General features: G+C 42.7%; 1 protein-coding gene across 2 annotated transcripts; it reads right to left on the reverse strand.

Moving 5' to 3' along the window:
* Positions 1-21083: 21083 nt before the first annotated feature.
* Washc3 (WASH complex subunit 3) lies at positions 21084-55356 on the reverse strand. Of its 2 annotated transcripts, none has more exons than XM_041671494.1 (7): positions 55219-55356; positions 54541-54639; positions 47790-47855; positions 44463-44570; positions 41377-41484; positions 27464-27528; positions 21084-21322 (listed from the first exon to the last, which is right to left on the reverse strand). In XM_041671494.1, the coding sequence occupies exons 1-7, from the start codon at positions 55267-55269 to the stop codon at positions 21238-21240; spliced, it is 582 nt and encodes a 193-aa protein (XP_041527428.1). In that variant the 5' UTR covers positions 55270-55356; the 3' UTR covers positions 21084-21237. The 2 variants fall into 2 exon arrangements, with proteins under 2 accessions (XP_041527428.1, XP_041527419.1); XM_041671485.1 differs by having other exon boundaries at positions 41377-41487.
* Positions 55357-63711: the final 8355 nt, after the last annotated feature.

Raw genomic sequence — 63711 nt, forward strand, 5'->3', positions numbered from 1 at the left:
CAGGGCAGGCATTGACTCCCACGCACGCTGGAGGGTGGACATGTGTATAAAACAGGCCAACATACATGGAGGGTAAATCCTAAAAGCTGTTAAACTCTCAGGGATGGAGACTTGCTATACTTTCCAACTGGTCAAAGATCCAGAGGGTATCGTGCAATTCAAATGATTTTTGTCACAGTGGAAGCAGCAAACCCAAAGAGGTGAAAGGACGTGTTTCGTGGTTGAGAACCAACCCTTCTAAGGGAGTGCTTGAACCAAGACTTAATCTCCATCTCCTGGGTTTCTGGCCCAGTGCTTCCCCCCCCCCCACTAACTCTTTTCTTGCCAAGGTGTTACTATTTCAGGATTGCCACTGGAAGGGGCCTCTCTGAGGTTTAGTTCCATAATGTGAAGACTTCCCAGCCACACAATGCTACGGACATGGGTCGGGTTTGAAAAATGCTCTGTTAAGAAGTTCCACACAAAAAGTTAAAAATACATTAGCCTTCATCTTTTTTTTGAACACTTACTGTGTTCCGGGCTTCAGGCTAAACTCTTCGTGGATAGAATTCATCTGATCCATCCGCTTAAATCTTATTGGTGTCTACCGTCAGGCAGGCACCTATGGACTAGCAGTCAATCAGAGAGAAGACATCCGATCCTCCACCCTGCGGAACTTACAGCCCAATTGCTCATGGCATTAATTTCACAGATGATGAAAACGACGTCCAGAGAGTGCCAGGGATGCCCGTCTGTACATGCTAACAGTGTTACAAGCGCTCACAACAGCCCTACACTACTGGAAAAGAAGGCATGGGAAACTTAAAAGTTTTTGTTTGTTTAGTTTTGTTTTGTTTGACAGCTTTATTCGTCAAAGCAACATGAACTTTTACCTAGATAAAGGCACATCAATGTTTGAGCAACTTTTTACACAAGGAAAAACCCCATTTAACAAAATAGCTGTCACGGGTTTCCAGTAACAGGAGGAAGGAGGAAAAATACCACTCAAACCAGTCTTTTTGTTTGTTTTGGTTTTTTGAGACAGGGTTTCTCTGTAGCTTTGGGGCCTGTACTGAAACCAGCTCTTGTAGATCAAGCTGGCCTTGAACTCACAGAGATCCACCTGCCTCTGCCTCCTGAGTGCTGGGATTAAAGGCGTGCGCCACCACCGCCCGCCTTAAACCAGTCTTTTAATTAATTATCTTATTTGAGTTGGCGACAATGTCTTTTAAGGCTGTTATAATCTGATACTTAGATCATTGAAATATTCCAACAGAAACTTTGGGCTTGACTGGAATGCTAGCTTGCCCATAATTTTGTATGGATGAGTTTAGGAAATTCTGAGTTTTATGTGTTTTAAGAAACCATATATGCACTCTGTTTTTAAACTTACATTGGTAACTGCTTTTGTGTTTCAGGAAGTCGCAGACTATTTCCACAGCAAATGTCTAACTGTATACACGAGAGGCAGTGGAGTGGTTGGAGCTCAAGGCTAGACTCTATCTATAGGCAAAGATCAAGAGCAAAGTGCTCCAAGCAAGGCTAGAGGAAAAAGCTGATGACCACAGAAGAGCAAGTGATCCAGGAGCAGAGAAACCAAAGAGCATTCAGGTGGAAGAGGTAGGAGTCTCACATGCATGGAAACACTCTTATTTCCATCAACTAGATTTAGCCAGTATTAACATGAATCTAAGACGTGGTTTCTCTGTGTAATAGCCCTAGCTGTCCTGGACATTGTAGAGCAGGCTGGCCTGGGACTCACAAATATCCACCTGCCTATGCTTCCTGAGTGCTGGGATTAAAGGTGTTAGCCACCACGCCTGGTCACATGTCAATCAATACTTTTCAGATCAGAGAGGTAATAAGAAGTAGAGCAGAGATGGGAACTAAGGCTCTCCGTGGTTTAAAGCATGACACGGCAGAGCAGCACAGAGTCCTATGTCATTCTTTTCACTACAAGGTGAGTACCATGTGAAGATTCGGCCAGCAGGAACTGAGGTAAAACACATAGTATAATGTTCACCCTTAGTAGATCCCTAGATAGTAGGAAAATAGTGATCAAGAGGAATAAGGAAGTATGGCTAGAGAGGACCTAGAGCATAGAGGGACAAATAAGTATGGCTAGAGAGGACTTGAGTAGAGATTGAACTTGGAATGACAGTGTTGAATTTTTGTTTAGATAAAAATGGTCGAAAGAATGGCTTTGCTTTCCTTAAATACATAAATAATAAGAATCTACAAAACTTTTACATACTTATTCAGAAGAGGACACTTTCAGTAGCTGTGAGATTGAATCTACCCATCTGTTTAAGCCAGTCTCTTGTAAAGCAGCGGCACACACGTTGAGGGCAGAAAATAGACTTAAGTGATTTATTTCCAGTTTCAAATGAGTTCTCTATTTAAAAAAAAGAACAAGACGGTAAAATTGTCAAGCGTCCCATTCTCTTCCTCCACACGAGCCTCTTTGAGGTCTAATGATAAAGAAAGCAGCTTTGAGATTGAGTGAAAAGCACCGAGCATCAATTTAGAAACATCTGGAAGAGGCAAGCACCATGCCCCAGAGTTGCCAGGCTCTCGGCATAATAAGCGGAATAAGAATTCTCTGTTCTATCAGGAAAGCAAAAATTCTGGCTTCACGTTAAGTCAACCCCTTGAACCTGTTGAGAGCACACCAGCTCTCAACTATTAAAATGACCGCTAAATTCCCAGGGAGATAAAAATCAGTTTTCATCCATGGAAGTCTGTATATAAAAGCACCGAGCTTCATTGCAAATATTTTCTCATCCAGGAGTTTGGAGTAAAAAACATCCCTAGTTGATCTGTTATAACAACAAGAATATCTTGAATGACTTCCAGTAACTTTGCTTAGAAAATGTTGATGTCTCTGTGACATTCTAATGAAAGCTCGGGATTAACGTCAATACATTTCATTATTTGGCAAAACAACCCTCGCTGGCAATGGATTCCGACTGCCAGCTTCATGGATTATATTTCCCTTTCGTCGCCGTATCCTGGGTGGTTGTCCTTGCCCTCTTGGCAGGGTGCTTGTTTCTAAGCTTATATTAAAGTTTGTCTTATCTATTAAGGTTTAGAATGAACTAAGTGATTACTGTTTTAATCCCAAATCAGTATGTGCAGTCAGGTCTTGGCAGGACTCCGATCTCTCTAGCTTTTTTTGTATATTTAATAGATAAGAATGTGCTGCCATTTTTATTGGCGCTTATTCTACATACTCTAAATGTAAAAATTGTTGCCGCTGGTATAAAGACTATTATGCTCATTGTCTGAATAAAAAATGTGTATAATGTTAATATTCTGGACTATGGAAAACCTGTAAGAAACATACATGTTTTCTATAATTAGGCAGAAACAGATGATCCTTTCCCAACCTTGGGTACATTAGGATCTACTGAAAGCTGAGATTCTTTTCAAAGGGTTATACTTTTAATTATGTGTATATGTGTGTGTGTGTGTGTTTGTTGGAGTGGGGTCTATAAACATTAGGGCGGTTGCCTACCTGGCCAGAAGTTATTAGATCTCCTGAACCCGACAGACAGTTGTGAGGTGCCCCACACTGGTGCTGAGAACTGAGCTAAGATCATCTGTAAGAACAGAATGCTTTGAATTGCTGAGCCATTTCTGCAGCCCCACAAACCAGAGACTCCTTCCTTCCTTCCTTCCTTCCTTCCTTCCTTCCTTCCCTACCTCCCTTCTTTCTTTCCTTCCTTCTTTCTTCCTTCCTTGACACAAGATCTCACCATGTAGCTCCGGCTGTTTTGGAACTCACAATGTAGACCAGGCTGTCCTTGAACTCACAGAGATACACCTGTGATTAAAACATGCACTACCACGGCTATAGCCAGATATTCTTAATCAAGCAGGTCAGGGCAGGACTTGAGAATTTTTCCAACAAGTTCCCAGACAGTGCTGATAGTGTCTGTTCAAGGGCCAATTCTGAGCACCAGAAAAGGTCTTGGGTTCAAAATCTTGCTTTGTCAGTCATAGGATTGTTGATGTGAGGTAGTTTAGTGAATGAGGAGCTGAGCAGGATTTGAATTGCTTAGGTAAACACTTGTATATTCAACAGGAATTCCAAATAAATACCACATTAAAATTTTGTTTGAGTATTGAATAATTTTCACTTAAATGGCTTTATAGTCCCCTATCTATGGCTCTTATGAATGATTTTCTTTAAAAAAAAAAAAGACCATCAGTTTATTTTCAAACTCAAGCCTTTGGAGACTAATATCTTTTCTCTCCATATTTTGCTACTAAGAGGTCTGGTGTTCTGCCAAGGCAACATATTAATAAATTTAAACTCGCAATTTTCCTTGTCATGTGAACATTCAAGTTGGCTCCCAATTACACAGGAGCAGCCAATGCAACAGGATGTGTGTATTGGATTTACAATGAACGTGTCCTTGAACTAATGACTTTAAAATCCCTGATTTTGTGATTTGCCTTTAATTTTTTCAACACGCATGACCTAACAGTTGTAAAGATCCTAGCCAACTCAGAACAGGTTGACTTACAATTGAGCAACACAAAATTTTCCTTTAGTTGAGCATTAAAATACGAATTCATCTGGGGGTCAAACATTTATTAAGCTGCTCTCTACAGTCCGTCTTGCTGGCAGGGCTAGATGCTAGGGCAACACTTGCTTTGCTCCTCTAGCCTAGTGAGGAAGGTGGACAGAACAATTATTAGAAGCTCGTTTAATTAAACAAGCCAGTCAGTCCCCAGTCCTTGCAGCTGACAGGCTTGAGGATGCATTTTCATTCAGACTCAATTACCAGGAAATTCGTCAACCACTGCCCAGAATGTATCCATGGCACTAGCCGGGCTACTCTAGAAGTAGATTCCCCAGAGCTCTTAACCAAAGGAAATATTTACATTTCTTAAGGTTTTGCCTATAAAATCAACATAGAAGAGGCCAGTCAAGTGAGCATTACAGCTTGTAACTGGCTATCATGCAAACCCTCCAGCAAAATCAGCGATTAGAGACAGAGATAATCTGTAACTTGACTTTGGGATTTTTTTCAAAAAAAAATGCATGATTTATATTTATATCATGTTATAGAGAAAAATATTGGTCTTCTCCAAATCTATAGGTTGTAGCTTTAACCGCAATCTGGTGATATTTGGAGATGGGGCTTTTGGGGAGTAGATGAGGTCGTCAGAGAGATGTCATCATGATGGGTCAGCCACCCTCAGAGCGATGCCATCATGATGGTTTAGCACCCTGATAGATAGCTTTACCATCTCCCCAGCAGTTGAGGACACAGAGAAGCTGGCAGTAGTTTCTGTCCTGTCCAGTCCCGCAGCCGTTCAGTCCCAAAGAGACACACAGAAGTCTACATTTATCATAAACTGATTGGCCTATTAGCTCAGGCTTATTTATTTATTTATTATGTATACAATATTCTGTCTGTGTGTATGCCTGCAGGCCAGAAGAGGGCACCAGACCTCATTACAGATGGTTGGGAGCCACCATGTGGTTGCTGGGAATTGAACTCAGGACCTTTGGAAGAGCAGGCACTGCTCTTAACTTCTAAGCCATTTCTCCAGCCCTAGCTCAGGCTTCTTATTAACTAATTCTGACATCTTAAAAAGGCTCGTAATTCTTATCTATGTTAGTCACGTGACGTGAAGCCTTCTCATTTTGCTTCCTCTGTGTCTGCTTCCTCTGTGTTGACTGCAGACTGACTCTTCTCAGAATTTCCCTGTTCTCATCGTCCTGCCTCTACTTCCTGCCTGGCTACTGGCCAATCTGCGTTTTATTAAAGCAGTACAATATAAGTGACAGGGTACAAGACCATTGTCCCACAGCACAGAGAGAAGTCTGTTATCTGAAAACCAGGAAGAGAGAACTTGCTAGAAGCAAGTAAGTCAGCCCTTTGACTTTGAATTTGCCAACCCCAGAACGAAGAGAAACAAATACCTCGTGTTGAAGCCACTCAATGTGTGACTTTTTTCTTTGTGACAGCCTAAGCAGCCTGAGATGTGACCTTAGACAGTTACAGAGGTCTGTACAAAAAAACTGTGAAAACGCCCAAACGTTATCTCTTGAGGTTTCCAAGCGAGGTGCGCCTCTGCCAGGCTGGCTCTCCAGCATCTCTTGAAGAATATTTGCTCTTTCACGCTTCTAGCTTCTCCTCCCCCTGTGCTGTTCTCTTTACCCCAGATGACCTCCACAAATCTCCCACTTCTGGTTGGGAGGCACAGCTCTGAGAACCCCTCTTAATTACTCATGATCCCTTTCCCACACGATGCATCACTGTCTTCCCTTCTACTCCCTTAGGATACAGCTCCTACCTGCTCTAGGGGACTTTCCTCGAGCGCCTGCAAGACAAACCTAAGACCTACATCTTCCGTGTCTTCTATTGGCCCATTGGGGGTGTTTTGCAGATCATATGGGAATAAAACTTACTGAAGAAAATTGAACGAAACGCTCGAGGCCAACACATGTTCTGGGACAAACGAGCCAGCAGTAGAAGGATGTACAATAAAATCCTGGCTTCCCAGGCTGTGGGTGGGGGCGGGGTGGGAGGAGGCATGTTCCGCATAAACGAGTTTAATAGATGGCTGAGGATTTATCCTTTTAAACACCAAAAGTTTTACTTTTAATTGTCTTGGATGGAAACATTTCCAAGATGTTCTTCTGAAATAATGCATTGTAAACACAGCCCAGTCAGAACACTTGCCGTCATTAAATGAAGTAGTGAACTCTAACCCCCAGAAGCCCCTGGGCTCTTCGGAGATATGTAATGGAACTGCTTGTCCCTGTTCTAAATGGCCCCAGGTTGCCGACTTTTCCTCGATGAGGCTGTTCGTCTTACTGATGTCTATGTAAATGACATCTATTCTGTGCTCCAAATCGGCTGTTTCTCAGCTAAAATAAGTATAGAAATCAGATTCTGGAGTCCACTGTGGTTGTTGTCATGATGACCATTGCTAGAAACATGTACAAACTGAGAGCAAAAGGCTCTGTGTGTGTGAGGGCTTGCCAAGGTCTCTGTGGCTAAGTGGGGTCAGAGTCAAGGGCCTCTATGTTTGAACTCCTACTTAAATTGCTCTCAGACTTTTCTTGCTATTCCGTTCTGAAAATAAAGACAGTTGGATGTACAGTTTTCAAACAAATGAGGAACTTAGGTATGCCACAAATATTCTCTGAGTACTTGCAGAGTAAGGCACACATGCTAGGGACAATGGAAGAGACACATAACAAATAGTCTACTGGTCTTCTTTATTACACACCATAGATACATAGTTATTGAATGAGAAACTTTATAGCCTCATCATTGAAAAGATGACACCCAAGACACACAAGTAACCTCGCCATGTAAGTAGGGTCAAAATAGACCATACAAATAAAGTAGATTTGAGGACTAAAAGATTATTTCCTGCTGGAAAAATCCAAGAAGACTCCATAAAAGAAGTTCTAGTTTTGATTGGGACCTGATGGGTGGGACTCACGTTTCAATCAGCAAGAATTCAGGGAACTAAGAAAAAATACAAATGCTACAGACGTGGGGCCCAGAAGCTGGACTGGATAGGATGCTGTTGGGAGTTGACCAGTACGCTTTGGCTGGACTTCATGTAGAGAGTAGAGGAGGACACATTATGATGCTATTAGGGTCACAGCATGGGTGGGCCTTGGACAGCAGCTAGAAGGAGTTGGGCCGTTATTAGGCAACGGGGAAAAGCGTTAGCTGGAGGTGGCAATGCCCAGAGCTCAGCGTGGGATTACCTTGGCTGGTGCTAGGCTATATAGAAGAATGTGCTATACATTGAAGTGATGTTCACTCCAGAGCTTACAGAGTTTGAAAGAGCAAGTTTTAGGGGATGAAGAGAGTTTGAGCTAGGGTGGCCTCAAGGGTGAGGATGCACTGATACGTAAACACGGTTGGGGAAGTGCGCTGAGCTACTCAGAGGGTACTGGGTCCTCACAAGATGAGTGCTCGTGTGCACTGGGCTCTCAAGAAGAGGCTCAAAGGTTCCCATCTTAGTTTTGGTTCCTTTTGGACACATCTATATTTAAAAAATAAATCTTACTTTCCAGATAGCTTTCAAGCGAACCTTTATAGGCAAGCTCATCCTAGCCTTTTCCTGTGAGTCCGCCCTCTGTGTGACTACAGGATTGCCACTGACGTAGTGGGCACTTCATGGAAGCTGTACCAGCTCCTTGATTAGAGATAAGGTTGTTTTCAGATTACCAGGAAACTCCCTGTAGAACAAGGGCTGGGGCTGGGATAGATCCCGTATTCCACAGAACGAATGAGTAGGGTTTTGACACAATCCAAGGTGAAACAAGAAGAAAGTGTGTCTTGTCTTATAAAAGGTGTGTCCAAAAGAAGCTGAATATAAATCTGGATGATAAAAAGTTATATATGTGGTCAAAAGACAGCAAGAATTAACTCCCCTGTAGCCAGAAAGCGCGGAAAAAGAGTGTGGGAACGATACCACATGCTTAGGCAACAGATGGCTAATACTGAATGTCATTGGAAGCCAGTGATGGTGGGGCAATAAACCTACCAACTAAGCCAGTGCTCCGCCTATAATGGGCACTCAGTCCTGTGTGCTTGATAAATTGTATGGGGGTATATTAGTTCTAAGCTCATCAGAACCTTAAGGGTTTCCTCTTGGGTTCAAATCAGCTTCAGTGGTTGGTAGAGCTCAGGTCTTTAACTGATAAAGATTCTAGAACATTAACATTGGAGCAAAAATAGCAGCAGGTTTTGGTGAGTCTGCTTCCTCTTCCTGGTAACTTGAAAAGTCCCTAAGGCATGATCGCTCTGGGCAGGAACATCAAGCCTCCAGGGCCAGGGCAGGGTGTGTTTGAGTGTATAACTTCTTAACTAAACCAAAGGGAAATTGCAAGGGCTCTCCGTGGAAGGGTCTCTACTACTCTTCAAAATACAATAAGTGTTTGTCAAACACAATGGCCACTAGGCTGCATGTGGTCACTGTAAATGTCAAATGTGGTGACCCAGGTGCTCCAGGGGGCTTGGTAAAATGCTTGCCTAATGAGAGTGGAGCCCTGGGTTGTAGTCTTACTACCTTATAAAGTTACAGTTAGTAGCATACACATATAATTCCAGGACAGGGGAAGCAAAGGCAGGAGAGAGTATAAAAAAATCCTCAGCCATATAGAAAGTTGCAGACCAGCCTGGGATTCAGGAGAACACAGCCAATTTCAAAGACAGTATGAGAAAAATAATGTCAGCTACCCATTAAGATTTCATTCCTGGTTGTCTGTTGAAATGCTGGTTTAGCTATGTTGAGTTAAATAAGTTGTTGAAGTAAACTGAAAATATTTCTGTTTACTTTGGTATTTGGATGCTACTTAAATTTCAAATAAAATATGTGGCTTATTTATAAAATTTCCATTTTATTGAGGAGAACTGCAGAAATGCCGTGTTATTTTTGGTTGTGATAACAAACAGCACCACCTCCCTGATTCTTCTCACTTTTTTTTCCCTTATAGGGAACTTGCTAACACGAACACTAGGAAGACATTTGAAGCCTAATAAACAGGTTCATGCATTCTTATCTATTGTCTGGGATTGTTTATCTGCATTTCAGTGTTTCCATGGAGATCCGTGTAACTGCAAGCTTGTCTTAATGGTCACGATGTTCGGTACAGTTTGCGTATTATAAAAATTAGTGAGACAAAAACTCTTAAAACGGCTCATTACTTTTGGTCATTAAAAAGCAGAAAGGCAGAGGGAGGGAGCTGACTTATTAATAACTTTCACATCAGGCAAGTTGTTGTCTGACATACTCAGATGGACGACTCACCCTTTCTGGAGAAGTTATTGCTAAACACTGCTCTCCTGCAAAGCGCCCGGAGCCTGCATCTGTTAGAACAGCAGCAACGATGGCCGTTTTCAAGAGACGGCGCTTGCAGGATCATTTTGCTCTCACACTGGTGAACAAAAGAAACTGTCTGAAAGGGATTCCTGAAATCAATCGCAGGGCTTCCAATTTTTTCGCTTATGGGCTAATGGAAATGTAAGGTTTGATCATCACATTGACTTTTAGCCTAATTTGCCCTGGTTTTATGAACTTTCTTGCTTCCCACCAGCAAACTCCCATGATCCCATGAATTTGGTGTATGCCAGCATTTAAGAGATGTGAAATTGCCTCAAAGATTTGCCACCAAATGGAACTGATTACACAATGAAAATTAGCTGACTGAGAATCCGAGATACCATGTCAAGAATTTACTATGTTCTGTGGGACTCTTTGCGTTTAGGAAGTGACTTTGTTTTTAAGTACAAATGGGATTTGTTTAAAAAGTAAAACCTTATTCAATGTCTCTGAAGTGTTAGCAAGCCAAAAAAAAAAAAAATCCAGAAGTTAAATTCTGATGATGAAATCCAAAAGGGAGAGTTACAACCTGAGGCGTGCCTGCCACACGGAGGGTCTGCTGTACTTCAAAACAGTCCGGAGCACTCTCTGTGTGGGGACTGCCTGAGAGTCCTCAGCAGACAGCGAACCTTCTGGAAGAACACACAGTTCTCAAATACCTGTCACCAGCATTATACTGCAGAGCAAGAGGAGATAGAAGGAGTCTCATGCTAAGCGTTTTCTACTGATACAGCAGCCATGACTTCATCGTGCAGTTAGCGGACAAGCTGTTCTCTCTCACGCCGTCCCTTCAGGAGGAGAAACTTATTTTGACTTTCTCTCTCTCTCTCTCTTTTTGTCTTCTATACTGAATTTTGTTACTTTGTCAACCGCAACCTCTTTGGCCTAATAATTACAGCCAACATTGCAAAGCTCTGCTCCCCAATTATAAATTATTAGTACAAATAAAAGGAGGGAAAAACAAATTGAACTATCCGCACAGAAAACCCTTCTCTGACTGAACCATCTTCCTGCCCTCACACTGAATTTCTCTTTACTAAATTAATTCTGCAGAATTTGGTGTTGCATCTGCCTGGTTGCTTTGCTGATTTGACTGAACTGTGTATTCCAACAAGTTGAAAAATAGTTATGAATGTTAATTAAGAATAATAATTCTTTTTAAAATTTTTTATTGATTTTTATTGAGCTCTACATTTTTCTCTGCTCTCCTCCCTGCCTCTCCCCTCCCCTTCAACCCTCTTCCATGGTCCCATGCTCCCAATTTACTCAGGAGATCTTGCCTTTTTCTACTTCCCATGTAGTTTATCTCCATGTATGTCTCTCTTACGGTTCTCTTTGTTCTCTTGGTTCTCTGGGATTATTAATTGTAGGCTGGTTTTTCTTTGCTTTATGTCTAAAAGCCACTTATGAGTGAGTGCATACGATATTTGTCTTTCTGGGTCTTGGTTACCTCACTCAAAATGATGTTTTCTAGATCCATCCAAGAGTAATAATTCTTTTATATAAAGAAAAGAAATCCTATGGAATCTACTTTCTTCCTATTGAGTTTCAACTATTTAAGGAAAAACTGAGAGGAGACAGCACTTAGAGAAACATATGATTCTTCTGTACAGGACTGAAAGAGCCTTCTAGAAAAATATGTTTACATAGTAACATGTCTCAGAGGAAGGAGAATACAGACCATGCGTTTTACCTTTGTCTTGATGGTAAACCAAAACTAAAAAGAAGTTCCCCCAAGCTTTCAGGATTAATTCATCTTGCTAACGATAAACTCCGGGAGTCTAGAGCTGCTCACATGGTGCCAGCAAAGATGAATCTTTAGGGATGGCCCCTGTTGCGGAAAATTCCTTCACAATGTGTGAAGATATTTCACTGTGATTGGTTTAATAAACAACTCAGTGACCCATAGCTAGGCAGGATTTGGGGGGCAGAGGAATGTTGGGAAGAAGAAGGGTGGAGTCTCAAGGAGATGCCAGCACTCAGAGGAAGCAGCCTGGGCAGTACAGTGTAAGGGTAATAAAGCCACGAGGCAGAAAGTAGATTAATAAAAATGGGTTAGTTTAAGTTATAAGAGCTAGTTAGAAACAAGCCTAAGCTATTGGCTGAGCTTTTACAATCAATAATCAGTCTCCGTGTCATTACTGGGGAGCCAGTGGTCCTGATGGAAAAAAAAATCAGCCTACATGTCCCATTTTAAACATAGCAGTAACCCCCTCCTGCTGCTATAGACCTGTCATTCCAGCATTTAGGAAGCTGAGAAAAGAGGTCTCCTATGAGTTCAAGACCAACATGAGCTATGTAGCATCAAGCCAGGCAGGATCCCAGGAGCATTCCCTGCCAGGCAACACACAGACACCACACCCTCCTACAAATCAGAGAGGGCATCTGAAACCAAGGAACAAAACAGAAGTGATGTAGAAACAGGATCTATCCTTTGCTGCATCCAGGAAGCACACCTTAACATCAAGTATGCAATATTCCAAGCAAATGGAGCTAAGAAACAAACTGGTATGGCCATTTTAATATCCAACAAAACAGACTTCAACCCCAAACCAATCAGAAGAGATAGGGAAGGACACTACATACTCATCGAAGGAAAAAAATCCATCAAGAGGGCATTGCCATTCCTAACATCTACACACCAAACACAAGGGGGGCCAAGTTTATAAAATAAACACTACTACAGCTTATCAGTGTATTGACCCTCACACAGCGATAGTGGGAGCCTTAGTGCCCGACTCTTGCCAATAAACAGGTCGTGCAGACAAAACTAAACCGAGAAATGCTGGCGCTAACTAAGGCCATAAACCAAACGGACCCGACACCTTCACAGACCATTTCGCCCAGACATAAAGACTATACCTTCTTGGCACCTTATGGAACCTTCTCCAAGACTGACCACATTCTCAGACACAAAGCCGGTCTCAATAGATACAAGAAAATTGGAATAATACTTTCTATCCTACCTGAGCCCCACGAATTAAAGCTGGATGTCAACAACAGAAACAACAGAAAGCCTACAAACTCATGGAAGCTGAGAAACTATCGACTTAATGAAAGATGAATCAAGAAAGAAATCAAAGACTTCCTAGGATTGATGAAAACGAACACACAACATACCCAAATTTATGGGACACAATGAAGGCAGTTCTAAGAGGCAAGTTCATAGTACTAAATGCCTATATAAACAAATTGGAGCGATCTCACACGAGTAATTTAACAGCACACTGGAAAGCTCTAGAACAAAAAGGATAAATTACACCTAAAAGGAGAAGACATTAAGAAATAATCAAACACAGGGAGAATTCAATAAAATGGAAACAAACAAACAGACACACAAAAATAATACAAAGAATCAATGAAACAGTTTGTTCTTTGGGAAAATCAGTAAGATTGACAAACATTTACCCAAATTAACTAAAAGGAAAAGAAAGAACATCAAAATTAACAAAATTAGAGATGAAAAAGGGGATATAACAATAGAAACCAGAAAACCCGGAGATTCATAGAAGATACTTTAAAAACTGTATTCCCCCAAATTGGAAAATCTAAAATAAAGAGGGTTTTATTGTTGTTGTTGTTTGGTGTTTTTTTTTTTTTTTTTTTTTAGAAATATCACTTACCAAGTTAAATCAAGATCAGATAAGCAATATAAACAGACCTGCAACCTCCAGTGAAATCAAGGCAGCCATTAAAAGTCTTCTAACTGAAAAAAGCCCAGGGCCAGATGATTTTAGCATAGAGTTCTACCAGACTTTCAAAGAATAGTTAATGCCAATTCTCCTCAAATTATTTCACAAAATAGAAACAAAAGAAACATTGCCCAATTTGTTTTATGAGGCCACAGTTACTCTGATACCCAAACCACATAAAGACTCAACAAAGAAAGAGAATTACAGACCAATTTCCCTAATAAACAAAAGAGCCAAAAAATCTTAATAAAATACTTGCAAAGTAATTCCAGGAACACATGAAAAAAATTATCCACATGATCAAGCAGCCTTCATCCCAAAGATTCAGGGATGGTTAAACATATGCTAATCAAAAATATAATCCACCATATAAACAGACTGAAAGACAAAAACATCATGATTATCTCATTAGATGCAGAAAAGGCCTTGAGAAAAAAAAATCCAACACCCCTTAATGATGAACATTCTGGAGAGGGGACTGGAGGGGTGGCTCAGCAGTTAAGAGCACTGGCTGACCTTCCAGAGGTCTTGAGTTGAACTCCAAGCACCCACAAGACTGTTTACAGCCGTCTGTACCTGTGGTACCACGGGACTGGAAGCCCTCTTCTTGTGTGCAGACAGACATACATGCAGACACAACATCGATATTCCTAAAATACCTAAATCACTATTTAAAAACTCCTGGAGGTACTAAGGATACAGCTGACGTGCATTAACCTAATAGATGCGGTTTACAGTAAGCTCATAGCCAACATCTACTGAAGTGAAGAGAAACTCAAGTCTGCAAAGATCAGGAACAGGACACAGTTGCCTCCTTTCTCCACACCTCTATTCAACACAGTACTGGGATTGTTAGCTATAGCACTAGCTGCTCATACAACTAAAGAAGATCAAGGGGATACACAATGGAAGGGAAGAAATCTAAGTATCTTTATTTGCAGATGATATGATAGTATGCATAAGTGGCCTAAAATTTCCACTGGGAAACTTGTACAGCTGATAAACACTTTCAGCAGAGTAGCTGAATACAAAATCAACACCCCTAAATCGGTAGCCTTTCTCTATACAAGTGGCCTGAGAAAGAAATCAGGAAAACAACACTTTTCCCACTAGCCTCAAATAATACTAAATATCCTGGAGTAACTCTAACCAAGCAAATGAAAAATTTGCATGAAAAAAACTTTAAGAGATTGAAAAAGATATGAGAAGATGGAAAGATCTCTCATGCTCATGGACTGATAGAATGGGTATAGTAAAAATGATCCTCCTGCCAGGAGGTGGTGACACACCCCTTTAATCCCAGCACTCGGGAGGCAGAGGCAGGCGGATCTCTGTGAGTTCCAGATCAGCCTGGTCTACAAGAACTAGTTCCAGGACCAGTTCCAAAGTTACACAGAGAAACCATGTCTCAAAAACTCAAAATAAATAAATAAAAAATTAAAAAATAAAGAAAAAGATGACCTTTCTATCAAAACAATATACAGATTCAATTCAATCCCCATGAAAATTCCAATACAATTCTTCATATATCTTGCAAGGATAGTTTTCAGCTTCATATGGAAACACAAAAACCAGGATATCTAAAATAACCCTAAACAACAAAAGAACTCTGGAGGTGTTGCCATCCCTTACCTCAAATTGTACTATACAGTTATAGTAATAACTAGTGTGGTTATGGCATAAAAAAAGACATGTTGGCCTATGGAATCTAACTGAAGACCCAGATGTAAATCCACACACTTATGAACACATGATTTTTGAGGGGGAAAAAAGGCCAGACGTATACCCTGGAAAAAAGACAGCATCTTCAACAAATGGTACTGATCAAACTGGATGTCTGCATGTAGAAGAAAGTAAATAGATTCACATAGCATGAATAATAAAAACCCAGAGACAGATATAGGGGTTAAAGATCAGAGAAGCAGTGCAGTAAGCCACTCGAGAGACCTTTTACCTCTACCAATGCTCAGACTGCCCAGACTGCACTGTGTGTCTCCACCAAACCTCAGACTCCACGCTCTAGGGGATTTCAGTTGTATTTTAATAAATAAAACTTGCCTGAGGATCAGAAAAGTAAAACAGTCACACTGGTTAGCCTTACAGACCAGGAAGCAATGACACACATCTTTAATCCCAGTAGCCACACTAGCTTGCCATAGAAACCAGGCGGTAGTGGTGCACACCCTTAATCCCAGCACTAGAGAGGAATATAAGACGGGAGGAGACGGCTCTTAGTCTCATTTTTAGATTCCTGGAGGCAGAATCACCATTTCTGAACTGAGGTAGAGGTAAGAGCCAGTGGCTGGCTGTTTTGCTTTTCTGACCTTCAGGTTGACCCCAATTTCTCTCTCTGAGTTTTTATTAATTGAGCTTTACCACATTCCTGTCTCTCCTTTATATTCATCCCTCTGCCCTGCCTTATCGCTCCTGTCTCCACTTCCCTAGAGCTAGGATGAAAGGTGTGTGACTCCCAAACACTGGGAATAAAGGTGTGAGCCACCACCACCTGGATCTGTTTCTGGATCGATTTCGTGTAGATCAGGGTGACCTTGAACCCACAGAGATCCATCTGCCTCTGCCTGGAATTAAAGATGTGTGCCACCATTTCCTGGCCTGTAGTGGCTGAGCTCTTCACTCTGCTGCTCAGGCAAGCTTTATTTATGAACATACAAATAGACTGTCACTACAGATTCCTATCTGTCTCCCTGCACAAAACTCAAGTGCAAGCAGAACAAAGACCTAAAACCAGATACGCTGAAGCTGAGAGAAGAGAAAGTGCGAGAGAGCTTTGGGCGCCCTGGCCCAGGAGACGACCTCCTGAGGACACTGTTAACACAGGCACTAAGATCAACAATTAATAAATGGAGCCACATGCAAGTGAGAAACTGTAAGGCAATTGGCAACATTATTTGGACAGAGTGGCGGTCGACAGAATGGGGAAATATTTTACAAGCTACACATCTGATAGAAGGTTAATATCTATGTAAAGAACTCAAAAAAAAAAACCCTACATATCAAGAGAATAAATAACCCAGTTTAAAAATGGAGTACAGATCTAAACAGAGAATTTTCAAAAGAGGACTCTCAAAATTCTTAGTCATCAAGGAAATGCCAGTCAAACTTTGAGCTTCCATCTTACACCTGTCAGAATGGCTAAATCGACAAAACAAATGACCGCTCATGCTAGCGAGGGTGTGGAAGAGCGGAACACTCCTCCATTGCTGGGAGTGCAAACTTGAAAATGATATGGCGGTTCCTCAGGAAACTGGGAACTGATCCACACCGAGATTAAGCTACAGGATATATGGGAATATATTAACCATGGCGTGATGAATACTAAAGAAGAGTTTGTATTTCGGAAGAGAGAACGAGGATACTGTTCTTGGTGTATGGAATGCTCATTGACAAAAGGGAAGAAATGGAGCCTCATTAGTTCAGTAACTGTTGAACACCTACCACGTACAAAGCTCTAGTCTAAGTGCCAGCTTAACTGACAAGGCCAAGGTTGCAATTACACTAAAAGTCTAATTAAAGCCGCGGCATCGCGAGCTGGAGGGATGGCTCAGTGGTAAAGTGTGCATGCTGCTCTTCCAGAGGATGGGGTTTCCATCCCCAGCAACAATGTGGCAGCTCCTGTCTGTAACTCCAGTTCCATCCTGTCCAGTGCTTGCTGCCATGACCGAGCAACAGGAACAAAACTCATCTCTTCTTTAAAAGGTGAACTCTCTCTCAGGAGGTGCGCTTTGGACATTGCAAAGTAGGTGGCCCAGGACAGTGATTCCCCCCCACACTCTGAGGTGATGGTGACTCTTCCAGGACACTGCCCACACAGGGAAGAGGAAGTCAGGACCCTTGGCAATGTCCCTGAGTTGAGCAGAGTTCAGAGTATAAAGATACCAAAGTGGTGGAAGTCAGGGACCAGAGTACCTGGAACTAGAGACCAACAGAGACTGTCCTTGGGTCTTTAGCTAAATTGTAGTTAGCACGTGGGTGTGAGCAAACTATCAAAGCTAGAAAAGAAATCATGAAAGGAGCCATTGGGGCATCCCCAGAGCACGTAGGGCAGTATCCTGCATGTTCCCATGGGCTAGAGAAAGCCTTCCTCACACAGGAGCAGCACCCTCAAGAGAAGGAACTAGTCACGCCAAATAATCCCTAAGACGGTTTCAACCACAAAACTTGGAAGTTTCAAAACCAGGCAATTAGGCCCAAGTAACTCAACAGTCATTCCAGTAAAAGACCAAACCAATTAAAATCATATGACCATATAGAACATCCCCAAAACTGCTGGCGTGTCTGTGGGGAAATGTCTTAATTGCTAATTGACATGAGAGGTCCCAGCCTTCTGTGAGGAGATGCCAGCCCTGGGTGGGCGGGCCTGGGCTGTGTGAGAAAGGCGGTTGAGGGATGAAGGGGAAGGAAGCCAGAAGAAGCTGTGTTCTGTGGTTTGGTTTCAGTTCAGTTCATATCTTAGGGTTCCTGCTTGAGGTCCTGTCCTGACTTCCCTCATTGCTGTCCTGTTACTTCAAAGAGTGAGCTACATTAAACCTGAAAATGAATGGAATGTACGCAATGTAGCAATGCTGAAGCAAGTGTGGGCAGCCTGGGTGTGGAGGTTCTGTTGAACTTGTCTGTATTGGGCTTCATGGTCTAAGTTGACAAGGATGATTGACAGGTCTCTTCCTCTAGAGGGAGCCAGATCTCATTACAGCTGGTTGTGAGCCACCATGTGGGTGCTGGGAACTGAACTCAGGACTTTTGGAAGAGCAGGCAGTGCTCTTAAGGGCTGAGCCATCTCTTCAGCTTCATTTCATTCAGATTAAACCTGTTCCTCCGCAAATGGGTTTGGTCAGTGTTTTAGCGTAGCGTCAGAGGGTGCAAACTAGGAAAGTCAGGCATGCACTCGGTACAGCCGGTTCCAATCACTCTTGTTTTTAACTTTTTTGAGGAGCCCCCAGAATGATTTCCATGGTGGCTGCACCAGGTTTACTCCCGCCAGCAAGAGCTGGATTCAGCTTTTGCCACATCTTTGCTGTAGTAGTAGTGGGCCCAGAGGCTCGTGCATTTGAACACTTGATCCCTGGTTGGTAGCACTGTTTGGGGAGGTTCTGCTGGAGGAAGTACATCACCGTGAGGTGGCTTTGAGTGTTTCTAGTCTCCTCCCAACTCTACCCACCTCCAGTTCTTACTCTGCCTGCCACTTGTTCACAGTTGAGATCCCTTTCCTGCTCCTGCTTCTGGGCCTGCCTGTCACAAGGAACTGTAGACTGAAATAGATCATTTATAAGTTAGGTTTTGTCAGAGTATTTTATCAAAACAGCAGAAAAAATTGACTATTTATAATTAATATTTATAATTAAAATTATTGCTTAAAGGATTTCTCGTGTATGTGTAGGGGGGCTATGGTATGAAAGAAAAAAGAATTTAAGGCTCTGCTGATTAGACATAAATTACTGAATTCAACAGAGTAAACAATAGGTTTAGGAGAAATAATAATTGCAGCTGGGAACTTTACTTGGGAGTACTTTGGACGTCCAGGTGAATCTGTTCAGGATCAAAAGAGATCAGCACAGCTGGAGCTTGGGGGAGGGGCCTGTACCTGAGATGGAGCTTGGGGGAGGGGCCTATATGTGAGATGGAGCTTGGGGGAGGGAGTGTAGACTTGAGTCAGAGATTTGGAAGAATCAGCTCATAGCAGGTTAAACTATGGACCTGGAGGAGATAATCAAGGACATGCATTCATAGCGTTTCAACTTACAGTAGTTACTTTTCATGATCTTCCAATTTTCCTTGGAAATCTATTCACGTTGTTTATTTTGTCCTTTTGACCCCTGCCTGGCTGGTGTCTAATATTAATAGCTCCCTTGCCTTCTCAAATATTATGCTCTCTCTCTCTCTCTCTCTCCCTCTCGCTCTCTCTCCCTCCCTCTCTCCCCCCTCTCGATCTCTCTCTCTCTCTCTCTCTCTCTCTCCCTCTCTCTCTCTCTCCACACACACACACACCCCTTAGGCTTAAAGCTATCCATACTTTCCCAAGGCTCAAGACAGGTGCTGGGATGGATGGTCCTGGTTGAGTTTATGCTATTGATCATTGTGTTCTACAATCCTGCTAAACTTGTCTGGGCTTCAGTAGAGTTGTTTGTTTTGTTTTTATTACAATGGACATCCTAAAGGATTGATAACGTCATCTTTCTTCTTCGCAGTCTCTACATCTCTTTCTTCTCCTGCCTTACTGTGGCAGCCAGAATCTTCAATACATATGAAGCTGAATACCAATATTTCTGGGCCTACTGAGCCTTGCATTTCATTGTTTGGCTTATTTGTGCTGGGTACCAGGATGCTAGGCAAGCCCTCTGTCACAGAGTGAAGCTCCCAGGGAGGCTGGAGAGATGGATCAGAGGCTAAGAACACTGACTGCTCTTCCAGAGGTTCCTAGTTCAATTCTCAGCAACCACATGGTGGCTTACAACCATCTGTAATGAGATCTGGTGCCCTCTTCTGGCCTGGAGTCATACATGCAGACAGAACACTGTATACATAATAAATAAATCTTTAAAAAAAAAAAAAAGAATGAAGCTCCCAGCCTGGTTTGTTAAAATGATAAAGTAAGTATTGGCTGATTTTCAAGCGGAATCTGTTCTTGTATTTGTGGGATAAATGCTACTTGAATGAATTATTAACCAATAGATTTTATTTTAGCACGATCTAAAATGTATAGAGTTAGTATACACAGACCTATAAATTCACCTCACGCCTCATCACAGCTTCCCATATTTTTAAGATCTTGCTTTAGTGATACATTTGTTAAATTAATAAACCAATATTAATGTATTATTTTTAACTAATCTACAGATTATATTGAGATCCACTATGCTGGGCAGTTCTATGGATTTTGGCAAATATACACTAGTTCTGCACACAATAGCTTCAGTTTCTTCAGGATCCCCGTGGTTGGGAGTCGTTCTTCTACAACGGCTGGTAGAGAAAAGAGCCAACGCCTGTCAGCTTGGGTTCAGCTGTGATGACAGAAACTAAGGCTTGTCTCACTCATCTTCTCGGGTGGTCTTTCACGGCTCGAAATCCTCTTTGAAGTCTTGGAGATGAGAGAAGACAACACGGAATTCGGGCAGATCTGGGCAGTCCAGGGCACCCCGAGTCAAACGTCTTTATCTGCCCCGTGTATTGCATCCCTCATTTCTACTTCTGGCTCCACTAACACCTGTAGTAAATAGTTCCGAGCTCTTATTTACTCACAGCAACACTTATCCAGGTATTTCATTCTGGCTACAGTTTCACGATCATCTTCACGGCTTGGGAAGCTCCTTTTTCCCATAGAAAAGCGCATCCCAGAAGCGCAGGGGCAGCTACTGTCCTTGCAAGCCACTCTTTCCCCAGTGGGCTCTAGAAATTGCCTCGGGACCTCAGTTCTAACCAACTCCCTCTTAGAATGTTTATTAAATCACCTTAGTGTTTGTAGCACTCGTAACAATTTAGGTCGTTCTGGTTTTAATTAGAGCATTTTATTTGGTTAACAAAAAATACTGGAAGCTTATAAATGCTTTATTTTTTTAACAGAAGAAGGCTGGGGTAGGTGCGTGGCCACTGGATGACACAGTCACTAAGCGCAACGTTCAGACTCTTCCACAGACTATAAACATTCACACATTTTTGTGATCCTCATCCACAGTTCAACTCAGTCGCTGAAAGAAGAGTCACTGTCTGAACTTTCTTCTATGGCTTTTTCAGTTGCACCATTGGGCACCGGAGCATCTGGCTTCCTGGAAAAAAAAGGGGGGGGGGGATTTAAAGATTTTCCCAACAGAAGACAAGCTTACAAACTGTGAATTAGGTTCATCGTGCAGTACTGTTTGTTGCTAATAAACCTGCCGGGTCTGCGTGTTTACAGGAGCCTCCGGTACTGCGCCCCAGCGCTGCCTCTGACTTCGGCATGCCAGGCGGGGATGATCTGCTCTAGCGCCGCTGGGGCCACAGCTATCCCGCCAGCCCTTCTGCTGCTTCTCCTTCAGCACTCTGCGTTGCAGTGCCATGGAGACAGAGATGCGACGTGGACAGGCTGGCATGCCTGGCGTTGAGTCCCTGCAGCCTCAAGTGCACACTGAGGCACAGATGGGAAAGTGAGGAATGGAAAGACAAACGGAAGCTCTGGAAATTCAGAAGCAGAAAGGAGCTCGAGAACGGCTAAGAAGCAGAGGCCAAGTGGGAGCGCTATGGGAAGGGGTGCAGAGTTGTGGGGAGGGGGGCAGCATGGTCAGAGCAGGCTCTTAATGTCCATCGGGTGTTTTCACTTAGTTTTTGTTCTTGGGCTTTTCTCTAGAGAACAAGTATAAAAAGTCTGAGTTGGAAAAAAAAAAAAACCTCAAGAAAAAAATCTCAAAGAGAGCGCATCAGGGAACACCAACTGCTTAAGCCCAAGTTCGTGTGCTATAATAAACAAAAATGAAAAATTATACTACTACTAAAAGTCATGGTGAGGGCTGGACAGATGGCTCAGGTGATAAAGCGTTTGCCTTGCAAATGAGAGGACCTGAGTTTGGATCCCACACCATGCAGAATATTTATGCAAATTTCCATATGATTCATACATGTCAATTACCACTTTTGAGCATATTACCAGAATAGCAAAATTTAGCTATCTGCAGCACTGTCTGCACACCCGTGTTTATCACTACCCTACTGACAAGTCGTGGAGCCGGTCTCGCTGGTCATCAGTGGACTGATGAATAAAATGTACAAGGAACTGGAGGCTACCGTGTTAAATGAAATAAGCAGGCCCCTCAAAGACAGTATCATGCTTTCTCATGTGGAATCTGGGAAGATATGATAATAAACCAGAACTCTTAGCAAGGAGAGGAAAGAGGAAAGCAGAATAAGAGAGAGCAACAGGGGGTGCGTGTGTGATCAAAATGCATTATTTTTTGAAATTGACATGTTAATAAAAGAGAAAAATGCTGTATGTGCGGTCATTCACGGATCCACAAGATGCTACACTGTACAGAAGAAGGGAGGAGATGTACTTTCTTCTTCCACATGTGGATGCCCACTTCCCCCATTTATTAAGGAGGATGTTTATTCTCTAATGTATATTTTTGTCATCTTTGTCACACACCAGGTGGCTGCTGCTACGTGGGTTTACACCCGCGAGTCCTCTGCTCTGTTCCTCTGATCTATGCGTCACTACTAAGGCTCTCAGTATAAACTGGAGTCAGGAATGGCGATGCCTCCAGCGTCACTCCCTTCGCTGCTGATTGTTTTCATACCCAGAATCTTTGGTATGAATCTTAAGATGGTTTTCTCCTTCTCTGAAGAACGCTATTGGAACTCTGACTGAGGGAATCACAAATCACATCGAATCTATAGACTGCGGTGGGAGGTCGACCATTTTCCTGTCATTTCCCCAATCCCATCCACTTTGTATTTCAGTCACATGATGCAGGCCTGGTCCATGACAGCAAGACATTTCTTTTCCTGGGGACTCGAGACGTGTATGTTTTTTTTTAGAAGCCAGCTTTGAGTTATGGAGTAGAAGCAGCTTGATTTTATTCAGTGGCAAAAACTAAAATCTTCCTGATGGCTCCCTTAGTTGGATTCAGAGGAGAGAGCTCAGCAGTAGGAGGCAGACGGGTGGTGGGGAGGAGAGGAGGACGTCCACAATCATCAGCCCTGAGACTCCGAGTCTCTAGTTCCTGTCCACTGTCTGCACCTCTCAGCTATAGGCCACTAACTTCCTTTTTTTTTTTTTTTTTTTTTTTGATTTTTCGAGACAGGGTTTCTCCGTAGCTTTTGGTTCCTGTCCTGGAACTAGCTCTTGTAGACCAGGCTGGCCTCGAACTCACAGAGATCCGCCTGCCTCTGCCTCCCGAGTGCTGGGATTAAAGGCGTGCGCCACCACCACCCGGCCTAACTTCCCTTTTTGCTCAAGCTAGCTTAAATGGGTTTCATAATTTTGGAGATGAAGACAGTTTAGAACACACATATATTGTTGATTTAATATTTCTTTGTTAAAAGAAGATTTAACTTTGTGTTTAAAACCTTAAGCACTTAAAGGATATAAAAATCAAGTAAACATTCTTTGGGGAAATATGCAGACAGTTTGAAATCACTTTTTTATTTTCTTTACAAAGCAGTTCAATTTAATTTAAACTGTATTCCAAAACAGTGTTAGAAAAACTATGGCTGAGCAGGAGGTGATGGAGAGGCTGGACTATTTACCCAAGTGTATATAGACATATTAAAATTATAAAAGAAGTTATAAACTTGAGAGAAAGTTGGTATACATACATATAAAAAATTATAGAAGATTTCATAAATTTGAGAGGGAGTTTGTGGGTACATAAGTAGAAATGATTAAAAAAAGACACCACTGATCACTAATTAAGAAAATGCCCTATAGCCAGATCTTACGGAGGCATTTTCTCAGTTGAAGCTCCCTCCTCTCTGAGGACTCTAGCTTTGTCAAGTTGACTTAAAACCAGCCAGGACAGGTGGGATGGAGCCCAGGTGACAGACCTGACTAGCTTGCTCAGCTTCAGATCTGATCCCCAACACAGAGTAAATAAACAGTCTGCTTTCTGCTACATAACTGGAAATAGAGATTTTCAGTCTGAAAAAGCAGAGTATACTTCTGAAAGGTCATATTCTGCATATGAAATATGTCCGTTGAAAACATGATGGTATACATAGGCAACTCAGGAGTACAAACAAGTTGTGGCCCCAAAGCTTGGTAGAGCCATGGTTTGGAATATTCACAAACCAGAGCAGCATTCATTAAACGCTCACTGCTTTTCCAGAGCTCTACCGAGCATGTGCATCACTGCTGAGGGGCCGGGCCATTCTAGTTTCCATTTCACAGATCAATCCGTGGTTCAGAGCTAGAAAGTGGCAGGGCGGACTGTCACCCTGGCTGCCTCCGGCTGGCTGTCTCTAGTCTAATGTAGCCCGAGTCTCCCTCACCATGAACTTGCTCCTGAGACACATGGGACCAAAGGCCAATCTGTCTGTCATCCTAGATGAACAGATGTAGTCATTACTGGGTAATTCTGACATTAGTTCTGAGATACGAGGGGTGAAACTTCGGTTTCCTGGTACGGAAATCTAGGCACTGATTCAAAGTTTTAAAAGTATGATTTACTCATTCTGTATTTCTGGGACAACATTAAAGCAGATGAATCTCTGAATAGAGGTTAATTAAGTTTCAATTTCACCTTAAACTAGGGAAGACAGTGACATCCCCACATCTTTTTTATGTCAGTAGCACCAAAACTAATCTTGAGAAGCCGGGGATTTAAAAAAAAGTAATTAAAACAATCAGAAGCATCAAACAAATACTTGTTTGGTAATTATCAAACATTTTCATCAGTTTTGTAGACATCTCAAATTCAAGGATAGGCATAATTTTGCAGTAAATTGCCAGGCTTCCTCATGCAAACTTTCCTTTGAGACAGTGTGTGTTCTGTCCCCAGCTCTGGACGTATAGCAGCCAGTCTGACATGCTTAGAGACCGGGTTGTTTCTCCCTCAACTCCAGTTCTGCTCTCTGTCCAGATCAGACAGATCTAGACCAGCTTTTCTAACAGTTATACGAGTTTGCCTTACTACCTGGAGCTAATAAAACAGAAAGTGTGTGTTTATACTCTTAAAGAAAAGACAATCAGGATGCTCTTTACTCAAAGTTCTTGGAAGAGGCTTATTTTGTACCTAAGATTCTAAATAAAACTACGTTCCCCTTGGATGGTACATTTCCTTCTTGAACACCACGTCAAACTTCTCTCCTTGAGTGAAGGTCCCTACCTTGTGTAACTCGGATTCCACAGCCCCAGACTTCCTCTGTGAACAAGGTTGCTGCTACATCACAATAAGCTAATGGAGACGTTGTAGCGGTGACTGCATAAGTGAGTCAGTCCACTCCAACCAGTGCCCCTGGTGGCCAGTGGCCTGTACCTATGAGGTAATGGGTCAGAAGGCAGCCTCTCGGCTGTGGTTGAGAAGCAGCCTTTCGGTAAGGCCATGCTGTTACTGGAATCCTACCCTACAACTTGGCATCCACCTCACATCTGAATGTTTTTCAGCATTTACAGACAATGACATACACCGTGCCATTGCTAAGGGGGCTATAAGAGCACACTGGGTGTGTGTGGGCTTCTCCGCTGGATAACCGCTTACAGATCCCTTAGGGTGACAATATCCAACACTCTTGAAGAATAAGGAGTTACCTAGGCCAATAAGACAGGGGAAAGGGGTTCCAAGGAGAGTTAAAAATGTCAAAAGGGAGTAGAAAGATGATATATTCAGAAAAACACAAGTCATTTGCAACGGCTGCACAAAATGAACATGGACAGAATCAGCAAGTACTTGAGAAGCAACCCAGGACGCGACGGGAAAAGCATCTGCACGCAGCAGTTAGACACTATACGTCGAAGGCAAGAATGAAGTGATGAACAAATACACGCAGCTTTATTGGGAGTGCTTGAAGGCGAACACAGAAGCCAATCAGGTGCTACTGCGATAACCAGGTGAGAAATGAAGGGTCACGGGAACAGCAAGAGGTACGCAGGCATGTGGAAGGAGGGAGGCGACACCAAAACCGAGAAAAACCATAGCAACTGACATCACGGGACAGGGGAGAGGGAGGGAGCAAAGGTGAATGAAAGGACCTTGTACGAGGCTTCATGTGGGAAGGAGATGAATGAAGCCGTCAGTGGCCGAGGACTGGAGACGCAGCCGGTGGAGATACTTATAGGACACGGGCTTTCCTGTCTTTCCAGAGTGAAACATCACCATTTTAAAGGTCATTTGTTACTATTTATGACCCATTGTGTATTTCCAGAAGCCAAAAACATCCCAATTGATGGTAAATGTGCTTATACAATCAAGTACCCAAAGGGATTAAATCCAAATGTTCCATTCTTATTAAAATACATGCCACAATTCATCTACTTTTCAAACGTCAGAAACAATTTCCAGAACACATAGTAAACATGCCCAGATACGCTGTGCTCAATTCACCAAGCCATGCTATTGGAGTCGATCCTTCGGCCCCTTGGAAACACACCAAATGAACATACATGTTGGAAAATCCATTGTTGGCAGCTTTACAGGCATTCTTGAACTTCACATTTTTGAAGATAAAATATGAGAAGATGACTTTTATGATATTTCATTTCCAAAATGCACACCTTTTCCTGAAATGCTGGAGCCAAGAAAAATTCCAGAGCATAGTACTAGCACAGCCTGAATGCCCGGGGAACACGGGGTGAAGGAGTGCTCCAGCTAGACAGACTGTTACAAGTATCTGGAGACGTATAAAGCAGACTTGTGAGGAACCCATTAAGATATATAACTTATTGAGATGAACCACATGGCCAGCCTGGCTTGGATAAAATGAATTATTATCAAAGTTCTGAGCCGTGATTTCTTAGCATATCTAAAAAGTATTTTATAATACACATTCGACTGGCACCTATTTCATAATAACCGTTAGTGTGCACTGCCTATGTGAGTCGCTTCTCAGCCCCGTGTCACCTAGGCTGCCACAGAATTCTCTGCTTATGTATCATGACCTTAAGTGAAAAGAGGTGGACAATACCTTGTCACACCAACCCCCAAAGGAAATGTCAACATGGAAAAAAACAACGAAAACCCAAATGCCCATCTACCAAATTCTGACCAGTTTCACTAGTGAATCTCCTCTCCTGAGGTGTGCAAGGGCTGATTTAGCAGCCTAGGGTATTTCCTTTTCTTTTCCTTCCTTTCTTTCTAACATAGCAGGGGCATCATGTGGAGGATGGTATTCTCAACTATAAACACTGTATAGGAAACAGTAGGGAAAGCTCAAAACATTGTTTGTTGCACTTGACAGATCTGGTACCTTGTCAATAGGATTTTATTAGAAATACTACTTACTCCAGCAGGTCTGGATCCAGCCCTTCGGATATCATTTTGTTTCTGATTGCCATCACTGGAACCCCCTACACAAAAGTCAAAAGATAAATTCAGTTATAAGAAAGCCTTCTTCGTCATTCCCATGAACGACTTGAAAGAATACACCGAGGTTCCTCGTTATTTAAAGCACGCCCCCCGTTTGCTTTTACTGTTGCGTGTGCGAAGCATCTCAAAGACCTCCGGGCACATTCACAGCGACCTGTGGAACCAGCACTGTCTAATCCATGCACACCCAAGTCAAGTCACGTGAACCATCTTATTGCCACTTCTGCCCTGCAGGATGAGGAGGTTACTTTCTCATCCAAAGAAAGGAAGCAACGACGGCTAGGATGACGAGACATCTGGCTAACCTGATAGGATTTTCAAACAAAAACAAAGGTCTCAGAGCTTTTCAAAACATAGCGCACACCAATGTAAATGCTTGTGTAATAAGCAAACATCCATATTTCATTTTGACACTTTTGGAATGCAGAATCCAAGTAATATATTATACATTTTCTCAGACCACTACACACATGAAGCAGGGACAATACAGGTGGTAAACTGAAGAACACTGAGAATGCAGGAATATCTGCACTCAGGTTAAGAATATCAAAACAGCAAGGGAAGGATACATCAGAAATGAATACAAATGCAGTTGAAAAAAGAACTCATTTGATGTGAACACACTCCATAACTCCACATCACTGAGTGTGGATGTGTCAAGACCTTTGGCGGCAATAAATGTCCTCTGAAAGCAGCACACTCCAAGATTAATTCAAGCTAAAATGCACGAGGAATCTGAGGTCTCTGTCAGCACTCGCCTGTGCTGTAGCAGGTGGTTCTCCTGAAGCCTAGGTTCTCCACACAGCATGAGGACTGGGTCCCGTGCACACTGCCAAGCCGCACAGCACGCTACCAGAAACACCTCCGCTGTGTTCAACACTAGTGCATGCTAGGAGCTGCAGAGCCTTTGGATGCTCTTGCAGAAACAATGGTCTGATTATGGGAAACAAACGTTAGTCATGGTTTCTCGCTGTTGTTCCTCGGGATATAAATGTCAAAACAGCATAATTTGGGTGGCAGTATGTTAAAATGCTTGAATTTAAAAATTGTTGAGTTTCATTAAAGAATAGTTTGGGTTGGATATGGTTCCATGGTTAAGGGTGCTTGCAGCTCTTCCGGAGGCACCTGGAGTGGGTAACCAAGATGTTAAGACAAGCCCTACTTTTGAGGTATGTTTTCTAAAACTAAGACTTGAATAAAATAGAGTTCAAACCCAAATCTACTATTTAATTTTACACAAGGGATCAGTCTAAGTGATCCCTTAGATCCTTAAGAAGGGATCACCCTTCTCAGAGAAACTTCTTTTTGCAGTGAATGCTGGTTAATAGAACCGCAACAGGCCTAAGCGCCCTGGAGTGCTAGGCTCCAAACGGGATCGCTACATCACACCCGCTGTCACAACGGCCAGGGACCGCCATGGAAGACAGGGCAGAGAGAGACCGCAAGAGGCTGGGGGTGCTGCTTCAGAACAGAGTTTCCTAGACGAGACAAACACCACACAGATGAGCTCTCAGTTCCCTTGGCTGCCTGCACAAGACCCATACAAGATCAAACCAGTCCAAAGGACAGCATGGACGGGGAGGGCCGGAGGAGCTAAGCAAGCACCACTGGCTCTGGCAGTCATTGGTGGCCATGGGAGGGAGACTCAGTTTTCTTCAGGGATGTAGCCCCTGATAGGCTGCCATGCTCCAGTGGCTGCCCCTACGGCATGCACACACTGGCAACGCTAACTGGTCTCAGTGTACTAAAAACACTGCGGAGGACATGAGCAGGAGCTTGGAGATGTGGGGTGATGATTCAACTATTCAGGATAACAGAATGAAAAAGTTTAGAGCATTTCATTTTCCAAAAGTACTGACGTTCTAAGGATAAGAGGGAAAAGAACAGAGTTCATGCCATATTTCCTAAAAGCAGCAACAAAAAGAACCAAACAAGCTCTCAGCTTCCATTAAGCATGATCTGATGTCAGAAGGTCTTTCTATGAGCACAGCTATGTGATTTATTTATCATATGTTAGTGTAAGCCACAGGACATCACTGGAAAGGTCACAAAAATAAATTACAAAACCCAGGAAACAGAAGGGAAGAAAAATGAGGTTAAAAAAAACTGAAACAAAACAAAAAGCAAAAACCTGCAGCATCAGCATCTCCTAAAATATAGCACAAAACTGTCCCTGGGGACCAAGGGAGGGAGGCGCCTGGAAGCGCACAGGCAAGAAGCAGAGATGTTGGTAGAATAGATAAACTCCCCATTTTAACAGATCTATGGAACTGATTATGGAGAAAGAGTAACAGACATCTGAGCCTGGAGCTCCGTATTTTAACCTGACGTTTCTGGAACCAGCCACAGGAGGAGAAAACAGAAATACTCCAAGTTCAGTGCGCCTCTTGTCACTTTTGTATATTGGTATAACATAGAAAATACACCCATTTTCCCACCGTCCGCCCCTGCAGAGGCTTCTGATCACACCATGATGTAAATCTCATAAAGCCTGATAAACAAATGAAACCAGTGATTGGGCCTGGGTTCCGAGCACGCATCCCCACCGGACCTGCTGCTGTGTGTGTGGCTCAGACATCTCGTTTGCTACATTCCTGGGAGGACGTCACTTGTCAGCCGTCAGAAAGAAGCGTCCAATGTCTGATCGCAGAGAGACAAAGCTACTGGTGGTCTAAGGAGGACACAGGAGACCTCGACATGAAGTCTACGGAGCTGTGGGGTTTTCTTTGGCAAGTCATGAGGGCAGCCCGTCCAACAGAAGCAGCGAAGGGGAGCGGAGGCAGCCATGGGTCTGCATTTGCGTCACTGGAGAAAGTGTGTAAAGAAGCCACGCTAATGAAATTAGGACGGCAGCACCAATGGTTAAAGGCTTGTTTCTTCTATCACAAAACTGTTTGGAGGTCTCCAGGCCTGCCAAGATTTACACAATAATCTGTTACTGTGTTAATGAGAACCAAGCTACTAAATCTCTCTATCAGCCATGTTTTAGATTTGAAGGGGGAAAAAAAAGGGACTTTGCTTCTTGAAAAAAAATAACAAAATCAAATCCTTATATCTTAGGCTTTTTTTCCTATCATTTTATGAACTTGAATCCAAAAATTTAGTTGTAAGAAGTGGAAAATAGGAAGTTCTTTCCTTACACAGAGCAGGCATAACACAAGTCTACCGAGCTGCTGATCGGAAGGAGAACTTGTTCTTCGTAGGAGTGGTGGTGACACCTCAACCCGAGCATCCAGGCTCAGGCAGAGGTCCAAGTCTGGGACAGTCTGGGCTACACAGCAGGACTCTGTCTCAAAACCACTTTTCCTTTGCAAAGAAAGAGTCATGCAGAAACTGTGGGATGCTATGGGCTAAAAAGGGAGCCACTACATGCTAACAAGCTTCTTAATGTGGTAAAATCGACTCAACCGTATCTTCACCTTTTGATGTTTCAAAAGTCCTGTTTTTATTCATTTATTTGTTTGTTCGGTTGTTTCTTTTGAGACAAGATTTCATGTAGCCAAGGCTTACCTTCAAATAAATTTATACAGCTTGGAGCTAGCCATGAATTTCTAACCCTTCTGCCTTCACCTCCCACATTGTACCTCCACGATTAAGAATGCCAGTTTAAAATTTTACTTATTTTTATTTTATGCGCAATGGTACTTTGCCATGGCTGTCAGGTCCCCTGGAATTGGAGTTACAGAGAGTTGTGAACTGCCATGTGAGTGCTGGGAATTGAACCCAGGTCCTTTGGAAGAGCACTAAGTGCTCTTAACTGTTGAGCCATCTCCCCAACCCAAGAATGCCATGTATAGTTTTATATAAAGTGGTATGATCTTATGTTAAGGATAATATTTTCAGATAAATATTACATATACACTCAGATAAAAATATATGCAATGTTTGCTGACCAAATCATAAAACAAAACACATGCTCAATGATTTTCTTCTTCCCCTGGAAGCTTCCAGTAAAGGAATATGAAATTAATTTAAATAAACATCTTCAAGACTTTAACATGAATATGGCTATCTTAAGAAGGAAGCTTTACAAGACTTTACAAGACAAGTTACAAAGACTTGTCCAGATCTAGAAAATGCTGTGGTCTCGTATTAAGGCGGAGACTGTTCCTGCTAAGTGTTTCTGTCTTGAACCTGCGCGTGTATGTGGGTCACAAGTCTTCAGTATCAAACAGTTACTTCTGTGAAAAGGAGCATGACTGAGTTTTTACAAGGGTTATTTCACGAGATGGGTGTGTGGTCAGAAGCGCCTTTCCATTGGCTGCTCATTAGCCATCTTTACAGACACAGGCACAGCTCATGGGAGAAAACGGGTGAGGCCACACCAGACCGCTGGTAAGGAAATCGCGGTGGCTTTATTCTTAAAGTACACATATCGTTAGCAGTTCTGTCTCTATGTTTTAGGGATAAGAAAGAAATTAAAGTTCACCTGGAGGCATATGAGTTTAAAAATCTTTTAGAAAATCATTTCCAAAAGTTATGAATTTATTGTCGTGAGAACATTGAAAACACAGCTACACCAAATTCCCATATTAACACCATCCCACGCCCCATAAAATACACTTGTAACATAATAAACTTTATGTGTTAATGACCAGAAGATGGCATAAAATGTTTTCTTTGTATTTGTAACTCCTCAAGCATTTGCTGATTTAAGAGTAACTTGGTGCCTAGGAAGACCCAGTTTCTTCCCTTTACTATCATGTGTAAGGGGTATGCAGAATTTGTTGTTTGTTGAGACACACAGCCTTGGTTGGCCTGGAGTTCACTGTGTAGACCAAGCTGGTCTTGAACTCACGGAGATCCACCTGCCTCTGCCTCCTGAGTACTGGGATTAAAGGCGTGCGGCACTGTGCCTGGCTTGGTATGGAGAATTTTAGTGCTTGCTTTGACAGGTTCCTCCATGGTGGAACCATCACCTCATTCAAATCAGATAACTTCTTTCTATAAATGTATTCACTTTCATTTTAAATATTATTATACTTTAACTTTCTAATTTGCAAACAATTTAAAATGTTTAAATTATGCATGTGTGTGTGTGTGTGTGTGTGTCTATATGAGGGTTGTGCATGTGCAGACACATACCCTCAGAATCCAGAAGTGGGAACCAGATCCTGGAGTTAAGAGTTATAGACGGTTGTGAGTGGTGTTGAATGGTGGTGAAACAGAACCCAGGTCCTCTGCAAGGGTAGAATGTTCTTTATACCACTGAGCCTTCTCTCCAGCCCCCAAAATTTATTATAAAATCATACTAGAATTTGCTAACCAAATTACAAGTCTATGAATTTATACGTTAAAAACGTGCACATATTATTCATGTAAATTTAAAGTTATTTCTCCAAGTATAGCAATAAAAGAGTAGAGAAGATTCTAGTGACTTAATATACAGAAAGTGTACTTCTGAGTTACTCTTCCAGGTAGGGTACAGTGCTTAGGGAGCCAACTATGACTCCCTCCTTCTTTGACCTTAACAATCTACACACACACACAAAGAAAAATGGTTGGGGTTAGGCACCCATGGAGGCTATAGAACCACAGTAAAGGGCCTTGAGTCTGGTAATGACATGTCATCAATCTTGATCTAAGCAATTAATCTAAGGTCCTTTGTGAACCCAGGCCAGGGAATGGAAGGTGTTGCTGTGTGCTGGAGACTTCAGGATGGTGCTTAGGTCTGGACCTGCTGATAGGCATTCTCTCGCTCCCAAGGGAGCCTGCTTCCTCTGAGAGCTCATGTGTCTTCTGGTCTTTATTGTTTCTCTCATAAATTAGCCAAAACGCTAGATAAAGAAATTAACAGGAAAGGCAGGAACTATGTATTTCCAAAAAGGAAAAACTAAAAGCAGCTGCTTAAATCCCAATGGCTATTTTTCCTCTTGACCCATGTGGAAAATTTTCAGGTGAGATCCCTTATTTCCGGCAGAGGTGGAAGGAATGTAAGGAAGAGGGAACGGCGCAGATGAAGGGTAGCTGGGAACTAAAGGTACAGGCAGGTCGGAGTGAAGGGAGGGCTTGATTTCAGCAGGCACCACCGCCTTTCCGGTCAGTGCCCACGCCCGAGAGCGTCCACAGAAGCCCTGGAGATGCTGTGCTTTCCCTTTAGTCTCTGGGGAGCTAGAGCGGTTGTGTGAACGGAGACAAGAAGTCAACAGTGCCTGCCTACTGGTGCCCTCTCTGACTTTCCACGATGGGGGGGTGGGGGGTAGGTGCTGTGCTACAGAGGTTTAATACACCGAAACCAATTCCATTGGCACTTAAAAAGCTGGGTGAAATGGATATTTAACTTTAAGAAGTTATTTCAGATAATAAATCTTATATATTATTTAAATTGTTTTATTTATAATGCCATTAATACAAATATCTGATGACTTAATGAATAAATACATTCTTATCACTTTTTAAAAAGATTTATTCATTATGTATACAGTGCTTTGCCTGCATGTCTGTTTGCAGGCCAGAAGAGGGCACCAGATCTCATTACAGATGGTTGTGAGCCACCATGTGGTTGTTGAGAATTGAACTCAGGACCTCTGAAAGATCAGGCAATGCTATTAACTTCTAATCCATCTCTCCAAGCCTCAAGCTTACTTTTGTGCAGGTCCCAGGTCAAGTTGCTAGGCTTGGTGGCAAGTGTCTTCACGTGCAGAGCTGTCCTGCTGGCTCTTAATTACATTTGGAATATTTGCATTCTCTATTTTCTTTTTGCTACTTACCCCTTTAAATTACTTAAAACTTTTCTGCTGAGCCATCCCCCTACCTCTAAAACTTGTTTTTAAATAAAATCCGGTTTTAAAGTATCCAAAACTGCATTAAAACAAAGAGCCAAGGGCCTATCAGCAACTCTAGGAAACTGGCCTCCATGCAAGTACATCAGCTTGTTGATATGTGGCCGTTCTTCATATGTGACTGAGAATTTTTGACCTTCCTAAGCTTCACAACTCAAAATATATTTTTCAAGTACATTAAACACCACACATAGATGCAGTATGGCAAACAACTAGTTCCTGGAAACAAATGAAAACTCTGAGAAAAGTGCTACAATGAAAAATTTATAACGCGAGCATGAGAATTCACTGAGTAGGAGTAAGCCAACCGTGGACTAGCAAAGGGGAGCAGTTGAGGAACCAGGGAGGCATAAATAACAGAGCCAAGTAGACACTGACAACCATTGGATACAGCAGCAACCTGCTATCCACCACACCTCAAGGGAAACATGAATGGGAAAATCCGAATTAGATATACTCTTTGTTGTTAACACCTATATTTATAAAGAAAGAATAAATGAAGCTGGGCCAGGTATCATAGGCCTGTAATTCTAGCTCCCTGGAGGCTGAGGCAGGAAGATAACACATTCAAGAACTGTCTAGACTACAGAGTGAATTCAAGGCCAGCTGGAAACTTAGTGAGACCTTGTCAAAAACAAACAGACAAAAAAAACCAAATCCAAAAACAAGAGCCAGGTGGTGGTAGCACACACCATTAATCCCAGCACTAGGGAGGCTGAGGAAGGTGGATCTCTGAGTCTGAGGACAGTCTGTTCTACAGAGTGAGTTCCAGGCCAGCCAGGGCTACACAGAGAAACCCTGTCTTTAAAAACCAAACCAAATTCAAAGTTAAAAAGAAGCTCATAGATATAGCTTAGTGGTAGAACTTTATATAGTGTTTGGGAGGTCCTGCGCACAATCCCCTGCACTGAAATAAAAAAAACACCCAATACGAAACCCAACACACACAAAGGCAAATACATAATTCATAAGCACAGTTCTTTCTGTTTTGGAGACAGGGCCTCACTATATAACCCAGGCAGAATTGTATCTCATGGGTAGCCCAGTTGTCCTTAAGTCTGTGACCTTCCTGCCCCCGCCTCTCAAGTCTGGAAGTACGGACTGTCAGGCAGGGAAACGTCTTAACTTTCTGTGTACCATGACTTGCTCTGAGGTCCCCAACTCAAGGCAATGTGCAGAGGCTTAGGAGAAAAGCAAAATGATTGAAAACTCAGTCTTTATAGATTTTATAATTGGCATGAAAATATTTCCCAAATAGTATTCTTAGAGTTCAGTTCACTGACATTAGGAAAAAATAGTAATGTTTATATTTCTCAAAAATATGACAGAAAGTTGTCTTTCTGGGTTCTCTGATATCAAGTCATAGGCAACATTTTGACCACTAAGTTTTCTGTTTCAGGGAGAGCTCTTGTACTTCTATAAGATAGGAGAGAAGAGAGGGGCTATCACAGGTCACCCCAGGCCCATTTATTCCAGCTCATACTTCCTCCTCATGGATCTACTGCTCCTCAGAGGCTGGTGGCTTGCTTGTCATCAAACTGACATAGTAATCACTTAGTGAGCAGAAAATAGGAAGCTTATCAAATCACTGGATGTGTGGTTTCCTTTCTATAAGCAGCAGGAGATTGCCCTTTATTCTGCGAATCTTCCTATGTTAGAATAAACTGTCTGACATTTACTATTATACATATACATAGATATATTTACACACACACACACACACACACATATACTAAAACCTCAGGTATTACAAAAAGAAACACATATTCACACTTAGAAGTAACACACACTTGGGACCAGCGTGTGACAGCTGGCATTACCTCGAGCCACAACTCTGTCTTCTGGTCACACTGTTGAGTAATGAAAAGCAACCTATTCTGTAGCTTTCTATACCACTGGAAGTCACACTGTGCTCATATACTAAGGGTCTGGGTGTCAACCAGTCTTGACAATAACTCCACCTTGTTGCTATCTAAAGGGAACACTACATCAGGCTCGCCTGCTTTCCCCGGTCCACGGGGCAGCACCTCTTTATGAACATCTTTAATCCACACTTGGAGATGTTCTGCCCTTAGGTAATGGAAGGTCCGCTTCCCTAGGCCAACGTTCACTGCTGGCAACGGCTACATCAGAACCACCAGAACCAGAGATTATTCAATTCACATTTTCAGCAAGCCAAAGAAAACAGAGCTTTGTACAGCCTAAGTGTCTGAAGAGGCTGTTTTGGCAAATACGGTTTCAAAAAGTACAAGTCATTAGCTTCCTTCATGTGGAAGTAGGACTTTCCCAATGCACAATTTATGACTGGCACAGGATTTACCAAGCTCTGCCAGTAAAAGGGGGGAGAATTGTTGGAAAAGTGATCTATGGCCACGATTCCAGTTAAGTTATAAAAGCAATATGTAACGGAGCACAGCCCGGTGCCACACGGTTATGGTAACAAGCACTAAGTCACAATCAATTATCTGCCACATTTGGAACAAACCAGGATTACTCACTGAAAAATCTTGTATAAAACTTACTTTAAAAGGAAAAGAAAAAAATCAGAAAGTGCCTGCAGGTGTTCCAGGGACCTTTATTAATGCAAGGACCAAATCTGAGGATTAATGAATGAATCATAAATCATATATCTAGAAGGGAGCTCAGGTCTCAGTTTATATGAGGAAAAGGGCCTTGAGGTGACAGGACTTGAACGTGTCCCACACAACTGAGACACAGCCAAGGAGCTTCGTATTTCAGGGGTTCCCAGGCTTTGAGGCACTCACCCTGTCTCTCAGAACAATCGCTTTCTGCAGTGGAAAGCACCCTATGTCTCCCAGATGAGCAACCAAAAAAGACATGGAGGCCAAAATGCAAGTTACGGCTTCCTGGTCTGCAGTGTTCGTATGAAAGAAACAGAGACCACATTAGCTTCTGTTCAAAGACATTTATATTAATTAATGTAAACTATTAGGTTTAAAGTGGGTTTGCGAAATGTGACAGGTGAGACAGGGCATCTCAAAGCAAGACATCCCTGAGGACAACTGGGACTTAGGAACTGAGACAGCTTTCTTGGTACCTTAAGGAGGAAGCCCCAAAAGGTTATAGTGCATCTCAGAGGGAGTCTGAAAACAAGATGATATTTTTGTAATCTATAGGACTTTCCCAGAGTGAAGTGAACGATCACCATATGGGTAGCCTACAAATTCCAGCCTTTTATACTAGAAAAAGACATTAAGGAGGCTTGAAAAGGACTCTGTCTAATCGAGAGGATGAGATGACTCTAAACAATTCGGGAAGGAAGCAGAAGCGATAACACAGCCACCGCAAGTATCAAGATGCTGCTGAGTGTGACTGTCCACTGTGGCTAAAGAGAGTTCAGCACAGGAGGAACTGACTTCTGAGTCAACACGACGGCACTTAAGAAGGAAGGAATGTCAGTACTGGGCAGAGGAGGGGAGGCTTGGTGAATCCACCGACTCCCTTTTGAGAGTATAATTTATACTGCTGATGTAAACATACAGCTTCACGGCTTCACACTACTGCATACAGCGGATGGCACACTACTCAAGACCGTGTCTACATACACTTTCATGCCTTATAGTACTGCACAGCAGATGGAACATTATTCAAAACTGTGTCTATATACAAGTAAAATCCTCTGGATAAGTTTCTCTGCCATTAACAGTCCTAGGAAATCAAAGGAAGCATTAGTGACCCTCTGAAATTGAAAAAAAATCGGGCATTTAATAAAACTGCTGCATTTTTGGGCAAGGTAAAGTACTTTTCACAATGAAGGAACGTGCTAGAATTAGCTAGATTAGGCTGCTTTTGGGGATGGCAGTGAAGTATGTTTATCATCTTAGCTGTAGCCCACTGAACCCTGCTTATTTTCACACCCAAGGAACTGAACCAACTGAAGAGAGTATCCGACTGACCGGAAGGCTAAGACAGAACAGGAAGGCATCTTATCACCCTGGGTGACTAATCTAATCATCTAAACAATTCCTCTCCTGTCAATGAAAGGCTGAATGAGCAGATGATACGGGTCTCTAACGAATCTACTGCCAGGCATGTTCTAAAGCAGATGGTAATGTCACCATGTTCCCCCAGTTCTCACAACAGATTTGAGGAACCCCACAAAGTGTTTACATATAGATTAATAACTGGATTCCCAAGATTGGTGCTAACCTTGAGAGACAGCTTCCCTTGTCCTATGAAGCATTTAAAACCAACAACTTGGAGAAATAGGAGCTAACTCTGCACTTGCCCATGACTTGAAGCTGGCTCAGAGAACAGACAGGAGGCCTCACAGTGTCACTATGATGAAGACCATGGCACAGAGCACCTTGGGGAGGAAAGGGTTTATTTTAGCTGACAACTCTCAGGTCCCACCCCATCACTTAGGAAGCTGGGTAGGAACTGGAGGAAGGAACCTGAAGGCAAGAACTTCTCAGCCTGCTCCCCATGGCTGGCGCGGCCTGCTTTCTTACACCACCTAGGCCCACTTGCCCAGGGGATGGTACCACCCTCAGAGGGCTGGTATCAAGAAAATGCCTACCAGACTTGCTTATAGGACACGTTAATGGATGCTTTTTCTCAATTGAGAGTTCCTTCCCCAAATGACCCTAGCTTGTATCAAGTTGACAAAAAATTTAGCAAGTACCAGGGATGAAGTGAACACAAAGATTACTCAAGGCTGCTTTTCCTCATACAGTTCCCCCTTTGACTGGTAATATATATATTGTCTGGTGATAATATATTTATTGGTGATGATATATATGTGTATATATATTATATATTCTATGAATATATATATATTTTTCTATGACTATATATATTCATATATATGTATATATATTCATAGAAAAAGCCATGAAATAACAAACTCCATAATGAATATAGAAAAAATGGCTGGATAGGTTAAGGAAGATAATGTTTTAGCTTTATGAGCTGGGACATTCAGAATCTGGGATTCGAGACAAGTAGAATTTGAAAGCAGTAATTAAGACAAGCAGACTCTAGGCTCAGCCTGGAAAAGCACTGCGCTTGTGTGAGGAAGGATTGTGGTTTGGTTTGAATGGAGAATGGAATTCAGGACAGGGAGCACTAGGAAATAAAAGTTGGGTAATAAGAGTCTGGGATACAGGTTGGCACAATGAACTAAAAACAATAAAATTAAATTTAACTTGGATGAACTTCTAGTTTGGGATGGCAGGGTAGAGATATTGTTTCTCCCCTTCTTCTTGAAAACCACCCCCAAACAATCAGAAAACCACCTCTAACTTCAGTGACTAAGAGGCATGTAAGAACCACAGTGCCTGAAAATTAAAAGCAGGGACAAGAATGGCTGATGAGTTAGTACGACAGATGAAGGCCAAGCCCACGCGTCCCAAGAGGGAGATACCAGAAGGGAACAGTGCTTCCGGAGCCTATCCAGAATACCTGTACCAGAGGCTCGGGGAAGGCAGGAGCTCAATACTGGGACAGATCAGACTGGTCCCCTGCTACGTTCAGGCACAGAAGCAAAAGAGATGGTACAGAGTTAAGTCAAACACTTCTAGAGAGTTATGTTTGTTTCTTTCTTCCTTAAAAAAATATTTTTTTAAAAATATTTTAACTAAAAATTTATAATGTCATTAACAAAAAGATTTTAAAATACTTTAGAGACCATTTAAAAACCACATATGGTCTGGCTATAACTCCCACCCAGAGATTCCAATTCTGTGGGTGGAGCCAAGGACACCAGATGCTATCTAGTACTAAATGAAAGGTTTCAGGAAACCCAAGTCCGTGGTCTCATTTCTTGTTCTTTTTGCTTTTTCAAGACAGGGTTTCTCTTTTCTCTACATAACCGACCTAGATAGCCTGGTACTCAGAGATCCTCCTGCTTCTGCCTCCTGAGTGCTAGGATTAAAGGCGTGCACCACCACCACCTAACCATTTTCTCATTTTTATGTTGGTTAGGTGAGAAGACACTGACATAAAGAGCTTTTACATGTCATTCTGAAGGCTTTTCCTTCTTGTTCTGAGAGGCATACAGTTTTTAAGAATTTATCTCAAATGTCGTCTTTCCTGTTCATTATTCATGTTTAAGCTCAACTCTTATTAAAAATTTATAATTCTTTTTTAATCCAGAAAAGTGTCTTACTACAAAGTGTTCTCATACTTATCATTTGCCATTATTGCTATGGTGTTTTTCTAAATTTATTTTACATCTCTATCGCGGCTTCCCCTCCCCACCACGGCCTCCCCTCTGCCTCCCGCCCAATCCACTCCCCCTCTGTGTCTGTTCACAAAGGGCCGGCCTCCCGTGGGTGTCAACAAGGGCATAACAAGTTGCGTGTATTAAGGCGGGGCAAGGCGACCCAGTGTGAGGAGTAGACTCCCCAAAGCCAGCAAGAGTCAGAGCCGGCCCCTGCTCCCACTGTTCGGAGGCTCACAAGAAGAGGAAGTTACACAACTGTCACTATTATTTTACGGAGCCAAGAGAGCTGTGCTCTTTTTTTATCACTGATAAATGAACATCAAAGTGGAATATATTTTGAAAGCATATTTACACTAGCATAAGAGAATCAAACTCAAAGGAACAGCCCTCTTTCATATTTCTGATACAGCCAAGATTTCAAATAAGATAATAACAATAGTGGCACAAATCTACACTGAACTCTTAACCTATGTCAACCTCAAGTGTAATGAATTTTAAACTTTAGACGTATTTCCTTTTACTTTATAAGCATTAGCATGCACATCTGTATGAGAGTGTCGGGTCTGTCTGCTACAACTGGAGTCAGACAGGTGTGAGCTGTCATGTGGGTGCTGGGAATTGAACCGGCGTCCTCTGGAAGAGCAGTCAGTGCTCGTACCCACTGAGCCATCTGTCTGGCCCTGTGTAATCGATTTTAATGAGAAAGACTGGACCTCTGGTTTCTTTCTTATGAGTGCATCATTAAATAGGAAAGAAGCAAGAGACTAGAAAATTTGGTCATTCAGGTTAGCAGTTTTCTCAGAATGAAAAAAATAACGGCAAAATCTCCAGGGTTAGACAGAGGACAGAGCAAAGCTTACCACTTGAACCATCTTGAGGTATCTGGCATATCGTGGATCCCTGGCTACAGTTACGACACTTTCTGATGGAACTTCACTTTCCTGTGGTCTGGAGTCTTGTGTGCTGTCCTGCTGAAGAGAGTTTATGTAAATCTTTAAACAGTTCACAGAAAGCATCTACCACGTTTCTTAAAAGGGATGTTTATTTTTATAATTATAAGGCAATAAATATTTAAAAATTGTATTCTTATATTTAAATACCAATAATTTAATTATTGATATGTTTCTAAATACCTATACATGCTTATAAGCTAAGCTTAATATCAATAATACATTGTTCCTTAAAATGCAGATGTATTCTTGGCATCAGAATTTTAGTTTTCCTTTGTTTACCCTATGAAACAGGATGGGCGGGCATATCAGCAAGCCAGTGAAGCAGGTTGTCACCTGCTCAACCAATGGACAGTGAACTACTGTTCTGGGTGTCTGCCAGCTGTCCTATCGCCCCTCACTTGTTAAATCACCACATCCTAAATGGACACAGTGATGCTCGGAGGTTTCTCGGAGAAAACGAGACTCTCGGGTTTTGTACGTTTCATATGTTAGTGAGCTGTTATTAATGGTGACAAAGTCAACAGCATGGCTAAATACTAAATACGAGTCCCAGTGACAAAGACTGAGGACGGTGTTTTTGAACAATGGCAGTCGTGCCGTGGCACAACTGTGTCACCAGAAGTTCCCGCGCAGTTAAGACTCGCTGCACGCGGCAGCTGGCTTCCCTACCAATCTGAGCACTCAGAGTAAACGTATTTTGTGACGCCCAGCCAGCACCAGCATAGCTGCTACGAGGAACTTCTGCCGCAGGCGTCATTAGCTTTACGTCAATGTATCTGCGCTAAAAGGTGAACAAATCACTATTTATATATCGTTAGTCTTAGTCGCATAGAGGTGGCGCATGCCTTTAAAACCAGCACTCAGAAGGCAGAGGCAGGAGGATCACTGTGAGTTTGAGGCCAGCCTGGTCTGTAGAGTGAGTTCCAGGTCAACCAAGACTACATAAGGAAGCCTCGTCTGGAAAAAATAACAAACAAAACAAAACAAAAATCTTCAGTCTTTAGAAAACTAGCCATAAATTATGTTTACAACTGATGTTTATTAATATAATTTATTTGTAAGCCAAATCTTTAAAAAGAAAAAAAAAGGAACTCTGAAGTAATAAAATAAATATAAATTCTTTTGGTTTCTTCCACTATGTGATATTGTTAAATGTTACAAAAACAATTGACAATATGTATGAATATATACATTCCTCTGCAAAACAAACACATAAGTCCAAACAAAAAGACTCCAGCATGTTTTTAAGACTTTAATGCACAGCCCATCGGAAGCCCGCAGGAGCAACGGAGAAGAGCTGCACACTCTAACAGCTTCGACTTCAGCTGCCCCCTTGTCCCCAACCAGGGCCTCCTGCTTTAATTAGCACTGTTGTGCCCTTACTATATGAATGGCCTATTAAGCCTCATGATCCTTTCTCTCAACTGTCCTTCATTTCATTCTCAAATTGACCTTAATCTGAATAACTGATACCCTGCTGTGACCAGTGATAGGATCTGAGCCTGAAATCAAAGCTGCACAGAAATCGGTATAGAAACCACAGGGTTTTGACTCAGTTTAGAAACAGTAATAAAGGGATGTTTTCGATTCTGTTACTGTTTTGTGCTGAGGCAGGGTCTCAGGTAGCCTAGATTGGCTTTCAATTCACTACAGAGCCAAGAATGACCTTGAACTCCTGATATTCCCCAGCCTCCACCTCTCAGGTACCGGGATAGCCGAGTTGACTACAAAATCCATGGAAATCTGCATAAAGCAATATTTAAAACCCTTTCAAGGCATTTTATATAAAAATATACTAGTAAATGCTAACGAAGACAGAATGAGAAGTTGATCTGAATGCTTGCATGCTTGTGAGTCATGTTGTTAGGTTGACCAGATGTCATCACAGCTTTATAAACGCAGGAAGCCACAGAACTGCCCCGTACTCTAGAAGAATTTATTTACAGCTCAAAAACTGTCAGACACATATCAGGCAATTCTAAGTCTGCAAAGCAAACTAAGAAATTCAGGTTTGATTAACAGTAATAGGTATTTGGGGATCTGTAGGGGACTGGCTGTAGGACCCCAAGATCTTGAAATCTGTGGCTGCTAGAGCATCCTATATAAAGGTGCACTGTGTCCGAATTTAACGTATGCTATAGTGTGTTTTAGGTTATCTTAGATTACTTATAATACCACTTACAATGTAAGCAGCCTGTTGTTTAAGGAATAATGACGAGGAAAGAAGTCCATCTACATTGAGCAGAGATGCAAACATTTTTTCCTGAATATTCTTAATGTGTGTCTAGGTGAATCCTGAGATGAAGATCAGGCACAGATCAACTAACTATACTTGGGTCATAGGGCTCTTCTGGGATTAAATATATTCAGTTATTAAAAAATAGAAGTATATGTGTGCTGACACACAGCAGGTTTCTCTTGTCAGCTGCTAACCTTATTAACAACACCATTATGACCTAAAAACACTGTGAGACTATTTCTAGGTAGAGATGCAAAATTCACTTACACAGGATGCCTACTCTGTTAGTATTACTTTAGTGGGTCACCATTTTGGTGATTGTTTTATTTCTTATTTCAGTACCTCACTGAGATGTGCATATAATGGCGATTTCTAGACTGTAACAAACTTGGGAGGTAGAGAAGCATGAAGGAATGTCAGCCGGAAAGCCAATGCGCAGCGGCTCTTACTGTGGGGTGTAAGTGGCTCTCAATAGAATACCAATCAGACAAAACAATTCCAACCACACTTTCTCAGTCCATTGAGATATACAGACTGGGTCTTGTTAACTTTGGTGTGAATATTTATATACAATAAAGGTTTAATAAAATTAAAAACAGAGTATCTAGCGCCTTTTCCTCAAAAATGTGTTCTGTAGCTTCAGGTTTTGTGATCTGACTACTAAGAGTCTCACGCCCACTGACATCTGCCAAGGTCTATGCACAGGGCTTCGGCTCAACCGAGACGTCCCACGTGCCCTGCAAACCCCTCTCACCTGCGGCTGCTCTGAAGGGCTCTCAGAATGTGACCCGCTTGGGACGGCAGTGACACTTGCAGGAGACACCTCAATCGTGACGTCCTCGAGGCCTGGGATAGAAGACAGCTGAGAAACGTAAATTAGTGTTGGCATAGGAAGATCATTCCGGGGGCACAAAACATACTTTACCTGCGGGTTCTTACTTAGCTCCCTTAAATCTACAAAATTACATAGGTTCAGAATTTTCATCCTTAATCTCCATGTTATAAACTAAAAGTGAAAGCCATTCACAACACTTTTGAATATTTTTTCAAAAGTTTAGTTTAATTAATAGCCCCTTTCCCTATAAATTGTTGTTAAGACGAGAGTAGTTTAGTGCATGAGCTGGGAGTCTGACTGACCAAGTGTGCTGCACCACTAATATACTATTTGAGCCTCCGGCCCACCTTCCTTATACCCCATTTTTTACTGTCTGTTAACAAGGATGAGGAGATTTTCCTTATAAAATTATTTTTGAAGCATTTTTATTAAAAATGGCTTGCTAAAGAAAAGTACTCTGCCGTACAGTGTGTGTGCACACATGGTGTATGCACGTGTGTGTATATGTATACCTGTGTGAGTTAGCGTGTGTGTGTGCGCACGCGTGCATGTGCATGCTTGTGTGTGTGTGCACGCATGTGTGAATGCGTGTACCAGCGCATGTGCTGGAGTCTCCCTCCCTGGCCCTTCACCAACTTCTCAGAAAGGGTCTCTGGAAGATTCTGGAGCTCCTCCATGGCTGGATTGGCTGGATCCTCCTTTCTCCCATCTGAACTCGGGTCCTCAAGCTCGTGAGCAAGCCCTTCACTGAGCCTCCACCCAGTCCTCTAACACATCTGAAGACTAGTGATGTGAGATATGTCTTTACACTTTAGTATATGACACAGCTCGTCTTTTCTCTGTGAACGTTTACCGTCGAATGTTACTAAAGTATGCTTTCTAAATTTACAACAAACAGACATACTGTCAACGTTCCAGACTAGAATGCATTTTAAAATAAAAAAAAGAATTTGGGGTTAGATTTTACCCTGGTGATAATAATATGTGTCTGTCAAAGTTTGCTGGCTGTGAGGATCATACGATAGCCAGGGACATGCTAAGGTTAACTTGTCCATAAGGAAATGTAACCTGTGTGCTTGGATGGCAGCACCTGAAAATTCGCCAACCATTAAATAGGACATGGTCCTGAGACAGGGTGTAAGAATCACTGCACACAGTAGGACACAGTCCTGAGAGAGGGTGTAAGAATCACTGCACACAGTAGGACACGGTCCTGAGACAGGGTGTAACATCACTGCACACAGTAGGACACGGTCCTGAGACAGGGTGTAAGAATCACTGCACACAGTAGGACATGGTCCTGAGACAGGGTGTAAGAATCACTGCACACAGTAGGACACAGTCCTGAGAGAGGGTGTAAGAATCACTGCACACAGTAGGACACGGTCCTGAGACAGGGTGTAACATCACTGCACACAGTAGGACACGGTCCTGAGTCAGGGTGTAAGAATCACTGCACACAGTAGGACACGGTCCTGAGACAGGGTGTAAGAATCACTGCACACAGTAGGACACGGTCCTGAGACAGGGTGTAAGAATCACTGCACACAGTAGGATAGGACACGGTCCCGAGACAGGGTGTAAGAATCACTGCACACAGTAGGACACAGTCCTGAGTCAGGGTGTAAGAATCACTGCACACAGTAGGACACGGTCCTGAGTCAGGGTGTATAAATCACTACACAGAGTAGGACACGGTCCTGAGACAGGGTGTAAGAATCACTGCACACAGTAGGATAGGACACGGTCCCGAGACAGGGTGTAAGAATCACTGCACACAGTAGGACACAGTCCTGAGTCAGGGTGTAAGAATCACTGCACACAGTAGGACACGGTCCTGAGTCAGGGTGTAAAAATCACTGCACACAGTAGGACACGGTCCTGAGTCAGGGTGTAGGATCACTGCAGACAGTAGGACACAGTGCTGAGACATGGTGTAAGAATCACTGCACACAGTAGGACACAGTCCTGAGTCAGGGTGTAAGAATCACTGCACACAGTAGGACACGGCCCTGAGTCGGGGTGTATAAATCACTGCACACAGTAGGACATGGCCCTGAGTCAGGGTGTAGGATCACTGCACACAGTAGGACACAGTGCTGAGACATGGTATAAGAATCACTGCACACAGTATCTCAAGCAGCACAAGTCACTGACAGGTGTTGACAGAAGACAGTGCTTAGCAAAGAGGCAGCTGCCCCAGTCACGAGTTGGTGAGTTGGTGTCGTTGTGACTGACAGAATAGCCCCAGCATGCTCAAGGCCACATATTCTAATGTCTAAGCCAGAGATGTTCTCAGGCAGCAACACTTGTTGAAGTCCATAGAGGGCAGAGAAAGTACAACCGCACCTTTACTGCCTTATTCTAATGTGAAAGCAAAATTTCCAACTTAAATATTTAGTAAACATTTTGATCAATTAAAAAGTTAAATTCACTTTTGAATTGATCCATAAAAAGACAGACACTGAAGACTTTTATGGAGTGGAGAATAAAATCACAAAAATACAGTAGTTTCTCCTATATTTCATAAACAGGAAAAACATGGAGATCACTACAAATTAAAACAAGTTAAAGCCGAATCTATCAGTTATTTATCAAATCTGTAGGCTTCAGATAAAAATTATTTTTCGCAGATAACATGGGATCTTTTGTTTGTTGTTTTGTTTATTTCATTTTTTTTTTTAAAGAGCCTGCCTGTCTCTGTATAGATCAGGCTGGCATCAAACCCATTATCCTCCTGCATCAGCCTCCTGAGTACTGGGATTATCAACATGGACTACTGTACCCAGCTTCTTGGCAATTCATGATTTCAAATTGATATTCTTCATTAACTTTCAAGATATTTACATATGAAAATATTAGGCAATGTTTATAAATTTTGCCTGGGAGACATTTAAGTTTTATTCTATTTTATTATTGTGCTACTATTAAAATGAAAATAATTTTGAGTTTCCATTACATAATGAGAATCATATAATAGCTTAATTTGATAATATGATGCTTCTATTGTACTTTTACTTGGCATAATAAAGGAACTCTCAATCCACGAGCATTCTGACAAGACTAGGTTAATGTTTATTTAACACCATTCATTGCCTTGCAATTATAATACAGTTTTTTAATGTACTACACTATATCACTTCACAGATAGGGGTCAGGTTGACTCCACTCCCAAACACATTCTAAATATAACTAAGAAAGATGGTGTGCATGTGGAAAGTTCATCCTGTGTTTAGAAATACAAACCTTTGCATCTAAAATGTTGAGAGTTGTTTCGATTTGTTGAATTCGAAGAGAAAGGTCTGCCAGTTTCTAGAAAAAAATCAGAGACATAATAACAATATTTGATGAACATGCTGAAGAGAACAATGAAAGGCAGATCTGAAATTTATAAAACACATGATTTAACTATTTCTCACATACTACTGTTTTCACAAGGGCAGAATGAGAACACTATATTACTGGAATGTGTCACAGAGTTTCTACATAGTCACTGATAAAAATGTTCACCTTTCAGCTTTCTTAAATTCATTACCAGAGCATTAAACCAACATACAGACTCCACCCAGGCCAGTCTTCCATTCAGTGGACCCAGAACAGAGCCAGAAATGTAACAGTAGCTCAATAACTCCTTGCAAACGAATGGATTTTCCATAGAAAACAAGAGAAAGAATAAAAATGAGTCTAAAGCAGCCTCACGTAGGATCTGCCCACGAAATTACCTAGGCGAATAAGCAAATACAATTCAGTCCAAATTCAAGCCTCTCAGGTTTGAAAAGCAATAGGGGGAGGGGCTGAAAGGGAAGCTGAACGATTCATTTTAGAATGAATTAAGAGAGAAAAAGGGTTCCAAAGAAGCAAAAAGAAACTCCTACTATCAAAACCCAACATAAACCAGAACAAAGACCAACGTGTCCTAACTACTTTATAGAATTAAGTTATCCATATGGCCCTAGGGAGAAGGTTCGGGGGAGAAAGCACTTGCCACTCCAGGGTGCCAACTTCTGTCTGCATGCCAGCACCCAGCACCCACACGAAGGCCAGGCAGGCAGGGTGGCCCACCTGCAATCCCAGCACATGGGAGGCAGGAACTGGATTTCCAGAGCAAGGTGGATAGTAGGAACAACTGAACTAGTGAGCATTGGCTTCGACCAGAGACCCTGCCTCAAGAAATACAGTAGAGAGTAACCGAGGAAAAGATCTGATGTCAAACTCTGGACTCCATGTGCTTGCAAACCTGTACACACATGTACCCATACAAAGGCATGCACATACACCACACATACGATTATTCACTACACACATACACTTTCACAAATAAAAGTTAGCATAATGATGTACAACCCAGAAAAGCATTTACTGAACACCTTGGTTCTAGACATTATCATATTTTAGTTACACATCCCAAGAAGGCTAGCCAGTTCACTCCATGACAGAGAGGCACCATTTTGCTTGCTACCTGGGAGAATATAAAAATCCTTATTAAAAGCAGAGCTTTAATGCCCCGAGGTCATTTTGCTCACCATTAGGAGTAAAACACTGACCACTGATATAGACCACTCAGTGCTTTCTCGGGTGCCTGGTTGTTTTAAAGCAGGATCTACCAACGCTGCCTATGTGGGTCTCACACTTGGTTGTTTTAAAGCAGGATCTACCACCGCTGCCTATGCGGGTATCACACTTGGGCTCATAACAGCCTCCTGCCTCAGCCACCCAAACAGCTGGAATGACAGGATATATTACTGCACCTGAATCTATCATCTGAAATTTAAATAAAAGCTGCTTTCTTTTTATTTTACCTATTACTGTATTTTGTCTCTTTCATCTTTGCAAGCTAGGATGAAGATAGATAATATCCCAGGGAATGACAATGAAAGCTGGTGTGGATATTGAAGCAACAATACCAGAGGACATAATGGAAAAAGCTGCTTTTGGATTAGCAATTGCTCTGATAACCTAGATCCGCAAGCCCGGCACATGAGTGAGAAAATACTTGATTATTATTGAACTCACACCCTTTTCCCATACAGATGCACAACGAACCACTACCAAGTCCTTGCTTTTACTTGTTATTAAGGATAAAATTTACTTTAAATTATGGGTATGTGTCTGTGAGTATGTGAACCTGAGTGCAGGTACCATGGAGACCAGAGGAGGGCGTCAGGTCTCCTGGAGTTGGAGTTACAGGTAGTTGTGAATGACCCAGTATGGGTGCTGGAAACCAACCCTGGGTCCTCTGTAAGAAGAGCTCATGCTTTTAACCACTGAGTCATCTGTCCAACCTCAGGACATGATCATTCGGAAATTGCACACACATAAGCCAATTTCTGGTTCTGGTTTCATTGTTTTAGAGAGGGTCTCGCTGTGGAGCTCGGGTCAGCTTCAAACATTCAGTCTAGCCCAAGCCAGCCCCAAACTGTCAGCACTCCTGTCTCGTCTCCCAAGGGCTCAGATTAAAGGCCTGCGATCCTTGGATAAGCTTAACTGCAATAGCATCGGCGCTAAGTGTAACTTTGAGATTTGTTCACAATAAGCTGTTATGTAAACATAAATACAGTTATAAAACATGTCATGCTATCCAAATTATAGGCGCATTCCTGAGAATCATGGAAATTCAATTTTGGCAAATTCAATAAGTCTTTTAATTCACTAGAGAAGAAATCTTACAACAAATTAATTTGTAAAATGATAAATTTCATATGTGAAAAATGAGCATATTGGTTTAAATAAAGTGAACATAAAAAGAAAAATGAGTTCGAAATTTACTACTTTATGCATGTATGTGCACATACATGTTAATGTGTGTGAGAGAGCACGTACATGTGTGTCTATGTGGAGGCCAGAGGTCCACACCGGCAGCTTCCTTAACTGATGTCTATGTTTTGGGACAGGGTGTTTCTCTGAACCTGGAGCTCTCTCTCAGTTAGATGGGCTGGTGAGCACGTCCCAGGAACCCTCCTGCCTGCCCTCCCAACACCCGTGTTAGACACGCTCCGCCTGCCTCCCGACACCATTGTTAGACACGCTCCGCCTGCCTCCCGACACCATTGTTAGACATGCTCCTTCATCCTTGACTCTTACATGGGCTCTGAGACATCAACTCAGGTCTTCATGCTTTCACGAGAAGCATTTTAGTGACTAAGTCATTGCTCCAGTTCCCCAAATTAATTTTTATGTTTTAACCTACCCCCATGAAAACACACCTTTAAATAAATTTAATATTGTAAATGTTGGAGCAGTTGTGTGTGAGATACTACTGTCTGCAACACGTCATTTAAACACTCACACCGAGACTATGACGTAGGAAGGACTTTGCATGTTTTTAGAGAGAAAAAAAGTGAGACTTCACACAAGTGAAATAACCTGAACCAAAACACTTCAAGTCCCAGCTGACAGAGTTTGCTGCAACAGGATGGTAGATCCAGGGCCCACAGCCTGCTGTTCATTACCCAGAGTTAGTAAACAGCTGACCAGCTTCTCAGCGAGTTCTGGATTACACAGACTGGAAATCAGTCTGGCTGATTTTCTGACTTGGAACATTTACCAAGGTTGATGGCATTCACCTGCAATTACTATTACTATTTTTAAATCAGTATTAAATATCTCATGATCAGACTATACACCTAACTCGTCACTGAGTATGGAGTGGAGATTTACACAGGGCAGACTGAGGATGGGAAGGCGGATCTTAGCAATTAGCCAAGTAGAGCTGTTTGGAAATCTACCTACTGGACAGAGTGAAGGTTTTAGGAAAATGATCGTTTCAGAGCAATAATTTTCCCCCTCACTGTATGACAGATTATTTTGGTGCCACCATCCTTTCATTCGGAGCCCATTTTATCTACTTGCACCTGCTACTGTCAAAGCCTCAGAAGGCATAAATGATTTATCTTGCAAGACATGAAAGACACTGATAAAAACATCAATACCTGTTAGCTTACCATCATTTATTTAGACACCCTAGAGAGTCGTGGGGGAACAGTAGTCTTTGCCTTGCTATGGCTACTACCACCTATGGCAAAGCTAGATAAATCAATGCAAACATAATTTCAAGAGAAAAAAACTCTACTAGTTTTATACTACATTGGCGTACTAAAAAGCCCTCCAAATAGTCTAGTCATTAATTTAGAAACTCATGAGGAGCACTGCATTAAGAAAAAATTCTCACAATCCTACAGAACAGAAAATCTGAAAACACGCAACACCTGAGATTCTCAAGCCAGCTCCAGAGAAGGCTACTTGATACCATTATGAACAATGAGGCGACATAACTTTATGGCTGTAAAACACCGAGCATCAAAACAAAACAAAAACAAAAATAAAATAAAATACCAAGCATCTCTAGTCACATCCCTAAAAGAGTGTTTTAAAGTAGCTCTCCATGCGCTCTGCTGTGCTGTGTTCTGGAAGCCAGTGAGGGCATCAATCCATGTCTTCATTAAGCCGCATAGAACTCTTAAGCCTCCCCACAAGAAGGATGCAGTGAAACCCAAAAAAGGGTTTAAGAAAGACATCACATTTGTTTGAAAGTTAAGTTCAATGTGGGCCTAAATCATGGATATAAAAGATAAACATTATAAATTTGTTAGATGAGAATTCTCAACACCTGTGCCTGAATTTAAAGAGTTTTAGAAGGAAAAGATTAGAAATGGTTTAAAATTCATTCTTGTGCGTACTGAATCTGAGTCAAGATAAAATACCCACATGTCTTGTTTACACGGGGATGTTGAGCCGTTGATTCTCTGAGGAGTCTGTCCAGGAAGGGAAGCACTAAGAGCTAGAGTTGGCCCTGCCCACTGGGTGGTGGACACCCAGCATTCTGCGGATGGGAGCTGGAACAGTAATGTCTGCTGGGGGCTGTGAAGGAAGGGGAGATGACCCTAAGCGACTTTGTAACTTGGGTCTGATTCAACCGCTTTTCTTTCTCCTGCCTCTGGTCTAGGCCGGCAAAGAATTATACAAAGTAACCTCATAGACAGAAAGTTTGTAAAAAAGTTCTTTACAAAGTATAAAAAAGAGTTCTATACTGTTCTCTTTATCAGAAAACTCTAAGAAACAAAATAACAGATGACGAAAAAGCTCAATTTGTTTCAAATTTAATCTCAGCTTGAGTTTACCTGGCGGGAAGTGCTACATTTATGGCTGATGTAGATCAGGGTGTGGGGAGCGGGTGCCCTTCTCCCTGCAGTTCACTCCTAGTTAAAAAACAGAGGATGCTCATTTTTTCCTTTAGGGAAACTGCTATGACTTGCCAAACAAGGTCAACAGGCTTCCCAGGGCTATTGATAGATTAGATACTATTTCAGAAAGCGATGCTGAGACACATATATACTATGTCCAGCAATTTGCATAGCTATAAAGATGCTCCATTCAGTAGCTACAGAACAACCAAATGTACGGCACAGAGTAGAGAGCTGCTCTAGCCTCTTCTCTTAGGCCAGAGCTGGGAGCTCAGTTCGGCTCCTTGGGCTGCTCTCAGCAAGTTAGGGAGCCTCCCTACAAATCCTCCGCATGGTTTCAAATGAGCGTGGAACAAATGGATAAAAAACAAGCCAGTCCAAACTGTCCACATCTTCATTTGTGTATATGCCAAAGAGAGATGTCTGGACCTTAAATGGCAGGGCTGGGATGATAAGTGCATGTTCTTCCATTAGTGAGTAAGCACACAATAAATATTAGTTACATCTCACCGAGCAAACAGCCAACCACTGACAAAAATATAAACGGCCAAAATATCAATTGTAAATAATGAATCGGAGTCAATCACCAAACATAAAACACAGAAGGGCGGGACACGGGAAGATGGAGAGCCAGGCCTTTCCAATACCCATCCGCAAGCAAAAGCATTGATTTAATCAGAGTCCCACACAAAGCTACTTTCCCAAGAGCTAAGGAAAGCAGGCGAGCATGAGGGTGACCTGCTGAATTCAGGGAAGATGCATCAGAAAGAGCAGTGTGCCATGTGACATGTGTGTAGTATGGACAGGTTCACATTTCTGTCACCCAACCCCAAGAAGCACAGCAGAGTAGACACAACTCTGGCTGGGAAAAGGACAGGAAGTGAGCAGCCTCAGAATGTACACAAAGACCATCCCAGTCCGACCCAGCACTGTGTAAGTCCTGGCGACCCCAGACACCTGGCCAGTACCAAAGATGGAATTTTCAAGCCCACTCATTGTCTGGTCAGACAAGCCTTGTGGAAGTCTGTACTGCCACGGTGCCAAACTAGCCCAGAGACTCAGAACCCATGCCAAACCTAAGCAGGTTCTAATGTTCTCATAATCAAAGGTTCTGAGAAGACCGCTGCAGACCTGACCATCAGATTTGTTAGAGTTGGACCAGGCCTCCTCCCTCAGACTTAGGCTTCACACCCATCCCAGCAGACCCAGGGCCCAGAAATGGACAGACCCGCAAAGCTGTGGACTGTGCAAATCCAGGCTCAAGGCCAACCACAATTCTAGTCCCTGTAGCCTTGTGGTGTAGGATGGTCTACACTAAGTCTCCCCTTGCAGAGCCACACCCAAGGCCCATCTTACACATCAATCAGCAAGTCCAGCTCACTGGATCCAAGGTCTATGCAGAACATGAGAGTTCTATAGCCGTGTGGCGGCGGACGCCTTTAATCCCAGTACGTAGGAGGCAGAAGCAGGCAGATCTCTGAGTTTGAGGCCAGCTCTGGTCTACAAGAGCTAGTTCCAGGACAGGCTCCAAAGCTACAGAGAAACCCTGTCTCCAAAAAAAAAAAAAAAAAAAAAAAAAATCAACTGAAATTTTGGTTTTTTATGTCATAATCACAACAAACTTGACTGAGCTATCTCACAGAAACTTCTAGAATACTAATTCAGTTGAGGCGGGGTACAGGGCTGACAGTAACCAAATCAAAGAGGTGCTAAGGTGTCTCAAGGCAGCTGAAGAGGGTCATGGCCCTGAGAATCAAGGAAGGCTGTGGAAGGCGACTTTCTCGGCGAGCACCATTCGCCGCTCGCCCAGGACCTACCTCCTCACAGACTGTGGAAAACCGGTTGAGAAACTGCACCGTGTGTACCACAAACTGGTTGAGAAAGGCCACGGTTCTTTTCTGCTGAATAGCTGGCACCTGTGTTGTGTGAAAACAAACAAACAAACATGATTCTTACGGGAGAAACATACACTGTGCCATCCTTTGGGTATCTGGACTTCATAAAGGGCATGGTTTTGCCCTGGGCGGTGAATTTCACGAAGGGATTAAGATAGTCTCTGCTTTGTTTTTTCCCGAAAATTGTGTGTGTCAAAGTGACAGGGGATGCATAAAGTTTGAGAATGTGCTGCTACACACACACACACACACACACACACACACACACACACAGAGAGAGAGAGAGAGAGAGAGAGAGAGAGAGAGAGAGAGAGAGAGACAGAGGGGGGTAGTGTTGGTGGAAGGGGCACTATCTCTAGACTCTCATCCCTGGGCGTACAGTCACGTGATGTGGGGAGCAAAGGCTGCGCGGCACACCAGACTCTTTAATTAGCTCAGGATGGAACTCTTTCGAAGTGGACTGCGGGGCTCCCCCTTCCTCAAGTTAGCAAAAGAGAGGCTCGGGTTGGGCCTGGAGGGGTGACGTCTCTCGGGGAACCGGGGCCCCTTGGCCAAACTCCTTCCCCGTCCGCCGGAAGCTGAAGTCCATCTTTTACAAACCTTGGTCAGGTCTATGCCTGAGCCCATGAGAGGAAGCCCATCCTCATCCATCTCCTCAGCGGACGGGGACTCCGGGTCTCAGGAACAAGCCCCTCCCAACCCGGTAGAGAGCCCCGACTCCCTTCCCAAGTTCCTGCCTCCGGGGCCTTTCCGGAAAAAGGCTTCTGAGCTTACCAATCATTAGTGGGTGGCTTCGGAGATCCCGCCTCTTTGCTCCCGCTCAGTATTCTGGGATTGGTAGTTCATGATACGAACTGTAAGGTTGGCCTAGGGAAGCGAGGTTGAAGAGCAGTTGCTGTTTTACCTGTAAAAATCTGAAAAAAATCTGAGAAAACAGAGAGAGAGAGAGAGAGAGAGAGAGAGAAATACTGAGCGATGAACGGAAAGACCTCTGCCCTCAAAGAATAATATAGTGAAGACGTGCAAAATTTAGATGGATGTGCCAACAAAATCCTGCGGAAGTTGTGGCATTGCACATTAGCGCATACAAACCCACAGGTACATGCACCCACATGGAGGCAAGGTGCTGTGGTACTGTAGATAACAGGAGCTCCTAAGCTGTGCAAGCAAAAAAGAGGAAACCAACTTTAGCAGCTACTTAACGTGAAGAGGAGCTGAGATGACAATCTGGAATAAAGAGAACGGTATGTGGGGCTAAGGGAAAGATGTCTGCTGGTTAAGCAGAAATGCCCGGAGGTGGAGAATAATGAGAAATAAGGCAGAAGTAGACACAAAGAGCGGATGAAGGGCCCTTTATACCCGAATAAGGGTCATGTTTGTCAAAGCCTGGCAGTGGCGGCGCACACCTTTAATCCCAGCACCAGGGAGGCAGAGACAGGTGGATCTCTGTGAGTTCGTGGCCAGCTTGGTCTACAGAGAGAGTTCCGGGTCAGGCTCCAAAGTTACACAAAGGAACAAACAAAACCACAAAAACCCACAAAAAAAATTGTCTCAAAAAACAAAAACAAAAAAGAAAGAAAGAAGAAAAAAGAAAAGGAAAGAAAGAAAGAAAAGAAAATATGTTGGGAGTGCTTCTTAAAAGGCCCATTCCGGAGATTAACCTCAGACAGACTAAACCAGGATCCCTTTGGGATAAACCCTGACACCTGCACACCTCTCCCTGGAATTGTTCTGAACTGTGCTGTCTTCAGCAGTGGGGTCTTAGTGTCACGTTCTATAGAACCTCAGAAGTCAGTAATTCTAAAAGATGCGACCCATTCCTAATACTAGACTTCTTGTTAGCATCAGTATCTAGTAAGGGCATTGCTGCCTTATAATAGGGTAATTCCATTTAAATTATGAACTGTATACATACTTTCATACAGATATGTGTCCATACATACAGCTTAGGAACCTTCTACAGTAGTAGGTTTCCATATGCCTTTCCCAAGGTCTTTAGCGTTTCTTTAGTGTTAGTTAGTCCCCCCTAGATTCCCTCCTCTACCCCACCTTTACATGTTTTCAATATCCAGTCATTAGATGGCAGACATCTAGATGGCTTCCGCTTCCTGACTGTCGTGAATGCAACAGGAGCAAACACGGATGAGCCGTATCTCTAAACGGGATATAGACCTCAGGGTATACACCCGAGAGTGGCGGAGTCAACATGTGTGGCGCATCTATCTCTAACCTTTGGGGGACCTTCCCAACTGATTTCCAAAACGGTCACAACCGTGTGTACCCCTCTATTAGCTCCCCCTTTCCTGTAGATGACATCTGTCGTCATTTGGTTGTTTTAATCTTAGCCATTCTGACCGGGGCTAAGACAAAATCTCCAAGTAGATTCATTTCCATTTCCCTGGTGGACAAGGAGGGTGAACATTTAAAAACTGTTTGTCCGCCATTTGTATTTCATCTCCGGTGAATTCTTCAGTTTCGTTCTGTGCCCCGTTTTCTGAATTTCTTGAAGTAAGTCAGATATAAAGTCTGATGCTCTGATTAGCTGCTATTCTCATGAATTCTCTGCACGTCTTTGGCAGTATTTTATTCATGCTGGTAATGTATTTCTGACATCGGGACCAGTTCCATCCATTCCTGCTGCTGCTTTACACACTATGTTTGTGTAATCCTAGATGCTTTCTTCTTTCAGGGGCGTTCGCCGCCTCCTCTTTGAGTGGACTCCATCCTGAGAACCTTCTCGCTTTGCTCATCAATTAAACGTCCCCCTCTGTTGAAGTGTCTTTCCACGAGATTAGAAGTAATTCAGCCACATCTTCAGGCTCTAATCCTAACTCCAGTCCCCTTGCTGTGTGTAGCATCTCTTCAATGATCCCCTCACTGAGATTTGAATTCTCTCAAGCTTTGGAACCTGCTTCTTGCACACTGCCCCCTTCCTCCCCTTTGGGACTGGCTCTCCTGTAGCCCAGCTTAGCCCCAACCTCATGTAAAGGAAATGAACTTTGAACTCTTGAACTCCTGCCTCCTCTTCCTGAGTACTGGAATTACAGGTGCATGCTGCCAAGGGCAGCTCAGCTTTTCTTGGTGTTGACGTTTCGACCTCTGCCCATGGATCACAAATGCTCTAATTGGCATTCAATGAATTCTTTTGGAGATTTTCAGTTTATTTTGCCGAGATTCACAAGATTTGGTGTGTAAGATGCTGTAGCCCCGCTCTCCCCTCTCCCTTCCCTGTCTCCTCATTCCCCCCCTGTTCTCTATTTCTCTCTCACTTCCTCCACTCGCTCGGTTCTTTCTTCTCTCCACTTCATTCTCTGAGACACGGCCTTGTGTATTCCTTCCCGAACCCAAACTCATTAAGTAGCCCAGAATGACATTGGATTTGTGATCTTCCTGACCCTATGTCTTGAGTTCTGGGATTACAGGTGTATGACCCTGATATACAGGAGTATGCCATTTATTTATTCAATAATAAGACTTGAAAGTAAAAATTGTATCCATTGCAGAATGGATTTTCTGTCAACAAACAAAAACATTGTGGAGCTCTTGAGTGAACAGTGAAGCTAATGTCAATTAGCAGTGATTCTTCGAATTGTTTTCTTTCTTTTTTTTTTTTTTTTTTAATTCCTGGCTAGTATGTCTCAATAATGGGCTTAAAATTGTCTGCAAACCATGTTATAAACAGACATGATATCATCTGGGCTTTGTTCCATTTACAGAATATAGGCAGAATAGATTTAGTGTAAATCTCAAGGGCCCTAGGCTTTTCAGAAGGGTAAATTAGCATTGGCTTCAGTGTAAAACCTCCAGGTTCATTAAGCCCTAGCAAGGAAATCAGTCTGGCTTTTGAAGCTTTGACAACGGTATTGACATCTCTCTGGCTATAAAGTTCGACACAGCATCTCCAGTCGAAGGCTTTGCTCATCTGTGGTGAAAGCCGATTGGCTAGGGTAGCCACCGGCATCCTTTATCTTTGCTAGACCTCAGGGATAACTTGCTGCATCTTCTGCTTCAGCGAGTCGCTGTGCCCTTGTATATTATGAAGACAACTTCATTCCATAAACAGAATGAAACACCCCTGCTAGTCTCAAATTTGCCTTCTGGGGGGCCTTCACCTTTCTCAATTTTCATAGAACTGAGGAATAATTAAGACCCTGTTCTGGGGTTAGGCTTTGGCTATGGGGAATAGTGTGCTGTTTTGGCTTCCTATTCAGACCAATAACTTTCTCCATATTAATAACAAAGCTATTTTAGGTTGTTTTGTTATCATCCATGTTAATTCCCCTCAGAAAGCTGTTTTCCAGTGTGTTTTTTATTTGCAAGTTTTAACAATAAAATTAAAAAGTAATCAACATATCTTTTAAAAGTTTTCCTCCGTCTTTACAACCTAAGTGGTAGCTTTTGGTTTGCCTATGCTTTCTGCTTGTCTTTCTCATCAACCTTAACCTTTCTAGCATTTGGTTTAAAGAGAGAGAGAGAGATAGAGAGAGAGATAGAGAGAGAGAGAGAGAGAGAGAGAGAGAGAGAGGAGATTCATCTTTCATGTGGGAACTTAAGAGACCTCCATGTGTGAGCTTAAGGGTTTAATTTCATTACTGTTTTAGGGGCTCTAGGGAGACACGGGGAGATGAACCTGTCAGGACACAGACAATGCTAATGGGTTAGGCCTGCCATCTTATTTGTGGCCCTCAAAAACAACGACAGTAGCAACATCAGTGCTAACTGATCCCAAACTACTGTACCAGTCATAATGAGGATGCTGGAAAGTGTGTGAGAATTGCTAAGATGTGGCATAGAACCCTGTGGCATGATCACCCACAGTGGAAAGAGGACCAATAAATAGACTTGCTCCATGCGGTTGCTACAGAGCTTTAGTTTGTCGGGAGATTAAAAAGGAAAAAAAAAAAAGCAATTATCTAGAAAGCCCAGTAAAACCAACCACAATAAAATGAGGTATGCCTAAACTGTACTTGTGCCATGAGTATAAATAACATAAGCGCTGTGACAGTTCTAGGCAGCTGGGCTTATGTTTTGTTTTCTCCCCTTGATAAAGTCCATACGACTGGGAATTTTTCCACCGGGCTGTAAATTCCTTGGAGCAAAGGCTCTTCTCTTCTTATGAGTCCTCAATTAGTACAAGCCATGCTGCTTTTCAGTGAAAAGTCATTAATAAATTAAACCCACAGCTCTAAGTGCTTAGCATGATGCGGGCACGGTCCTCGGCGTTAGTCAGCCATCCTCTCCTTCACCCAGCTACTCAAACGCATCCCACACCATGCACTCAACATGTTCTGAACAGACACGAGACGTGAACAGAGGAGAGATGCAGCTTAGGTGCTCGGGACTCTAAACAGATAACAGAGACATGCAGTTGCTGGAATTCTAGACCGGGAGACCGACAAATGAGAGATGAATTGTCTCATAAAGGCTCCGCTAAAGTGTGTCCTGAGGAGCAGCATCTAATGGATGGATACATGAAAATCGGCAGAACTTTCTAGAAGACCTGCTGCTTGGCTTTGCGGCAGTGAAAGTTATCATGGTATAAAATAGACATACGGACTCCACGGCATGTCCAGAAAATGGCATCTACACGGATGGCCTTATCCTTCCCAATCCAGCCCTTTGCTTTGACACACAGAAGTCAGTTAGGGGTGAAATCCATTAGCCTCTCCCGAGCACACTGCTACCTGTGACTCTTACCTCATCTTCATCCATCCCCTTGTATCGTCAGGGAAGGAGACAGCAGTTTCCCCTGGTCCTAGCTGCTTCTAAGCCATCGTCTTTCCCTTCTCTGTTGGCATGCCACCATGGTTCTGAGTTCACGCTCTAAGGTATGATACCTGTATCTCTTTCTTCATCTTCATCCGCCCCCATGTCGTCGGGGAGGAGACAGCAATTTCCCCTGGTACTAGTTGCGTCTAAGCCATTGTCTTCCCTTCTCTGTTGGCATGCCACCATAGTTCTGAGCTCATGCTCTAAGGTATGATAGCCTTGTAGTTGGGTTTCTCTCACTCATTGGAATGCTCAGAGGTGATACTGCTACCCTGGTTTCCTGGTCCCTTCAATTACTCTCCAAATCTCTTTACTGTTTAGACACGGAGCTCACTGATGCTCAGTCTTCAATCCCTGGGACTTGGCAGTCTCTTTGCCCCTCCATGTTTTTACTGAAACATTTCTACTGATTCAGTCTTCCTAGCTTACTCCTTATCAGCCTACCTTTGATAGTTTATTGAGCTACAAGGAGTCTACTATTTATTGTTCTTGGTTTTTGGCATTTTTGAAATTTCAAAATAATTACATTATTTCTCTCCTTACCCTCCCTCATTAACCTCTCCCATTCTCTCTCTCAAATTCATGGAGGCTCCTCCCATGTATATATATGTACAATGCATGTTTATATATGCGTATACACAAATATATGTGTGTAAATATGCACAAATATATAAATACAATTTGGTCAGCCTATTTAGTGTTACTTGTATGTGCACAGCTTCAGGGAAGGCGAGTTGGTACTGGATAATCAATTAGAAGCTTATTCCTAGGGAAGACTATTTTGCCCACTCTACTCTTAGCCTGTCTTAGTTGCCTATAGTTCTTCGATTAGGGGTGTGGTCCTGTGAGGTTAACATGGAAGAGAGGACCAACTATCTGTTGGTGCTGTACTTTTCTTGGTCTTGCTGAGGCAGGACATTGTTGAGATGTCACGAGGGAAGCTTCCCTGCCATTTCTAGGAGATACAGTCCCACAGATTTCCTAGACGTCTTCGTTTTCATCACTTCTCCCTTCCTCCATGTCCTTCTGTCCCGTCTTACCCATTGGGACCCCATGCTTTATTATAACAACTCTGTGAGTCCACTTGTCCCCTTTTGTCACATTTACCTGGCCACATTTGGTACCTTTTCTGTGACTGTTACCATAGTATACAACACTTGTTGGCTGGCCTCTACCAGAATCCTTTTAGATTCGTGTGTCCTGAGGCTAGGCCTTGCAATGGTCCCTCTGCCACATCCATTCCTGACTCCTGAGGCTAAACCTTGCAACGGTCTCTCTGCTACATCCATTTCTGATCTACATTAGTCTTTGATCAGAGGGAGCCTTGTCTTCCCTTCAGTCACTTGGATACACTGTTCTTATTCTTAGAAAAAGACCATTCCTCTTTACCTATGCCCTAGATACTCACCCCAGCACATCATTCCAATGGCTGCTTCCTTCCCTCCCTTACCATCAGTATGGTCCTTTCACTGGCTCATTTCCAATAAAACATGCTATGACCTCACCTTTTTCCCCTTCCTTCCTTCCTTTCTTCCTTCCTTCCTTCCTTCCTTCCTTCTTCCCTCCCTCCCTCCCTTCCTTCCTTTTTGAGACAGGGTTTCTCTGCAGCTTTGGAGCCTGTCCTGGAACTGCCATTCTTCTGAATATAAGCTTCCAGCCAGCTCCGCTTAATCTTGTATTAGCGAGTACTATATTTGCTTCTTTGTGCAGATCCATGCTGGATAGCAATCTAGGACAGACTGCCTTAGATTCCAGCCACGTTTGCCGCATAGCAAACCCTTCCTAAGTATTTGCCGAGTATGACAATTAGACCTAACAGCCTTTGTGCTTTCTCACCTCCTTCATCTCCCGTGAACTCTTGACCTAGGCACGATGCACAACTCTGGTGTTCAATCGGCCTTTCTGAGACACATCTTTATTCGTTAGCCTGTTCTAGCTCTCCAGAGCCAAGCTGGGCTCCTAGTCAGAAAAGGGAAGATTCGAGAGTGGGTGAAGGGGTGAGACAAAGATCACTAGTCACTGCTCATCTATGAGTAAAGTGTTTGTGTGTGCATAAAAGAAGACTGTCAATTTGTGAACGTCTCAGTCGTCAGCAGATTGGCTATTTCCGGCTGCCTTCCTGGATCTTTGATGAGGATGGCTCATCAATCATCCGTAGCTCCTGAGAGCAGCGCCGTTCTCATTTTGAGAGCAGAATTTCTAGGACTAATAAAAACGATCCATAGCTGGAAGTTTTGGCAAACAACCAGGAATCTTCCGACATACATGGTTTTGTGCAGACTTTCTCCCACTGGCAAAAAATAAAATATATTGCCAGATTTCATTTACTGTAGTGAATTTTGGCAGTAAAGAAAGAAGATTATAATGAACACTGACTTTAAGGGTAGAGGTTGTATCTGTCACTCATTTACTCATTCAAAAAAATGTTAAGAATTTTCTGCAGTTCCTTTTGTTCTTCTAGATGATTAAAACTTAATTTTTTTTTTTTTTTTTATTTTTCGAGACAGGGTTTCTCCGTAGCTTTTGGTTCCTGTCCTGGAACTCGCTCTTGTAGACCAGGCTGGCCTCGAACTCACAGAGATCCGCCTGCCTCTGTCTCCCGAGTGCTGGGATTAAAGGCGTGCGCCACCACCGCCCGGCAAAACTTAATTTTATTGTGGATAAGTTCTTAGGCGGGAGAAAGGATGAGAAATGGGCTCCCATCTTACCTCTATTCCCTGCTTTAAGATGGAAAGGTTAGCGGTGCACAGGACTGGCTCATGGTCCCAGGAAGAATGGAATTCCTTCCTTCTTATCCTCTCCTCGATGCCTCCCTCCTTAAAGTGATGCGACCCTCTGTCGAGACTTGGTGAAGGGAGGGAATCTCTGTCTAATTACTCCGGTGTGTCTGTTTTAGACCGCGCCTGCTAAGTGATCTGGCTTTCCCCAGGCTGCTCAGAACGCTGGACTATAAAGTGATATCCTGCTGGTGGGACACTAGATTCTTTTGAGGAAGCCAGTCACCTCAAGCGAAGGGTCTAAAGACATTTTAAAGTCCCCAGTAAAGCAACAGGCAGCCCAATGTTATTCTGAAGGTTATATATACACGTATATATTTATGCATATATACAAACATACATATACATGTATATACATACACACACACTATATATTTTGAGAGAGCTCTGGAGGAAAAACCTATCTCATTTCTACTCATGGGACTTTTATATAAGTTGACTAGGTGACAGTATAAAGAGGTTAGTGGCATTGAAAGCCTTACTGGTCAGCTGGCTAGGGCCCTTTCACCCTACAAGATAAGAATGGTAGATAGGTGGGGAGCCATCT

Source organism: Microtus oregoni, unplaced genomic scaffold (genome assembly GCF_018167655.1).
Source record: "Microtus oregoni isolate MIOR12 unplaced genomic scaffold, Mior012 000001F_ref0000356, whole genome shotgun sequence".
Lineage (NCBI taxonomy): Eukaryota > Metazoa > Chordata > Mammalia > Rodentia > Cricetidae > Microtus > Microtus oregoni.

Coding starts and splice junctions, on each gene's coding strand:
- Washc3 (XM_041671485.1), bottom strand. CDS start 55,269: ATGGATGAGGATGGGCTTCCTCTCATGGGCTCAGGCATAGACCTGACC. Junction 54,640..55,218: donor CAGGCATAGACCTGACCAAG/GTTTGTAAAAGA, acceptor CACACAACACAG/GTGCCAGCTATTCAGCAGAA. Junction 41,488..44,462: donor GCCCTTCAGAGCAGCCGCAG/GTGAGAGGGGTT, acceptor AACTCTCTTCAG/CAGGACAGCACACAAGACTC.